Here is a 72,089-nt window from a genome sequence, read left to right on the forward strand (position 1 = left end):
GTCACCTGGGTGCCCTTCTCAGCTGTCCCCTTCAGGACAAAGGGGGACATGCAGCAGCTGCCAAGCCTGAAGGGTTGAAGTGTCACAGCTCCAGCCACGTCTGCCACGAAAGAGCAAAGGCTCCTGCTGCAAGTCCACTTGTGACTATGGAAGCTGTCCGAGGGCCCCAAATCCTGAACGTCTCTCGGACCACACGTAGCAGTTCAGATCAATTCAGGTTTGGGATACTGCTGTGATGTCAGTAATTTAGCCTGACACAAAAAAAAATACTATTAAAATGTGTTTAAACCTGGGTGAGAAGAAATGTCTCTCCATAGAGATCTAATAACCAAATGCAAATGCAAAACACAAGTGTTAGAGCAATGAAGCATATGCAACAAAAAGCTTGACATATTTTCTGAGCATGGCTATAGAAAACACTTACTTTATGTACGTGACCTAACATAAGGGGCATTTCACACATGCAGAAGACGACAGACTACTGACCATGTGGAAAGTGGGCACAGCAGCCACGCTCACAAACGCGTACGGAGGGAAAAAGGCATGTTTTCCTCCTACTAATCTTAACAGTCTCTTCCCTAAAAAACAAAGGGTTAAGGATCAAGTATTTTAAGAAGGATTACAGTAGATGAGAACTTAAGCAGGCATGATGGCATTTTTTTGAATCCATAAACCTGCCTTATACCACGGGAAAGAGGAAGGAATGCTTCAGGAACTCATGTTTTAGCTGGATAACTGCTTCTCCCCTTCTGCATCTTCTTATGAAGTCCATGTAAGACTCTCCTCAGGAGTCCTGCACAGGGACCCATTTAGCATGCCAGAGGAAGAACTAATGAACAGAGATACCACCTTTCCAAGTAGCTGGTAGGGATTCTTTTGTTTCTTTAGTTTTTTTTAACAGAAACTCAGATATGGTTTCCATTCTCATCCCTCGGTTAAACTCTAACAACCGTGTTGCAAACAAGGAACATTCCTAATTCTCTAACCCTTTTGAACAGATTTCTTTCTAAGAGGGTAGGCGAACTTCAGAAAGCAGATTGCCATCCTACAGCCAGCATACTGACCGATTTGGCAAGTACCTTTACATACAAAAAATAGCCATGCTATCCAAGATCAACTAATCAAGCATGAGACAAAATAGTTTCATCAACTAAATGCATTTTGTAAGGGGAAGTAGTAGATAGAGCTGACTGTAACTACGCTGGTATTTTCCTGAATTTTTTCTTTCTATGTTCTTAGATTCAATGTGCAGTAATTAACACGTTTATACGTCAGGTTTTAACAGCAGCTGGGACGTTCCCATTAGCCTTGGCAACAACATTTAATACTCCACGTGGGTTGTGCGTTTCTGTCACTGTGGAAACAGAGAGCCAAGCCTCCAACCTCCTTCCAGTAAAACACTTAATTTTGCTTTAAGAGAGTGTCTCCTGGCTTTCTGTTTATTTTAAAGCTGTTCCTCCCAGCGTCCCCACTGTTTTCTATCTCTAGCAGGAGTACATCGCTTTGAAACAGATAAATGCTAGCAGCTATCACAGAGAGACATCATCTATGGAACACACACCTGCACGTACTCAGCACACCACTGGATGGTGTCACAGCCGTGCTCATCTACCACCCATGAGAAACTGGCAAGCACTCTTGGCCACCATTTCAGGGAGAAAGCCTTCAATGGAGGATCAAATACCAACAGGAATAAGCGGGGCAGGGAACTATCTATCTACACACACAGTGTCCGCAAAACCTGGTAGAAAACAGCCTAGAGAGAGCGAAGGACGAGGTTTGACCACGAGGCCCAGCACTCCCCTCTCCGTGAGCATGGTGGAAAGAGCCTAAACCATGCTGGGGCACACTGGGGGGCTGACCCTAATGGGGTTCAGCAGTCTTCATGATGACAGCCATGGGAAACCTAAGAAAATCCAGAAATAAAAGAAAATCATTTTAATAACATCTGCAGACTGAGGCTAAAATCATTTGAGCATTGACTCCCGCTGCTGCCTCACTTGTGTTTTGTTTCAGTCCCACCAACTTCCCAAACACTTACCTTCAGTCTGCCATGGCTACTTTAAATTAGCATTTTTAAGAGGTTTTTTACTCCTTCCTGGTTCTTTTCTGCCTCCCTGAGGTTTCCACTGAGGAATAAGAGGATTTTAGTACGTGGTAGACTACAATAATTTCCCAAACACAGCGTTGCAAACATATTAGTGGCAGATAGGATGAAAACCTCAAAGAATTTCAGGAGGAGGTTAAAGATCAAGTATCTATTATGTGCTTCTTATAGGTCAAGTTTGAGGAGAAAAACATGTATTTTCAAACTGTTTAAAAATAATTTAAAGGGAGGGACTGAAAACTACAGGCTATAAAAATCAAAATTACTTAACTGGCTATTTTTCATTCCATGTCATTATTTCTTTAAGTTTCCAGACATTATCTGAAATGGGGGATTTTCATCGGACAATGACCAAGCATGAGAAACTGCCACTTTAATTTCAGCATAAAATGGAAAAAACATCTATGGAGCGTAAAAATCTGGCTCAATGAAACAGTTATTAGGTACTAAAGCTGGTTACTTCACTGGCTGGGGAACAGGCAGTAATAGATGATGCCCTAAGATTCTGTTACATTCCCCTGACATGGTATGTCAAATATTTCAGAGATTTCAAGAGATTGCAAGGCTTTTGTACCAGCACCCATCAAAGAGCCTAAGTAGATGTTGCATGAAGTGTTATTATTTGTTACCCCTTGCAAGTTATGGGCTCATGACAGATGTGCTGGAGCAGATCCCTGTATGTGCACCAAAAGTTCTCAGCTCCAAATACTCCCCCTAGTCATCTCTCTTTCCTCCTGACTTATTTTTTTGGTAATACATGCCTAAGCAGCTCAAGAAAAGCATTTGATGTCCCACAAGGGAAGTTCCATGTGGCAAACTTATTTTCAGCTGTGTGCCTAACAAATACAACAACTCATTTTACACTTTTGTTTGGGAAAGTGCATGACATTTATGTCAACACAGTTCTGGTATCAAAAGCGTAAGTTTACACACAAACAGCAATCATTTAAAACCTTCCAAAAGTTATTCCTTCAAAAGAAAAAACACAAAACCAAAATACACAAAAAAACAAACAACAAGAAAATGGAAATTACTTTAGTAGAGAAGTTAGGAAAAAGTACTGAAGATCCAGCCAGAGCTCTGCACTAATTCAGACTTGCATGGCATTTGTCGGCATGGTGCATGCCCAGGACTTCACTCCAGCAAACCCTGACAGGGGTTCCCAGAATCTAGAATTTAAGCAGCTTTAAAAAGACATATTAAGTTGACAAAAGCACTCTCTTACGTTACAAAACACTTGTGTCCCATCGGAAAGCAAAACACATTCAAAACCAAAGGGTTTAAAAAAAGTCAGTGGGAAATCTCTCTTGAATAAGGTCGAACGGCAGCCGCTCTCCCAGGCAGGCTCACAAAGGGCACAGGAGCCTGCAGGCAGCCAACACTTGCCTTCACCCAGCAGCTTCACTGATGCGCACTCAGCATTAGGACTGAAAAGCCTCAATAAATGTTCTAGCATGCAAGCTGACAAAAAACGTAGACTAAAAGGTAAAGCGAAAACCAGACATCGGAGAGTCCCAGTTAGCTTTGCCTTGCTGGCAGCACAAGGGAGTCAGATTCCTCCTCAGTTAGCCATCAGCGGCAGGCTCCACGGCTCCAGCTCAGCAAAACCACCAATAAGCCCAAATGTATGTTTCCAATATTAAGAAAACCAGCGCGCTACTCAAAACTTAATCCCCCTCTGGCTGGACTCCCATCATTCACTCTGGTTTTTGGATCTCCAGACCAGCTGCACTGTTAACACAAGGTGTCCTTTCTGCCCACCAGTCCACAAACCAGCACCTGGAAGGCAAGCCAGCTGCTTCCTCACTCCTGAGCCACTAACGGAGCAAGTTTTGCCCTGTTTGCCTTCAGTGTACTCCCACTCTTCGATTTATGTACGCTTTAGACCAGGGTAATTCTTACATTTTCATTGGCATTGAAGGAATGTATACAAAGACAAGAGTTTTAGGCTGCAATATGCAATGATTGCTCTATGCTCTTAATAAAACGTTAAAAAAACCCCACAAAATTATGAAGGCTGTATCTTATGTTGGATACTCCAAATTATTTCATAACTTCAAGAAGCCCAGTCTTCTTCATGACCCGGGTCCCAGCTATCTTTGAACTACAGTCCTTTTCAACATTCTTCCCCCTAGGCAAAAAAAAAAACCCCAAAACCCAAACACTAAGTACAAACACATTCCTAAAAGCTGTTTTCTGTACATATAACTTCAGGCTAAAATTTCCAAGTGTCACATGCACTCAACTATCAAAGCATAAAACAAACACAGAAAAGTGACACACAGCAACAGACTGAGGTTTGTACCACTCAATAGCTCCACGTCAGGCACGTCTTTCTATTAATGAAACATAAGCTCCATTCACATTTTGAAATTGCTGCTAGTCAAACAGCTCCAAAACCAGGGAGAACAAAAGTTCTTGAATTCTCACAGCTCTTTGCGTCGCTTATAAATGTTTCCCAAGCCACAAATCCACATGCGAGCTTTTGAGCCTAAAACTCAAGAGACAAATAATTATGGAGAGGGAGACTGCCAAAGCACCAAGACAGAGCAGCAATAGAAAGTAACAAACAGCTGAAGACTTAGTGGTACATACAATGCTGTTTATTTGTTACACTGAATAGTCAAATCTCTTCCACTGTTGTTCACTGTGTTTACAGGGGAGGAGTGACAGAGAATTTTGATGGGCACAACCATCCCAGCACCCCAGCCGTCAGAGGTTCATGCCTATCTGCAGACGAAAAGCTAGGGGAGGATCAGGAGATGTGGATTGCTCCCCCAGTACGGTCACACTGAGTTCGCTTCCTCCAGGCCACAGGCTATGTTACATATGACTTGGAAGAAGCCACTTTACAAGACGGACAAGAGCCACCATGGCTCTGTTTCGTCCTTTGCCCATTGTGGGTATTGACCTGGTAGTCCTTCCAGCGCAGGCTTCTGCATCTGTACAGAGCCTTACAGGCTCAGCTGAGACCCATTACTTCAATACAACCATCTTTGATGTCCCACATAGAGACTAAGCTATCTTTCCTTACATTTGCTCACCACAACTCAAACCCAGAGGCACTCATACCCAAACAGATTTTAAGGAACCAGCCGGGAGAAAAGAAAGGATTTTGATTTCCCTGGATGGCTCAAACCAATCCAACCACAAGCACGCTGAGGTGAACCCTGGAGAACAACCCCCGAAACATGCCACGACACACCCCACCAGACTGGCACCCCGGTGAGATGCCATGCGCTCCATCAGGAGCAAGTCTCAATCCCATGCTCCGGGGTACACAGCACCTACGTTAAAAGTACGCTATAAGCAAATACATACATCCTCTGCAGCATTAACACTGCGGTGCCATGACAGGCTCGAATTTTTTGCAGTAGGAACCCTAGCAACTCACGGGAAGGCGACTCCCGCAACAGCTCCTGCGGCTCCATGCAAGCGCTCGGTGCCCAGCAGGGATGGCCCAAGGAGACACGCAGAGGAGCGAGGCGACGTGCAGCCCGGGCAGGTGCTGGGGGCGCATTCACAGGGACCAGGTGTGCACGAGTCTGGGGAGTGGTGAAGGACACACAGAGCTGGGATGCGCAAGGGGAGGACAAAAGAAGAGAAACCCAGAAGTTTCAGTCGGAAGAACAGCTGTCGTGGGGAGTGCACAGCAGCTCCCTCTGTAAACGCTTTACCCTCAGTGAAATTTCACTGGATACAATGCTCTCACACTTCTAGAAAGATAACAACACATTTACATTCAAATATTGTCGGTGGAAGTACAATATGCACAGTGAGTCTGGATCTGGCTGCATCAGCTGTTTGTCTCAGGGAGAACAAAATCCTCACTATGAGAACATGCACCCACTCAGGGACGACATGATGCCGCTGCAGGAGGAATAAAAGATAAACCCAGCGAAGCCTGCTTCTTGGTATATCTTCAATTTATTTTAACCTTACCCTGAAATGGACTTTGGACTTATTTTTTAAAGTAGTGACTTTAGAAATTACTAAATATTGCCCAGAGAAGTTGTGGATGCGCCATCCCTGGAAACATTCAAAGTCAGGCTTTGAGCAAGTGAAAAGATGTCCCTGCCCATGGCAGGGGTGTTGGACTAGATGATCTTTAAAAGTCCCTTCCAACCCAAACCATTCTATGATTAGATAGCATTAATCTTGAAAAACAAAGGCTATAGAAAAAATACTGTATAAAAAAACCAAGGCTTACAACATGACGACTGCTGGAATAACAACACATGGAAGCAAACTTGAAAAAAACATACCTGGCTTGAGAAAAATAATTGAATACTTCAAACATTGATAGTGACCTGAAGATTTCAACTGGTTGAAGAAATTCTAGAAACACTCTGAAAAAGACAGATAATCAGACACTGCCACAGTTCAGCCCTCCCAGGGATGTAATGTATAATCCAGTATGATTTACTGAAACGTAACATTTCAAGATCTATCAGACATATAATAATTCACACGTGGGACAGCAGATTTCCTGTATTACTGAATCACGCATTTAGAAAGAGAGCAAGCGGGAGAATCTGTAAATATCGTGAAACCACAAATTGTTTAGGATGCTGGGAAATATCTGAAAGGCACAACATTTTCTCCTCTGCGTCCTTCTCAGACAAGGATTACAGTGAGAAGGCAAAATTAAGTACTTTTTAATAGCCTAAGCAGGTGTTGTGGAGATAGAGGAAGGGCAGCAATACAAAATTCTATATTTCACAGGTTTTAAGAAAAGATAGACTTAATAATAGTTTCTTTTTTTTATAGGAACAAGGTTAAATATATTTAAGAGGTGCAAGATTTAACAGAATATGGACTGCACCACTTGGCAACTGAAATCCAGCCACCCTTAATGACCGATACTAATCAGATCTTACTATTACTGTGACACACAAAAGATTTCAGCTCCTGTCTGGACAAAGCGTACAGCTGAACAGAAAGAAAGAGGACTGATTCTCTTTCAGGATTTGCCCCCAGCTGTTTATAAGAAAGCCTGGTTTAAGGAGTATTTGAACCTACTTTGGACATGCTTTACATAAAAGTGACGACCGTTTCTATGGGTGGCAGAAGCCCCCAAGGTGGAACACTGGGATGCAGGGAAGAACTGCAGGGATGCAGGAGCAAGTACTGCTGGGGGAGCTGGATGCGCTGCAGAAGGTGCGAAGGACAGGGCGATGGTCCCGGTGCAGCACAGCGTGATGCCCCTGAGAACTCCTGGGTTTGCAGGCTCTGCGAGGCAGCAGTTCCTGCACAGGGACTTCAAAGAGATGGGACACAAACCCACATGAAGACGGGCATCATTTCATCCCCTGTTTGTGCACAGTGTTTTCCTCAGTATCTTTTTTTTAAAAAAACAAACAAACCAACCAAAACATAATGCATGTACCCACTCTGTTCCAACCACTTTTCTTATTTGAAAGCAACAGTTTGGGGGGAGCACGAAGAAGAAAAGGTGTAAAATTATGAAAACACACAGTTCCCAAGAAACGACACTGTATCATGTTTTTTAAACTTTTAGGAACAAAAACCTTCTGCATTTTTTGTTCATTTCATAAAATAACAGCTCCCTCACCTCCTAGATGAGACACTATGTTTGGGAGAGCGTGCGCCATGAAGTAAGATGCCAACAGGTGGGTCTTCTCACACGAGATGTGCAAAGCACTGCGCTGGTTATTACTGACGACCCTCTAGCAGACGCAAACCCTAACTGGTGTTGAACACAGTGTGCCCGATTTTCAGAAGCACTGAGGGAGCCAAAAGCCCAATGAACATCAGTGGCCACGGTGGCGTCTCAGCACCTCCGAAAAAAATAATCATCAGCCTCAGCAGGCCAGTCCTACACAAAAGTTTTGTGCAAGCAAGGACAGTTCAAATGGTCCCAATGAGAACGAGCAAGAACCCTTGCCACTGGATCAGGAAGCTCGATACAGCACCGTGCCTCCAAAGAAGTCTGGTGAGATGGTCCCATCAGCCAAGACAGCAGTTATGCAACGGCAGAAACAAAACACCGTATTCACGAGGAACTGGATCCCCAGCTGACAAAGACTTCTTTTTGTGACTTCTTTTTTGAAGTATTTAATCTGAAATTTATGCTAGAAGTCCCCTCTCCTGACTGACCACACCGCCATTACCCTGTCAGGCATGGCCTGATCATCCAGCAACGTTTCTAAGCAAGAAGTTGACAGACCTTGGAGTTCTGTGCTAGTATCATCATTATGAGCAAAACATCCACAAAATGTTTTCTTCTCTCCACTCCCCTTTTCCCAACTGGTACATTCAGGACAAGACATTCTATGCAGACATAAAACATACATTTCACACACTGTTGCAGTCCCACAACCTGCAAGACTAACTTTAGTGTTTTTCTAAGATTTTAGGACTAAAATAAAGATTTCATCTTGAGGAGATGCAATCACTCACAAAGTTTTAAAACACCTTTTTGACTTCAAACCCCTAGCAGCTTAATTTACTGAAAAAAAATCCATTTCATAGACTTAGTAGCAAAGACACTCAAGAACAATTTTATGTGTGTCATCTAACAAATTTTACCCCCCCCAATAAGATATTGTAATTCAGTGAATACACTTCTCTTAATAAGACACTTGAAAACATTCCTTCCACTCTTTCCCTCTTCCATCCCCATTCCAAGGTTTATTTGACACCAATCCATGGAAGTAAAGTGTATGTTAAGAGAATGATAGTAAGATACAGACATGGGAGAGGCTATCAACTTTACAGTTTCATTTAATATCAGAAGTTCACATAGGGAAAGCACAGTCTAAAAAGTGAGTATCAGAATATGCACGCAAAAAAATAAGCTCTTTGGTGCCAATAATACAGCTGGTTTGTTTGTTTCAGCCTTCAGAGCTGCCGAAGCAGCCGGAACCAATACTTCACCAGGCATTGAAAGTGGTGTTGGAAACTTCAAAAAAGCTTAGTACAAAGACCGTAATACTACAGGAGTCTGATCTTCACTAAGCTAGGGAACAAACCAGTTAATAAGCATTTAGAAATTAAGGAATTAGGTGATGCGAATTAATTTAACAAAGTAGCAAGCATAGGAATTCTGTCAGCTTCCTTTAGCTTTGGCTAAGTAATTAATTCTTTTTTTTCCTTCTTAATTAAAACCAGAGACAGTGCCAGCATCAGTATGTGCATATTAACACACGGGCACGCACTGGTAACTCTGCTTTAGCAGCTGCAACCTCTAAGCAATTGCAAACTGGACCAAAGATACAGCTGTATTTTTCTATCTTTTTCTCTTCTTTTTTCCAAGCCTCATAACTTTCATTACTGCTTAATTAATGTGGATCTTTTGTTGGTTGAAAGGACAGCTCGCAGGAAGCACCCCATGCTAAAAGGCCCACGCCAGAAGGGCGCGAACGCTGAACGTGTTTGTTGACTACCGAGCGACCCATGTGCACGACGACTCCTTCCCGAGTCAGGGCCCCACTTCTGCTCACCTTAACGCACCCGCCCGAGTGTTTCCCTCCCCGTAAGCCCGGGAGCAGAAGCCGCCACTTGCCCTCGACGCCCAACTCCCTCCACCCCGCAGACCCCAAGCTACGAGAGGGGAAGGCGCACCACGCCACGCCAGCGGCCCACGGGACTCCCTAACGCTCCCGCCGACACGCGTTCTGCCTGGCACACGGACGTCCTCCACACTACCCCCCCGACAAGGCACACCCGCTCTCCCCCCGTCCCCCCAGTTTGCCCCTCTTCTCCCGAGCCACACTTCGCCCCCTGGCAAAACCCGAACCGCACCCCAGCGGACCCGCGTTTGGCGCAGAGGGGCTGAGCGGGACCCCCCGCCCCGGCGGCCCCCGAGGGGAAGCCGGGGCGAGACAGAGTCACTCCCCAGCGCCGGGCGGCGGCACCAAGCCCCGCGGGGAGAGCCGGGGCCGCCCGCGGCCGCCGCGCCCCCCGGCGCGGCCCCCACGGCCGCCCCTGCCTCCGGCGTGCGGCGCAGCCCCCCGACCGCACCGCTTCCTCAGCTTCAGCGGGACCCGGGGAGAAGACACGCGCCGGGCTGGCTGCCTACCACCGCCTCCACGACACTACAGCTCCAGCATTTTTGTGTTGTTACTAATTTCTGTCTAAAGGAAGGGAGCGCTCTGCAGCTGGCGAGGTCCCGCTGCCCCGCCGGCCAGGACCCCCCGCGCCCGCTCCCGCCGAGTTTCTGTGGCGGCGGCCCGGCCCCAGCGGGGCGAGGGGAGCGGAGGGGCGGCCGCCCCCGGCCCGCTCCGCCGGGGCGCTCAACAGGCTGCTGCCCCCCGCTCCGCCGCGCGGGAAGAGGCCGGGCCGGGGCCGCCGCCACCCCCGGGGCTGCCCCGCACCTGCCCCCGCTCCCGCCCTCCCCGCAGCCGTGGCTCCCCCTGCGGCCCCGGAGCGGGGGCTCCCCCGCAGCCCGCTTCGCTTACCCATGGCTGGCTCGCGTCGCCCGGGCGGTGCGGGGGGAGCAGGGCAGGGGCTCGCTCTGCCGTGCCTCGCCGGGCTGGGCTGGGCGGGAGGCGCGGCGGAGGGCGGCAGCGGCGGCAGCTCGCACACTGGCGGGCTCCGCTCGCCTCCGGCGGCTGCGGCGCGGCGAGAGGGGCGGGGACGGCCCCGCCTGCCTGCGCCGCCCGAGGGGCGCCCGGCCCGGCCCGGCCCGGCCCGCCGCGGGGCAGGGGTGGCGGAGCGCCGCCCCGCGGCCCGGCGGGGGCACCCCCGGCGGCGGGCAGCCGCGCCGCCCTCGCCCGCCTGCGCCCGGCCGCGGGGCCCGGGCTACTGCCTGCCGGCCGGGCCCTGGTACCGGCCTGTCCCTGAAACTGGGGCTTGCTTTCTTACGTTGGCCCCAGTTTTCCTCCCGTCTTTTATCATTCGTCCTCAGAAGGCTTCCAGGAACGAGCCCCCCGGGGGCAGGCAGGACCCCTGCCCCTCTCCGTTTCGGGTGCTTGCCAGGGAAACGGGGCGAAAAGGGCACCCTTGACCTTCAGAGGCACCTGCTTCTGAACGGTTCGCTGTGGCAACGGCAAGGACACTGTGTGCCCAAACATAACACTGTTTCATTAATGTCTATATTCGTGTCCAACAATGTGATTCTTACCCTCACAGCCTCTTCTGAACCTATGAATGCCGCTTTACAGCATTATATAGCGCTGCGGTAGCTGCCACACGAGTGATGCTCCAGCCACACAACCTTGCATGACAGGGCTTGCAGTGACTTTTTCATCGCTTTAAACACTGTGAGAAATGTATCTTAGCATTTGGGAAAAACAGTGAAAGGGACCCCTAAGGAGCAGACTGGGTGGTTTGGGGGTGAATGGGTGGCCTCTCCGCTAGGAGCTTACCAGCAAAACCCCTCCATACCTAGACATGTTGAAGGCAAAAATAATTGTGTTGCACAGGAGTAAGCCTTCACGGGCGCAGTTGATGGGCATGGAAGAGAGTGGCAAACTTGGATTCTTCAGTTTAGTTGCTTTTCTAAGTTGGAATTTTACCATCAGAGCGATTTGATTGCTTCAGATGCAAAGGCCAGCTCTTTAGTCAGAATAAATGCATTAGTCAGAATAAATGCATCTACATTGACGAGTATCAATCAGACTTTGCTGATTTACATTAATTGGGTACTTGGCATGCATTTCCTTTGCCTTTGTCACGATAATAGTATCCTAATTTTCTGTTATTTACATGAAGGATAAGGCTATATTTCATCTTCTCCAATGATTATAAACAAATTGATGTATTAAATTATGTAACCATAATTATTCCTCTCTAAATGAGATCGATTGCTTAAGAACATATTAATAAAACACGAAGGCAAAGGAGTGACAAAAGTGTGAACGCTAATTTTCAGGGAAATTAGTTCGTACTTTGTATTTTCAGGTCCCTGCTCCCAAAGTAGTGCGTGTCTGCGCTCACATATAAAGTTGCAACGTTAAAGCTGTGGTTTGTTTTCCATTAAAAGAAAAATCCCAGTCTATCGGGGCAAAATCATCTGAGGCTTTCGCATTGATTAAGGAACATACGTGTTTTTCCAGTAAGGACTACGGGCCCGACACCATGCAAGCACTGCGGGATCAGGGAGTAAATGCCTCTTCTGTAAGAGGTAGTAAGTGGATTGATTGATTAAGGCATTTTGTAAAGATAGGAAAAAAATTTCATACTGAAGCTGATCACTAGCAAGCTGTTTCCAATCCCCACTGGGAATTAAAGTAGATGAGCTATGCACCTTTGAAAAATGAGATTAATTATGGAAATAGCACATGACCCTTAACTAGAATGGCGCTAAATAGCACTGAAATATGGCGGGAGCCGAAGGCAAATGGTAAGAGCACCCCGCTGCGTGCAGCACTATGTGCTGGCAAGGATATAAATTCATTTTATTTTTTTAAATAAATTCTTTAGTTAAATTTATGTTCTGTGAGGCTTTTGCAGCATACTGCTTGATTAATGTTAGGATCAGCTGAAAAATATGTCCCTGCTTCTGACTGTGGTTGCACTTACGGGTAGCTTTGCGTTGTTGAAATCCGTGGGACTGGTTGCTCAAGGGAAGTTGGTCAACAGAGTCAGTGCTGTCCAGATTGGGTTTACATACTTGCACCAAAGCATGGGGTAGACATTCCTATGGTAGTGCAGAAGGAGTTGTCCATATTAACATGTATGCAGTGAGAGGAGAGACTTGCTGTCCTTTATTAGCTTTCCGTTATCCTCAGAAACATTGGTCATTTTTCTCTCCAAAGAGTAAAGCAAAGAACAGCTGCCCAAATATTGGTTATGGCTCAGCAGTCAATGGGGATTTCCACTCACAGAGATACCGAGTCTCTGACAATGAAGAGATAAGTTGACGGGGCTGATGTCGGAAGTTTTGGTTCCTTAAGCAAAACTACATTACAATACTCAAATGAGGTCAAGAAGGCAGGAATACTTAGCTGGAATTTCTACTAGGAACAGAAACTAATGGATTTCATTTCAGAACTAAGATGTTTGTAGAAAGAGGTACTTCCCTAGTTGGGAAAGGCTTACGACTGGATTCTGGTCCATGCTTACTCTTTTATCTAGTGCATAACAGAAAGGAGAAAGGCTGGAGTGTGCAGCATTTCACCGAGTCTTAATAGCTGAAAGGCTCCTTGGGTTCTATAGCTGGTAGCCCTAAGACAGGGCTAAAGGCCTGCTGTAAATTACGCTGGAAGCCAGATTGATCCAGACAGTCTTGGCACCAAGGGATTATAAAATGACCTGGTGCCATTGCAGATTTGATCTAGAAAAGAAAAGGTGAAGGTTAGAATTGCCCATTGATTAATGTCACTCATTGTCTACGCTGGGTGCTCGAAACCTTTTCCATAGCTTGCGTAACAACCTGCAAACATTTCTCTATTTGTAGTATTACCCTAATACTAGTGTCATGATACCAGGTATTTCAAGAAAGCACCTTCACTCCCTGTAGCAATATGCTTGGTGTACCTCCTAACCTAGTCTGGAGCAGTGTGTTCTTCTCAGGAGATGTTTTAAAGACGCCATCTGATTTGCAGAAGAAAATTTAACTTCAATCTCAAGATCAGTCAAGGAGAGGCAAGATGGAAAAGGAGGGTTTCATCAGTTGTAACTGAAGGCACGGTATCAGTCTGAAACTCTGTATTTTACTGTATTAGACCATTTCCAGCAATCAGTGGTGAAACAGATTTTGAGAGCAAGTGAAGGCTGGTTGCATATAATTCTTCATTTTTGTTGTTGTTTTAATTTACCAGGCTCCATCTGTTTCCCCACATCTTCAGTGGAGAACATCCTAGCTCTAAAATTAATCCCTATTTTCTTTGTGGATGGAAAGGTGTGATATCTGCCGCTACCTGTTTGCTTTTCCCTGTTTTCCACTCCTACTGTCTTTCCTCAGGCTAACTTAGACAGATTGTCCTAGGTATGGAAACCTTCCCAATTAAAAACAGAATCAAAGGCAGTATGTTTCCACTTAATGTTTTAGCTTTGACTAAACATTTAGTCACCTTAAAGACAGTGGTTTAATAAAAAGATGTTCTAGTGGGACGCCTGCTTCAGTGGGTTCTCAGCTCATGCTGTGTCCTACCGTTGGCTGTATGTGAGCCCCCCTCCCATGGCTTCCTCTGCTAATAGTGAAGCTAATGATTAATCGTAAATATTACTTCTTCTGACTACTAGACAGGCAGTGCCAATGGGTAGCAGTCATTGCCAGTTTCCAGAGGATTAGGGTGAGTGTTTAGGGTGCCACTCCTATGCTTGATTTTGCAGAAATCCTGCAAATCTCCAAAAGCTTATAGAATCACAGACTCATAAAACAACCTCCTTTTGACTGTTAACATGAGTGTATTTTAGATTTAAGGGAATCAGAAGTGGTAAAATGTGATTTTAGTGGTAGTGAGTGTTCTCTGTGGCCTTTCTCAAGGGGGTTCATCCATCCTCTCTGTCTTGAGCTTCTGTGATTCCACATATAGTCGAGGCATGCTGAGGTTTTTCTCTCCCATGTGATCTGTTCAAAGTGGCATTACAGAGGCCATGGATGTTAAAGAGAAGTAAGATGACAATTGGATCACTTTATATTGTCATCTGTGTGCAAAGAAGAGGTGACCTTTTCATGTTTTGAACTTGGCATCTTGGTGTAGATTAAGGGGAATGACTGATGCTCTCCTGTGTCATTTGTACCTTTTATGTGAAGCGGATCCGCTTTAGACTCCAAGTGCTGCTACCAAAACCCCTTCTTAATGCTCACTGCAGAGAGCTGTTTGCAAAGTTCGTCCAGCAAAATGCTGCACAAAATTGTTCAGATCATTGGTACTGTGTAGTCTGGGGTAAAAGAGAGAAAGGAAAAGATAAAAAATGAGAAGCAATTTGATATAGTTTAGCCGGCATGTAGATACTCCTCCTGGAATTTAACATTCAGGTATGATAGTGTGAGGAATAAATATTCTTCAAAATCAAAACTGTTTCTTATTACTAAGTAGGTCATATTTCCAGCAACCATTTCTCAATATGTAAATATGAGCAGTGATTGCTTTAGAATAGATATAATTATATATTCAACAGAATGCATAATTTTTCCCAATGAACCATAGTTAATTTTATCTGAAAATTAGTGATTACCATTTTGGTGTTAATTACAGAGTACTAAATGCATCTTCAGTGTTAGAAGATAGACTCATCTCTGTTTCATATACCCCGTCACTTGCGGAATAACCAATGTCACTTTGTGTACCAAAAAAATAATTAGAAAATATCATTGAAAATGAAGGATTAATGTTTAGATTAGGACCTCTGGCAACTAAAGAACCATCTTTCACTTAGCTCTACATGAGGGATCTTACCCTAAGCACGGTATTTTGCGCTTATGTGCGTGGATATTCTGTGAGTGTCCACGAGAGATCCGGGTCTGGTGGGAGACCAGAGGGAAGAGAATGGTATTAGCTGTTTTTATTCTGGATTCATACACTTCGGTGCCTTTTTCTCTCTGCATGCCACGTAGGTAACCCACACCTGGTAGGGAACCACGTAGGAGATAATATGAGGTCTGAAAGAGCGTGGATGGTCTCAGTAAAGCATTATGCAGAGCGGAAAGCTTGTGAGTGAAAGAATAAACTAACATCTCTGAAAACAGATGCCTGTTATACAGAAAAAATACAAGTCAGTATGACCTTTACTTCCATGTACAGCCCACCTCGTTTCACCCTCCTCGATGGATCTGTGAAATGTGCGTGAGAAATGCTGACATCCCTTTCTCCAAGTGAGGGAGAGAAAAGGCTTACCTCCTGCTATACGAGTCAAGATAAAATGATCCTGGTGAAGGCGTTCTTCCATGTGCCTCATTCTAAAACATTTAGGCTCAAAAATGCACTTGAGTTTGGTCAGAGATGATGGGTTGAGTCTAGCAGGCTTGGATATAAACATTTACTGAAGTGCTTTGCTAAGTTCCTGTCGTGGGGTAGGATCCTGTGGGCTGGAGAGGCCAGCCTGGTGTCTTTAGGAGGAGCTGACTCAAATGTATGGATTATCCAACATTTTCATTAGTACCAGTGGGGAGATTTGAATGTGGAATAATTTGCAAATGAAGAAACCAGACAGGGGCGAAACGCATACCCAAGAAACATTAGCATTCAACTTCAGAGCAACTTCTGTGGGACCATATATGTACTCATTGCAATATCCTGAAAATAATTGCATACATATGTATGTTAGCCCCACCCTCCAGTGGTATCAATAGACTTAACCCCAGTTTTATGTTGAGTTGCAAATTAAGGGAATAGACTTTATTTTAAGAGTGTTGAACACATGGCTGCCATCCAACAACTTCAGTATGGCACCCACCCAAGAAAGTGTTCCAAGGCAGCCTAATCAGGACAGAATTCCTGGCAAAAGTACATTTTGAGACAAGGCTTGCTCTCTTTTTCCAAAGTAGAAAACTCCTTTGATGGGAGGCACAGAGAGCATTTAAGAACATTCTCAGGTGCCTTTTTTTGCAAACTGAAAATCAAACTCAAAGAGCTGGGAAGGAAAATTGCAGGACTCATTTTAACACTTTTCCTGATCCAGTTGGGCAGTGAAGGCTGAGTAACAGCCAGCTGATTTCATTTTAGTTCTTATTTTTTCACCTCTGTCAACAGGCACAAGCTTGTAACTTACTACAGGAGGTTTTAATTCTGCTCTGTAAACATGAATGGTGCCTAAGACTTAAACTGTATCATAAAGCCGAGTTAAATTCTCTCATAATGGGCTACCCAGCTTTAGTTTTCTACCAATATACATTTCAAAATGCTGGTTTGGGTTTTGTGTTGGGGTTTTTCCCCCCTGCACACACTATGTTTTATTGCTTCTGTACTGCTCTTCATGCTTTGCACAGTCCAATTCTAGCAAATGGCTATACTCAGAGTTGTGGTTTGTGGCAAAAAATGTAATGTGTTGGAGAAAAGATGGGAATGACTCAGTAACTCAGCAGCAGTGTAACTCGCTTGGCATGCCCAACAATGCAGCAGCAGAGCGCAAACAGGCTGCCCGAGATGGGAGTCCTGCTCAGTGGGAGCTATGGTGGCTGGTGCAACCCTGCAGGTTCTTTACTGATAGGTAATAGAAATGGGACTAAGACACAATGTCCTCCATCAGCTCTGTGAGGTGTGGTTTTGGAAGGAAGGTGTAGCTTCAGGTCTGCTGGCATCACAGAAACACGCTTCGCCTCCTTCTGACTTCACAGAAAGCCAAACACATGAGACCTGCCAGAAATGTGACATTCAGAAATAAAAAAGCACATGCCACTCTGGTCAGATGAGTGAGAGCCCTCCAGGATATGGGAATGCAGCTGAGAAGCTTGAAAAATAACAAAGAGATGAAGTTTGATACTAAATCTTGGTTTTGGATAATCAGTTTAACATCTCATTCTCTAGACTAATAAACATAAAAAAAAAAATTCCAAGCAGCTATTCTAAACATACGAATTTTCCTCCTATTTTCAGTCCAGCCACTGAATTGTTGCAAGTAGATGAGCATTTGATTCACAATAAAAAAGCAGAACACACTAGTCACCCATATAGATCCATTCTCCAATTAGGAGAGGTGAAAAAGTAAATAAATGAAAGTGTCAAGTATCCTACATTAGTGATCATTTTATCTTTCATTTATAGCATATATAACATAGATTAGAGAGCCTGTATTTTTTAAAATAAAGATATCGGGTTTTTAAGACTCTTGTTATTTGATTCTTGTTATCCTGGTTCTCATGTTCAGCAAATAGAAAAATAATACCATTTGAAGAGAGGAATGTAAAAAAACTTTATTAAAGCTATATTAAACATGGGCTACTGACATAAGTGCATTTGAATTCTAACTTTTTGCGTATTTTTTTTTTTTAATTAAGTTCAGGCCAAACTCTAGTGTTTCTTAGCTGCCAGGTAGCCCAGAACGTTAAGTCTGGCCTCCCACATTCCAAGGAAATAACTTTGTGTTTAAAAGATGAAAGGGCCACAGGCATACATATCACATGAACCTCGCAGACAAAATGACCCAGGACCATTAAAGAAGTTACAGAAACTGCAGCTTGGGAAATTATTCCCAAAAGGCAACAATACTTCTAGCACCTCTTTGGCCTTGGAGCCTACCTTGAAAATGATGCAGAAGTGTGTGCCCAGGCCTTGAAATAGTGTGCAAGGGCTCATGCATGTGAAAGCAGCAATGGGATGATGCTGTGATAAGCTTGGAGGCGACTGCCCAGAACGGTAGATGATGGTAGGATGGTAGATGATGTGCAGGAGCAACAGGAGACAACACCTAGCAGGGTTTTCAGAGCTGCTGCATTTCTGCAGGAGAAGGTAAAAAAGAAGAGAGGCAGGAGCAGAGGTAAATGAGCCTGGCAGGCTGGCAATGAAGGCAACAAACCAAGCAGGAGCCAGGGAAAGGTACAGAGAGGGAGGCAAGGCTCTGGAGGTAAGCCCCCTGAGGGAAATAGGGAGAGGAAGTGATGAGCAAAACAGGAGACAATGGTTATATTTCAGAAAGGAAAAAAAAAAAGGTCTTATTACAGCAGTTTTTAAGGCACAAGCAGCTGCTTCACCTGCGGTTCCATGTAGCTGCATCTCTGTAGCAACTGGGTACATGTTCCGGACTTGTGTCCTTCTTTCTTTCCTATGACTGCCCCAGGCTTTGGACCCTACTATTACAGATTTTCAGGCTTAAAAGTTCCAGCGGTAAAGTTAGAAACCCGTAGCCATTAGAATAATGGGAGATCCCGAGAGAGAGCAAACACTGCTATGTAGAGAATTTATTAGCAGCAGGAATAGAAGCCTGTATCAGCACTTCACTGGTGGATAAATCAGTGGGTTTGCTAATGATGTTTCCGTTCTCTTGATTGAATTGGATTTGTAAGAGAGATATGCAGCTGCAGACTGAATTGCTTTATATGACAAGAGAATAATGAGCAGCCAATCCTGAACACCCAGGGTTTCTGTATGTATGGGATAATTTAGCTTCCATTCTTGTTGTTATTATTCTGTATGCAAATGAAATTATCAACGCCTTTATATAATTGCGTCCTGGATCACATGTATTCTAGATTTTTTGCCTGTTGGTGTTCAAGAGAAATTTCTTCTCCTCATTTTAGCCAGGGTTTAACACTAAATCCCAGTCCTGCTGGAGCCCGTGGGAGTCTTACTGTATTATAGATATGACCCATTCAGAGGACATTGAAAGTGAACAGAAAATACTGGAACTGCCTGTGGATATGAGAGTGCTATTATTTATTTGGAGATAGGGCCCATGACCTTATGCTATTATCTGCATGTTACATGTGCTGGGTTTTGCATACTTCATGTTTACTTAACATGCATATCAGGTTCTTTTACCAATAGTGTTTTGGAGATGATCTGGCTAAGTGCCCTCAATCAGCCTCTTGCTAGGTTGTTCTCTGGGGTTCCAGCCAGTAAATCTCTACGTGTCTTAAGCTCTAAATAGGCTACTGCTCCCCCTCCAAAGGATCATGCTGAGCTGAAGCAATGCCCGCTGGAAAAGTAGAAAATGGGATGCCAGCTGGCAAAGAGGGCTGAAAAGAGAAAGAAAGAGATAAAATAATTCTTGAATTGAGAAACTGCCTTAGCAACATCCTCATCTGCTGGGTTGGAATAGATCATGGTTGCCTGGTTGGTGTTTCAAATGGCTGAGCTCCTAAATTATAGTTATGCCTTGCTGTTGGAAAGATGGAGTTGACAGAGATGTACTGTTGAGACACACTATAAATTAAACAGTTGGATTGTGAAGTCCAGGCTCTGTATCCCATAATTGTTCCTCCCACTAGGGGAAAGTCAAACAAAAGCTTCCCCTGGTGCTCAACAGGATCATGGTGGTTTCACTGCACTGCGACTTTAGAAAGGCTTTGGTCAGCAGTTAAGACAAGTGGGGATATTTACTCTGGGTGATTGACTGGAGTCTGCCCGCGTGGGGAGAGATGAACTAGCTGTGACACCCTTCCCTTGCACAGCAGTGAGGAAGTTTTGTGGTTTAATTAGGAAAAGAGGAGAGAGTGATCTTCCCTCAGCCACCGACAGGTCAGGGACAACGCTATGGGAAGGGTCTCGGCACTTTCTGCTTTCAGTGTTTATGGTGCCAGAGGCACTGACCTTTTTCTGGTCATCTAGATTAGTCCTTCTCATTTGCTCTGCTGGCTACTGAGTGTCCGGGCAACATTTTGTGCCCTATGTGTGAGAGGCGGACAGGAGTGTAGGACCTGAGAGATGACAGAGCAGAATCAGGCTGCGGAACAGTGTGTGCTGGGGTGGAGGGATACAAGCTAGGTAGGAGTCTTTGTGAAAAAGAAGACAAGGGAGCAAGAAGAGAGCATAGGTGGACTGAAAATGACTGAGGTAGGGGAAACCCTGGAAACTGCACAGCTGGATCCTTGGAGATCTAAATTATGACGGACGTTGCCATAAAAATGCATCACAGTGCATATCCATTTAGTTCCAGGTAGCTTCATGGGGATGGCAGCAGTGGGAGGGGCAGTGTAGGTGTTTTTCCTACATTTGGTATGCATTCAGATGTTATTTCAAGCCCTGAAAAATGTGACTGCTACACCGTTCAACATTTTAAAGGTTGCTCAGTTAAGAAATATTAAAAAAATTCTGAAGTTTTATTTCTGGAAACCAGAAAATGGAAAATCAACAAACACAACACAATTTTTTTTTACACTTTTTCGTCACAATTATAATTTTGGGCACCCTATTAGAAAAAAAAAATCTGCATTATACTTGAGATTCTATCATATATTTTCTAGCACTACAGTGGTTTTACATCATTTCATGCTTCAAAAGCCTGGCATGAAGGAAGTTGAACTAGCTAAACAAAATTGTTCAAATGCTGGTTTTTAATATGGTATTTTAAAGTTTCAACAATATAAACTGTTGGTATGTTTTCTTTCAGTAGGATGCGGTATCTTCTTGGACTGAAGTGAACAATTCTGTTACGCTGACGGGGACTATTGCACTGCAGGCTATACCTGGAATGACAGCTTCCACAATGTAACACAAGCCACTAGTGCAGTTAATTATTATCAATGTATTTACCACAAAAAAACTTTAGCCATAGCCATGCTGTAGAAACCAATTTCATTTTACTAGACTTGAATAATGCAAGTAACACTGCTAGACTAAAAGAGCTATTGAAGGGACTCCGGTCACAAGCGGAGTCCCCCAGGGCTCAGTTTTGGGGCCGGTCTTGTTTGATATCTTTATTGATGATCTGGATGAGGGGATAGAGTGCTCCCTCAGCAAGTTTGCAGATGACACCAAGTTGCGCGGGAGTGTTGATCTGCTCGAGGGTCGGAAGGCTCTACAGAGGGATCTGGACAGGCTGGATCGATGGGCCGAGGCCAATTGGATGAAGTTCAACAAGGCCAAGTGCCGGGTTCTACACTTTGGCCACAACAACCCCATGCAACGCTACAGGCTTGGGGACGAGTGGCTGGAAAGCTCCCCCGCAGAAAAGGACCTGGGGGTGTTGATCAACAGCCGGCTGAAGATGAGCCAGCAGTGTGCCCAGGTGGCCGAGAAGGCCAACAGCATCCTGGCCTGTATCAGAAATAGTGTGGCCAGCAGGAGTAGGGAGGTGATCGTGCCCCTGTACTCAGCTCTGGTGAGGCCGCACCTCGAATACTGTGTTCAGCTTTGGGCCCCTCCCTACAAGAAGGACATTGAGGTGCTGGAGCATGTCCAGAGAAGGGCGACGAAGCTGGTGAGGGGTCTGGAGCACAAGTCTTATGAGGAGCGGCTGAGGGAACTGGCGTTGTTCAGTCTGGAGAAGAGGAGGCTGAGGGGAGACCTCGTCGCTCTCTACAATTACCTGAAAGGGGGTTGCAGAGAGGTGGATGTTGGTCTCTTCTCCCAAGTGACTAGTGACAGGACAAGAGGAAATGGCCTCAAGTTGCGCCAGGGGAGATACAGACTGGATATTAGGAAAAAGTTCTTTACTGAGAGACTGGTAACACAGTGGAATAGACTGCCCAGGGAGGCAGTGGAGTCACCCTCCCTGGAGGTATTCAAGGAACGTGTCGATGTGGCATTGTGGGATGTGGCTTGATGGGCATGGTGCTGTGTGGTGGGTGGTTTTTTGTGTGGTGGTTTTCGTGTGTGGGTGGGGTTTTTTTGTGTGGTGTGTTTTTTTTTTTTTTTTGTAATGGTTGGACTTGATGATCTTACAGGTTTTTTGCAACCTTAGTGATTCTGTGATTCTGTGACTACAGTAAGGCAGCTCTTCTTCCCCTTCCAAACAAGATTTAACTGCTGTTGACAGGGAAAGTATAGGAAATCTTCCTAGAGCAGGTCTGCGTAGTAAAATACGCTTGTGAAGGGCAAATAACTAATCTCTTTGAAAGTACCCTATAGAAGCACTTTTGCACTCTGGAGATAGATGTTTATGCTGTCACACTGGAGCTGTAGATGACCTGAAGAGGGATCTGCTCAACAGAACAAGGAAAGGAGGGAGCACTGAGCATTTATTTTGTCAGTCATTTTATCTATTTTCTTTGCTGGTAGAGGAGAGCAGTACTGGAGTAAGGACTTTCGCTAGCACAATGCAGCTGTTCTTTCTGGTGTGCTCCTGAAATGTATTCATCATCTGGCATTTATGATATCACAGCCTGTTGCCATGGCACCCTGTCATGTCACACACATCACACACTCAGCATCGTGGCTTTCAGAGCAAGAACAAGCCTCAAAATGGGCAGAATGGCTTGCATGTACGGTGTTCAATGGACAGCAAAAAAAGATAACGTAACGAAGACCAGAGATCCGATATATAATGATAAAAACAGGCACCATGAGTGCTGCTCAGCTGCAGGGCTTCTCAGAGAAGGTGCCAAGAAAGGACTTCACGTGTGTTCCTGGAACACCCAGGGCAGTAACACCAAAACAGGAGCACAAACCAGCCGTGGCACTGCTGAGACACAGCTCTGTGGCAGAGCAGTACAAATGAAAATGTGATGTTATACTCAGGAAGACTCAGTATAAGAAATACTTTCTTTTCTCTAGTGCAGGGTGATCTGGCATTACTGGAAAACCTAAATTAAGAGATATATAGAAAATTCTTAGAAAGTCATGACTATTACTATCTTCCCAGATGTCATAATTATGCAATGCCTATTATTTTTTTGATTGCTGTTGGTTCATAGTCCGTTTCAGATTTATATTCTGCAGTCATGTAAGGATTATTCTGTTTGGAGCAACTCATCAAACTTTCGTGTATTGAGCGCATTGCAGCATAACTGGCTAAAGTTCTAGCTCAACCTCACCACTTTGCAAGAAAGGAGGATAGTGGGATGGGAGCCTTCAGTTATTACTCAACCACTTCACTGAATATGTTACAGACCAGAAGTGTGGCCTTTGATGAATCATTTCTTAAGTAAAAACATACTTCAAGCACTTACTTCTGTCACAACATTAACTCCTTCCCTTCTGTACTGGAGGAGGATATTACAGTACCATAATTAATAAAAAAAAAACACCCCAAGATACATAATCTGTACCTGCGTTTAGATTTTTGGAGCTCTCTGACAAGGGGAACTTAAACTTGTGGCAGTCTTGGTATTTTATTATGCTTTGCAAGTAAGAAGCAAGCCACGCAGTCTTAACTAGCAGAAGTGGGGGTGTCAGGAAATGGAATTTGTTTTAAAGTGGAGCCTAATTAGCTTCTCAAATGGATTAGACAATGTGGTTGCCGGAGGTAGCAAAAACCAGGCATGATGACCCTGGACATCTTTTCCTGTCCAGTGTAAAGGATGGGAATAAGACTTAGCTATGTGAGAATCAAAATTAATGACACACAAGGCACGGACTGTTTCTTGCTGGATGCTTGTACATGTCTAGACCAAAAGGGCTGACTGAATTTTGGGCCTCTGATTCCTGCTATGGCTCACACCAAAGCAAATGGTATTAACCTGAATTTTGCAAGTATGCTCCTTGGCACAGTGTCTGCAAACTCGGACACTAACTTTTACACAGAAAATAGCAATGAAGAAAATAATTAGAAATCTTGGGATGAACCCTTCTGTGGGTTTGCCCAAAAAGAGCGTTATCTTCTACGTTCAGCAAGGAAAATAAGCACATGCTTTTTTAGACGTTTCGTAATAGTGAAAGCTGGCTAACATGCCTGATGAAAGAAATGCAAAGGGATTGTTTTTATACCAAAGCAGGAAAAAATCCTTGAAGGCTCCAAGTACTACGAAAATGTGTTCACACATTCTCTTCTAGCAGTGGCAACATTGCCTTATGAATGCTCACGCCTGTGGAGTTTGCCATCTCCATAGATCTGCTCATTCCATTGCCCTAGTGAGTGGTTCCCTTAATCCTTTTCACTACAAATAAACTGGGTTACATTAAATAGCTTAGCAGTAGGGCTTTTCCAACTCGACCCCTTTTGACTTACAGCTAGGGAGCGATCACACAATGAAGAGCTGCTGGCAGACCTCAATGGCAGTAAACTTCAGTGGAGCTGAGCCATGGAGATGATTTCTGTACCTACAAAAAAGGATGCACAGGATAGCCGAAAGCTGAACCTCAGGACTCATATTTCAATCTTGACCTTCAGTATAAGCATGTGGAAAGAGTCTAAAAACCGCTATAAACAGATCAGGGGTCTAGCTTGCTTCCTATGCCATCACCCAATGGCAGCTGTCTGGAGGACAGTATAAGAGAAGTCCCTGAATAAATTGGTATTTTGTTATCCCCTCCCAGCTTCCAGTAAGGTGCAGCTTAGGGACATCCCAAGACAGTGGTGTAATTCAATTTTTAACAGCCCCTGACAGACTTTTGCCTCACATTTTTATTGAACCCAGATTTTGGTAAACTCTTGCTTTTATTTAAAACAAAGTCTAAAAACTAAGGAGGACCACTCTGAACTCTATTTGGAAAAAATCCCTACCAATCCTTTCCACTTTTCTCATTCCTTCCTCCCCACAAAGGTGTATCTTTGGGATGGCTGTAAACAACAGTCAGGGGATAGCAGTTTTGTGTATTTTGGCTTTTCAAAAGGCTTTGTAGGCAAGAGATCTCAGTGTAGTTTAGGAAACCAGCAGTGGTATTGGCATCATTAGGCTGAAAAGTATTTTCTTTTCAAAAACTATGTATGTTCTCAGTTATTCTGTTTGCTTGCTTTCTTAGAAGAAAATGATTCATGATTAAAGGGGAAAAAATCCTTCTGTGACAGTGTAATAGAATCCATGCACAGAGAATCTCAATTACACACTCAAAGCTCAAGATGAGCAAGTCTTCCTCCACTTTTGGTCAAGCAAGACTTCTGCGCTGCTCCTGCCCTGCTGAAATTAATAGTTGAGGCTGATGCATGTATGCTCACCTACTTCGAAGAATGGACTGAGACCAAGCAATTCTTCCGCTACAACAGCCACATCTCCAAGAGAAAACCCAAACAGCAATGTCACAGTCTATCAGCTACCCAGAGCTCCACTGCACATGCTTCTGCGTACCGGCTCAGCAATTCCAGCTACGTAAGAATATATGAAAGGATGTGAGGCCATGAACTTCATACTCCATAGCTATAACCACCCTTCAGGAGCAGCTGAGACTCCCTCACAGGCTGCTATTCTACCTAGGAGAAAGCCTGTGAGAATTTCTTTTCTTTGGACTGTCCAGGCAGGACCACAGGAGACAACAGAGCAGGTTACACAGGGCAGACGCTTGATGAATTAGCACACAAACATGAAGACAGAATTTTGCCACAGCATGAATGTATTCTTTATCAAATAGCATATTCCCCAGTAACTTACGCTTTTAAGAAACCAGAAGGAAAACAGGGTTTTGGATGTTTCCTTTTGACAGACTGTATTTCACATTTTGGGCAATAGTCTTGGCCCCTCCGTAATTCTTTCAGCCAAAATATTCAGACCAGCATGCCAAAAATCATACTTAAAAATCCAAATTTAAGCAGCTGAATCAAAGTGTCTTGCTCTTCTGAATTTCTATTCAAAGAGTTGGACCCCTATTAATGCAACAATAGATGAAGATGCCAATACTTGAAATGTATTTCATATAATGACTGAGAGAGAAGCTTTTGCAAAGAAAAAAAAGACATGAGTGAACAAATCCATATGGATTATATATATGTTTATCCTTCACAAAGGCTGTTACGGAAATTTAGGTTGCTTATTATTAAAGCTTCTTCTAAGTACGAGATGTTTGCAGCTAGCCATTATACAACACTGCCATAAAAAAGGATGAATACTTATCAATAACGTTGATTAAAAGAAAAGTTATGCTCATCAAAATTGTTTAATCTCTTCTCAGTTTGCCTGTATACACAGGCATACTAAACTGTCAGCTGCTTTATGGGAAAATAACTCTAAAAGGATGAGTGTTCTTGACAATGTCACCAATGCATAAGAGTAAGCAGTTTTTCTTTCAGTAGGAAACATAGAGGTCATTGCTTCATTTGTATGTTAAATTTATACTGTGCCAGAAAGGTTTTTTTAATTTAAGAATGCTTTCAGCAGAAGAGACCTATTATCATTTTCCTCCAATCTTCAAAGTGTCTTCAACCAATCACAAACTCTTCTTCTGAAGGTGAGGCTGGTTTGCATATTTGCATGTAGCAAATGAGAAAACCAGTTTCTGAAATTAAGACTAATTGTTTGTATGACAACTTGTACTTGCAACTTCAGGGTGTAATTCCTTCTACTGGAGCTGGGAAAAACTCATGAGACCACCAGCAAGTGAAGAATTCCCTTCAGGCAGGACTGTACAAGCAGTTGGTGTAACTGAAAGCGATGGTGCAACGTTCTGGACAAGGAAGAATCAAGTCTGCAGCATCACAGGCATAACATCGTGTATGTGGTCCTACGATTGAAGATTGCAGCATAATACATACATGCAAGAAAGGTGAATGTTACGGACATTCTGACTGAACATGCATTTTTGAGTTGCAGTTGCATTGCTTCCATGATCACATGTTTTTATGTGAGATATTTCTTAGAAATGTAAAATGACATGGGAGATGGAGTAAAAGAACTGCAACACAAAATCTCTAAGTTCCGCTGAACTCCCAGAAAAATAGGACATCTGACCAGCTACCAGCAACAGCCCATCGCCCGAAATTCAGGAGTGGTAAAGAGATTATTTGGCAGCAACTCTAGGTCTGCAATAGTGTATTCCTCCCTTTCAGGCCTTAATACATAGTTCCTAGGGAATATTTTATCCACTGCTCTCTACTTCCAAACTCATGAAGCATATTAAACCCTCTTAGAAATAGTTAAAAGAACCAAGGGCAAGGAAATTTCTTCATGTTTTATCTGAAGTAGGAAAGGAATTAAATGTCTTGTATGAGGTCTCTACAAATACTTTTGGAGACCAGAGTTTCTGCTTCTGCTAGCAGAACCAGTTGGATGCAGAAACAACCACAGCAAGAACTGGGAATTGGGTTGAAAAGTAAGAACAGCCCAGTCCTACCAATCCTTTCTTTCTTCTGTACTGAACTGCACAGGGGAGACACCATCACCACACTGGAAACATTTCAAATAGGAACAGAGAGATCTATGCACATTCATCTGCGACGGAGTTTTCCCCCAGCAGATGCAACAGTCCTCCGATTCATTTTGTACCATACCATGTGTGTATGGTATTGACTGGTGTTCCTGTGAAAGTCCTGTCAACACTCTTCATGCTTCTCAATATGCTAAAACTATCCTTGCTCTAAGTTCAGCCTTCCTTAAACAATACTGCAGCTAAAAGAAAGCTTTAGCATTCGAAAACTGGAGTGCTGAAGTATGGAAGTTTGTTTATAAAAAAATAAAAATAAATTACAAGGTGTTATGAAGAGAATTTATTTGGTCAACAAAAGGAAACCCAAACAAAACACTGAATTTCTGACAAAACCAAGAGTGAAGACAAATGCAGGACTGTTCATAACCCTTTTCCCTCTCCTGTCTCACACAAGTTTTTCAGATTAATCACACCAGTAACAAGCCTTGGAGACTGGGGGCTTTTAATTTCAGTGTTCAATTTAACTCCATCTCATCACATCTAAAGTGAAGGAGGTGGAACTGGAATGAAAATGCTGCTTTGAAAAAACATAGTAACTACTATTAAAACCAAAGATGCTCCAAACTGCGCCACAGACTTGCTTCAGTGCAACCGCTGCTGCAGAGGGCACAGCAACTGCTGGTGTCTACTACAAACTACACTTGCTACAGAGACACACCAGACACAGTGGGCATGGAATGAAGTTAGAATTTTAGTTGTGACCTTCCTCTGTTGCCAGAAAGGCACACGAATGTTTGTCACAATTAAAACAGCATAAGGTTCCTTTGCCCTGGCATGGAAATGCTGCTTAATACAAACTACAGCCCTTCAGCACACAATGATATGTAGCAGCAGTGCTTCGCAGGAAGTCCTTGGAAGTGTTCAGGATACCATTTTCTAAGGAGTCACCAGTATTGAGGGGCCAATTCTGCCTCTTACACAGGCTGCTTGTGTGCCTCACTCCACCTGGTCAGCTATTAGTGGGGCAAGCACAACTGACCAAAAGTAAAGAGTGACAGAAGTGGAACCAAACAGCCTGTGCAGACAGATGATTATACACAGAGGCACACCTAACTTGCCTATGTTTAATCTTTTTGCATATAATATGGAGGTGGGCATTGGAAAAGCTGCACCTAAAATAAACATAGCCCTCAGGGCTACATGGCTTCCACACCTCCGTATACAGCGTACAGATGTACCCTTAGCCTATCAAACTAATACATCTTGTTTAAAGCTTCAAACCAATTAAGTGCTTTTTATTAGAATGGCAAAAATCACTATAGGCACTGGCGCTGAGAATGCTTTGTCCTTTTAAGTTTCTCTTCTGCTAAACAGATCTCTAACAGACAGGGCTACATCAGGCTTCTCCCCCACTCCCCCTATTAAAACATTTTTCTATGTAATTTTACTTTAGAGTCAAACTCCTGCCAGACAAGTATCAGTCTGGAAGAAAAACTTCCTGCTTTATTATAAACCTCTGACAAAGAATTCAAATGGCTGGGCTACAGTAATTTGATATATTGTATCTTGCCCAGTGGGCTCCCAGTTCTCAAAAAAATCCAAAATTAGCAGACATAACACTTCAAGCTGTGCTGTGTTAAACAGGATCCAAATGCTACTATGTTAAGTAAGACTGAAAAATGGGACTACTCAATTTCCTAAATGGGAAGAGCAGACAATTTGTATAGTCTTTTTCGCGTCGCTTTAAGTTTTCCCAGTTCACTGAGTATAGGTGTTGTTTCTTGCAAGCATGGTCAAGGCAGGCAGGTATCCAATAAGCGAAACTATGACTTTAGACAGGTTTGATATTACCGTCCCTCCTATTAGTACTTGACAGCTGTATGTAGGTAGAATGGACTGTGACCATCACTGACAGACAGCGTAAAAGGAACACTGGGCAAAGAAGCATTCTGCCCTTGCCGGCCTCTGCCCCAAAGTCCAACCAAACCCAAAATTTGCAGTTTGTTCTTTCAGCAGCACAACCTGACTGAGGCAGCTGTCCCTACAGCTCTGTGCCTGGTCAGAGCACAGTCCAGGTACTCACAGCTTAAGGGGAATAATGGGCCAGTATTTGGGCTGCTTTTTGTCACAGTTTCTATCAAAGATAAGCTGCATGGCAGCCTCCATTGCCTGGATTTTGGGAGCTTCAGCACCATACAGTTTCTTCATTTCTGCCATTCGCCTCTCCCCAGGTCTTTCTGCAGGTGGCTGCACAGAACGCCCCATCCTTTTGTGAAGGTCTTGATCAGCCTCCACATACTGGTGCTCAGCTTCCAGCTGCTGTTGTCTCCCTAGACAAATAAACCACAAGAGATGTAAATTACTGAGATATCAACCAATCGCATTTTATTTTAACTTTTTAAATATTACATATCCAAATTTGTACTGGGTCTAGAGGGCAGAGATCCACACATTCTAGGGTGCAGCCAACTTCTGCAACTTACAAAATAAATTGCATGTTACTTGTCCTGCTGTGCTCATTATGCATAATGACAAATTCCTACCAAATATCATGATAAAGCCAGGCTGGAAGAAATGGGGAGAAAGGAAGATGATCCTGGAATTGAATCCTGAAACTGTAGAAAACCTCTGTATTAGTAATAACAAGTAAAAATCAGCATTGCTTCATTTCTCCCCAACATACACATGCCCTGAAAAGGAAAAAAAAAAAAACAAACTAACCAAATAAAAACCCCCACAATAAAAAAAATATTCCCAAGCCAAGAGAGTTGGTTTCCAAAGTAATGACTTTGAGACAGCTGAGATAAAGAAACAATGCACAGGACAATGCAAATTTAGCTGAACCATAGCCAAGAGAAAATGTAATCAGTTACTACTCTATGAAAATGAACAAATCAGTCTGTCATGTGTCTGCCATCAAGTGCATCCAATGAAACACAGCTGTAAGCATTGCATTTAGATAAACTAGACAACCTCATCCATTTCTCAGAACTTGCAAAGTTCAAAACTGACAGCATTACTGCTATTGCTTTGAAGACAAATCAAAACAGCACACAACATAAATCCCTGCAACACGTCTTTTAAAGAGGATTTAAAACAGTTCAGAGAGGTGAAACATTTGGACCAATCTGTCATCAAAAATCCTCTGTGGTAAAGCCCAATAGGGAAGCAAGAACTTGATTTTGTGTGTCCAAACATACCTCCACTTCCTGGGTGCTGCTCTGATGGAACAAATAACTCTCTATGCAGTTAAAACAGTGAAGTGCTATACAAGACTCCCCTCTTATGGGGACATTTCTACAAGATGAAGAAAATCACCTGGCAGTTGAATTCCTTCGCCTACCAATAACAAATGACGGTTCTCAAAACCGCATCACAGAAATGACACCACTTTTTTTTTTTTTTTTAAAAAAAACAACATTAAAAGTGACAGTGTCCACAGGTGAGGATGCATTGGTCACATACAGGACATGCTTCTCAGTGTTCGGTGCCATGTACCTCTTCCCTCCTTCCCCTAAGACAGAGATTTAGCTTCCACAAAGCACATGACATCTGCAAACCCTAACCCAAAGTTAAGTATCCTGACATATCTGTGTCAAGCATCTGCAGTTTATTTTTACACTGGAAAGTACTGTACAGAGAGAGCAGCCAACATACTGTCTGTCAGCCTTACTAAATGAATTATCCCCTGTACCTCATTGACAGAAAATAGGTATTTTAAACAGTATAACCAGAAACTTCAATTCTGGCATCTGTTTGTCTGACAAGGACACAGAAAGCTTTTGTCCTGTCATTTCAAACACCATCCAGCTTTATGTTGGTAGTCAAACAGCAGGAGTGCCTAAGGGCTTATTAGCAATCTGTTCCAGAGAGACATTTTACTTTCTGTGATTTTGCTTTAAGGGCACACCCCTGAAGTGGGCTGCACTGCCAGAATTCATGGGGAAATATACATTAGAGTCCATATGCGCTTTTGGAAGAGTCAGATTTATTTGGTGTCAGGCCACTTTATCCAGAAGGTCTGAATTAAAAGAACTAACATTGCCTACAGAGGGCCCAGCACTACAAGGACAGGCTATAGCACTCAGGCTGTGACTACACAGGTCACTTACACCCCATGGAAACAAACTTCCTGGGACACCAGACTGCCCACAACTAGGTAACATGCTTTTAAGCATGAACTTGATACAAATTATGCTGAATAGTGTTACACAGAAAACAAAAATCTGTGCTGGAAAAACAATGTCTCCCACTGTAGGTTACACAGCAAAAGTCTGGCAGGGCAATGAATTGAACCCGTATTTGTTGACTTTCTTGGGCCACAAAGATAATTCCTTGTACATCTGTATTGCCCATGGGAATTTTTTTATTCATTAGTTCCATAGCTGTATGCTAGAGACAGCTGCTTCCTTGCTTGCTTGCCGTAGAACACTCTCCGAAAGCTCATTGCACACAATAACACTTAAGAAAAATTAATTTCTCTGGAGATAGATAATGAATTCTTCTCTTTGGAAATTAAATGGGTTTCTAGCAGAAGCTTTATTATGGATGAGTGGATTACAGTTTAGTGTGCACCACTCCATTTTGTAGCACAGAGTAGTTCATAAACCTGCAGAGCCTGATCTTAACAATCAAAATAATAATACCAATTTAAATTCCTTTCTCAAACTTACCTAATGAATGTCTGGAGTATATGTTTTACTTTACACTAATCAGATGTACTGCCCTTAACTTTCTAACCTGACTTTTACTATTCCATAGCTACTGGTTGAAAAATTCCCAGAGCAACTCTGTTACAGAGTCTCATGTAAAGAGACATGTAAATCAGCTCTACAGAGTCCAGGCAGAGGCTGGGGACAAAAATCTGCTACAGGAACCCACAGGTTTTTTCTACCAAAGGCTGAATTTGAGTATAGAACATGGTAGCTGTTGCTGGTAATGCTACTGTAGCTGTGTGGAATATGTTGCAGTTTCAAACGAGTTATTTGTGGAGAAATACTACCATGATGTACTCCACCGTCAGTGACCGCACTATTTGCTGTCATAGAGAATCAAGGAAAGAGAAGCCATGGAAATAAATGGGTATGTAAACTATTGCTTTTCCAAAAGCAGTATTTCCAGCCAAACATAGAGATAAGAAATAGATGACAGCAGAGAAAGTTTTGTCTTGCTGAGATGCCAACTAAACTTTCTTTGGTGGGGCAGGGGCTGGGAAGTAGAACTGCTCTTATTTCCAGCAGTCTGGGTTCTTTCCATTACCTCAAAATTTACTTTAAGAACAATACAAAACAATGCAACTTGCGCTAAATGTGCAACTACCTCTTCATCAAAAAGATGACAACAAGCATCTAACAATGGAAAAGACAAACAAAATTATAAACTGTCTATAGCCCTAAACCTATAGAGGCAACCAGAATTTCTCTGAAGCAAGTACCAAATATTCATCCATGAATTAGGTAGCAAAGGTTTACCAAAACACTAATTCTCAGCCTGCAGCAATGAAGTCCCCAGCTCATTCTCAAATCAGAGTTTCACACTCCAAATTCATAAGTCATTGTGCTGCCAAGTTAAAAATGTGAAACAAATATTTTTTACACAATTCTAAGTAGTTCCTCCTTCCACTTCACACAGACTAAAATAAATGTGCTTTCTTTTACAGCATTCAGCTTCAACTACTGGCAAGCTTCCCCCAATCATGGAACAGTGTTTTGCAAATGTTCACAAGGCTGCAGTGGTGGTTGGGTCCTGCACAGAGGAAAAGCATTGCTGACATTTTCCTAATAGATCAGCTGCATTTCTTCCCAAAGATGCTCCTCCTCTCTTGAAGCTCTTTTCAGAATTAACTTATTCCTACCAAGTTGGAAGTCATCATTACCTGGTCAAAAAAAGGTTGCAACATCTTTTTCCAAACACAGTAAATAGCCTTTTTTCTTCATCTTTAAGGAATGCTGAGATCTCTACCTAACTCAGGTCGCATCCTGGGACATCATCAGTCATTCCAGGCCTTTTGAAAGAAAGGTTTAGGTTGCTGTTCCCCACCCCCACCCCCCCACCCCCCCCCCCACTTTCCCCACCTTTTACGGATGACTTTTAATCTGGGGTATACTAGCTGAAAAGTGAGCAAATATAAACTACCTCTATTGGATTGCCAAAAGCAGGATAAACAGTAACTAGTATCTCAGCTATTCACTGCATTTGGGGCTTCATATGCACACAAATGCCCTCTTACATACTTTCAGCAGAACTATGACCTAAGCCCCTCAAGATGTAAGCTATCTTCCCCATAGGCCCTTAGAAACTCAGATGCCTCGTTTCTCTTATTTTATAAAAAGGAGAATACCATATACTTTCCATAAGTTTGATTCACTTTGCTCTTCCTTCTTTGTAATATCCTTTGAGAAGCTTAAGTAGTAATAAAGAAAAATTCCTCTCTGGAATTCATCCTTTTCTTATTAAAAAAAAAAAAAAAACCACCCAAGGAAAAAACAACCTCAAAACCAAAACCCAAACAAATTCCCTTATTTGGAGAGAAGTCTCCATGGAGAGACTTTTCAACATTAAAAGTAGATAAAAGTAGGGAGGGTAATTATCTATGTTGGATTTTTAATGAAAGATAAAAACCACCCAGAATTGTGTGGTTTCTTGTACCGTTTTTAGCTCTTAATATTTATACATCCAACCCTTAGCTCACTGTAGGAGTGATCATATGCAATCTGACGACGTTTCTTACACAGGCAGCCTACTCCACAGTTCTCTAGGTGCACACACTCCGCAGTCTGCCACGTTCTGCCCCACACGATGGTAGTTACAGCAAGAGACCAAGGGCTTGCTTCTCATAAGTGTCACATGGCCTTTACTGACTTTCATTTTCTTGCTTAGTTAGCACATTATTCTTCAAGGAAATATTGCACTTTCCCCAGCCTTGATCTGTTTTTCCTTTTCCATGATTTCAGACTGACCTATACCCCTGTTCACATATTTGTCTGCTTATTTCAAATGATGAATGATTTTCTGTTACTGCTGCATGTGCACTTTCTGAGCTTTCTCATCTTGTCTTAAATGCTACCTGAGCCGATCTTGAGCAGCCCACACTAACAGAGTTAAAAACACTACCCACTTCTACTGATTAAAAACTCCTAGTTCTCTCTTTGAATGCCACCTCCCACAAGCCTATCTGCTGTGTTAAATATTCTGCCCACACGGGCTTCTCAATGCAAAATGCCAGCTCCTTCATCTCCCTAGAAAAGCTAAGTACCTTTACCATAAACTTACATATGAGTTTTTCTGAAGTGATAGCATCAGACCATTTTATTACACCTGTACTTGCATGAACCAGGCACATCATGGGGAAACCCAAAATCCTTGCCTAAAGGAATTCCAACACAATAAGGATTTAGATCTGAGGATTTGTAAACAGGATATTCAAGGAGTTTAATTTCTACAGAGCTTTACAGAGCTCTGGATTTTCAGAGGGCTGACATCTCAAGCATTACTCTTTATCAAGTGCAAAGCTTTGCAGGACAAGAGTTTCCATCAGTGGGAGCCTGTTAGATACAAACAATTGTGACTTATCCCCACATCTGTAAAGATAAAATATTGCAGGTTGCTGAAAACAGCACAGTCTCACTTGCTGGAGGGTTACTTTGGAACACTAAGCCACTTACAGAAATTGTGGAAACATACTGAAAGAGAGTGACGATTTTATAGTGGAATGAACAGCCTCATTCTAGCTGTAACTTGGCTTGGGAAAAATAGACATGTTTAAACTTCTTAAATTTAAAACCTTGTGCTTGCAAAAAATGTAGCAAAAGGATTACAGATGACACAATGTAACTTCCCCCTTCCCATTTTTAACAGGAGAAGTGGAGACAGCTAGGCCCTATCTTACTATGCCAGCAGTCTAACCTATGCAGAAAAATCAAATGCTGTAGCTGGCTTGAAAACACTAATTTGGAATAAAAGTGACTTTTCCAGGGAGTAATTGCCTGCAGTGATAAGCTCTCAGTCACCACAGTCAAACCACCATGAAAGAGAGCTACCAAAAATGCTGAAGGTATTAAAACCCCAAGTATCTACACTGACAAATTTTCCATCTGCTAGTTGAGGAGGGAATGAGTTAAAAGAAATTGAATATTTCACCGCATATATCCACAAGCAATGCAATATTCTCAAGAAAAAAGAAAATGTTCTGTTACAGGCTTTGAAGTAAGAGCAGATGTGATTCATTGGCAGGCTTGTGGCAGTCTGAAACCATGGTTCCACAGACATTTTTCTTTCCTCAGCTACAAAACCAGCTTATGCAGTTTCTGCTCCCCTCCTTCTCCCTTAGCTGCATGCTCCAGCCCTCAGGCCCCTCAAGGATACCACTACAGTTGTCTAAGGGGCCACACAACGAATCCTACAAAAAAACCCCCAAAACAATCCCAACAAGTTATATTTAATCCTGGTACAGTTCGGTGTCTTGGCACCACACACACTGAACTACAAGGGCAGCACTGGAGCAGGAGTGAATGGCTAGGAAGAAAAGTTGCTTAACCTGGCTTTGGCGCCAAGACGTGTTCATTGAAGCACAGCCTGACTGAAAACCTACTGATAAAAACAGGAAACAGTCTAAGGCAAGAGAGTGTGCTCCCTAAGAAGATGCAGTTGCAATGGGCTATCTAAGCAGACACCAAACAGATTTTGCAAATCTGAAGTACTCAGTTTGATACCATCTCTTTCACTATAATACAGGTTTTCTACACATTTTGAAGAGGCCAGCTCTGTAGAAACAGGGCAAAATTACTTACCAATACAGCAAGTGGAGAGAAGCTACCTTTGAAATCAAAATGAATAGAAAGCCAGGAAGTAAGGTTAGAACCAAGGTGTTCCACTTCCAGGTTTGCTACTGGGTGGTATGGATCATTCTCAAGCTAATTAACCACATGCCTCTCTGTAATGAATCTGTATAATGAATCTAATACTTTCCTACCTGACAGAGAGTTTTAAAGAATTAATTATCTCACATTATTTTGAAATCTGTGGGTTAAGTAGCTGGCAGAAAGTTGCACAGTTAACCAGAGAATAAAGAAGCCAATTTTTGTTTTAGAAATAGGATTAAAAACCAAGAAAGGTTGTCTTGTGGTCTCCAAAACAAACTGCCAAAGATCCTAGACAGAAACAATACAAGCCTTCATGTCCATGTTTACACTAGCAGTAGGCTACACTGGTTACTGCCCAGCTAAACAACAGATCACCTTTCTTTTATTTTCTTCTATTACCTTCCACAATGTAACCCTTAAGAAGGGATATTCTTATGCCAACCAGTAAATGAACTGAAACAATCAAACCCCATAAACATGAAGCAACCAGCTAGCCCAGTGGAACCTCAAGTGAAAGGCTGCACTAGAAAGCTGAATGCTTTACATGTAATTCATAATCAGGTATATGTCCATCTAGGATAGAAAACACACAGGCGAGCACAGCATAACCAGGGATCTGTATCACACCAGAGACACCAAGGTGTCCAGACTGTACACTTGTGCCATCTGACAGAATTAAACAGCCAGGAAGTTGCTGACCGACCACTGCTTAGAAATTAGTACAGGATCAGGCACTGGCAGCTGCCTCTAGTAAGGATCAAGTCTATAGCAATAAGATTAAATACAGACCAGCTGACTCTGCACTCCCATCCCCCAAAACAACTCCAATCTGTCACTGATGGCAACAACACTGATGCCAGACAAAGACACCAGTGCTAGAGTAAACAGAAGGATTACTTAAATCTATATATAAACTGTATCCATATATACACATACATTTATGGCACAGTCAGAGGAGACTGAACAAGGAAATGTTCAAATTTAAAAGTGCTTCTTTAAAAGCAAACCAGCACATTGAAGAAACTAAGTTTCACAATCACTTTTTACATGTGCCCTGAATAGAAATTAAGCACATGCAGTTGGAAGAAAGTGTTCCATGATGTACAGAGCGCTAGACAGCTAAATAATACTGAAAGTTTGGTGCTTTCAGGCAAAAAAAAAGGAAGTAGCCTGTACCAATCTTCTAAATAAAACTCAAACATTTGAACTTTACATTGAAATTTCTTTCTTGACTCCAGCCACAGACTACACTGCTGAATTCAACTTTGTTTTATTGTGTGACATGAGAAAGCAACTCAGTAATATATGCAGGGAAATCTGCCAACTTTATAAAAAACATTTGAAAAACATTTTTGAGAGCAACCTGTAACCATGTCACTGATTTTCTGAAAGGAAGCATACTCAGGCTATGAACTGACCTTTCAGTTATCTGGCAGGTCCATACATTAGTATTACCGCAGACATGCGGAATTAAATAATAATCTCTAATCCAGATAAAATTAATTTCAGAAAGTAAATATGAATTTTTACATGCTGTTAGTAAACTACAGTGTGCTGCCTGACCAATCATTTTGAAAGAGCCATCTGGAAAGAGGGTCAAACTAAGGGAATCAGCAAAATATATCACAACTTGTGAAAGAAAGGTCTGAGGGGTAGCTTTGGAAACTTAGTTTACCTCTGACCTTCCGAGTTTCTCCTTGCTCATTTCAGCATTCTAGTAAATGAAATGAAACATACTTAAATACATGAACATAATTGCTATGCCTGGTATTAAAAACACAACAAAAAACATTGGGAAAATATGCCAGAGAAAACCTGCAGATATCTGTCTATTGTCCCTTCCGCAAGACAGAAATGTTTGACACTAGAAATAATTCCAGAATTGGTTGCTGGAGTAGAAGTCTGAGCACTGTCTCCTTTCAAAAAGGCAGCTGGCATCATGCCCTTCAGAAAGTGAAGTTGTACTTCTTAAGAAGTGGGAGCTCCATGTCTCCCCTCTGTCACTTCAATGGGGCCATTCACACACAAAGGAAGTGTTTAAGTGACTTGAAGAAGAGAAGGCTTTACATGAGGAGAACCATCAGACTAAAAGCCCATCTAGCCTGATAGCCTGTTCATAAGAAAGGTCAGTAACTAATGCCAAAGGAAGAACATAAAAGCAGGGAATGCAAATAACTACACATCACCAGCTTCACCTACTGAGAAATGGAGAGGCCAGAAAAAGGCAGATACTTCTTCCTGCACTCCTCCAAAACCAGCCAGATGCTCTGCTATCTACTACCTCAACACCTCCTCCACCAACGTGGCACACATGATGCAGTCTCCACAGTCTGGACTCTTCTACAATTTTTCAGCCTCCTTCCCACCATACCAGCGGCCAAAAACCCCAAAGCAATGACAACTGATAAATTTTAAAGCTAGTCTTCCAACCCTGCTTTCTGCTCAGCAACCACATCACAAGTTGCAGACCTCCTAGAACTGAAGGTGCTCTGCAAGGCTTGTGCAAAGTAAGAGAACCCCAGCATTGGCTTGTTAGTGTTTGAACAACCATATAAAATTAAGGCCCAGCATGCTCTTTGGAGACCTACATTCCCTGGCAAAGTTTCTCCAATTTATGTGAATACAGAGCTGACTTTTAGAGCAACAACCACCACTTCAGCAACTAGAAATGAAATTAAACCCAGGAGATTCTTATCCAGCTAAATGTGAACAATAACAATCAACAGTATAACACCCACGTTATTTATTTCAGTACAAACCTAATTTCAGTACAAATATCCATTTAAGATTTATTCTTCATTTTACATTGTCTCCATGATCTCAATGTACTACAGTGTTTTGACAACTTAGACATGTTTCCTTGAAAATATCAGGGGAAGCTCCGATATGCAGATAAACAGATCTGGATACTTTGGAGGCCAGTAACAATTTTAACACTGATGAACAGCTGGATCAATCTGTACTGAGTACTTCATATGGCTGCAGCACAACTGTTTCTCAGTGTGTTGTCATAGCAACCTTTTCTATTTTTCTGAGAGACAGGGAAGTGCTATCACCCCCGTATTACAAGTCCAAATAAAAAAAAAAGGACACAAATTCCTAGAGCAGGAGGTGCTTTAGATTCCTTGGAATGGAAGGCAGATAACATCACAGGGTGGCACAGGTGCTCAACCCAGCCACTGGAAAGGCTAAGAGCGACAATGTTCCCTTGCACCTTGGGGTTTAAGACGCATCATCCGTTGGGTATGACTAACTAGCTCCCTTCTTCCTTGAAGGCATGGTTGGAAGAGAAAGATTATTATTTTGGAAATCTGTTTCTAAATTCCACCTATTTTGAAAGCTTTTGTGGATCTAGTCCCAAATGGCATGTCCAAGGTCATGACAGAAGTCTGTAAAGCCCACCCAAGTCTGAGATGGGTAGCCTAACAGCCTCTGTCTGCCCCTCTCACTTGATTTTGAGCATGCGAGGAAATGAGTTTCAAAAAGACCCAGGCAGATGGAAGTCTCCAAACTCTCAGTTTCTGCTTCCACAGCATCTACATTTACCTAATGACGATGGATGTAAATTTCATCTGGATGCTTCTGATAAAACTGAGGCACAGTGAGAGATGTTGAAAAGTAAATGGTGCTTCTGAAGTCTTGGCATTAAAAACACCCCATTAAAATTAGCAGAGATAAATTATGTGTCTCCAAGCAAATTTGTACAAGAGGTTTACTTTATAACGGAGAGACCTAAAATGTGTAATGCTTGAGATATTTTGCTGCCATGGTCTGTTGTAGATTCTGAGCAGATTTTATAGATAAGGAGCATAGAAAGCACACAACATCATTACGTCCAGTTCCACCTTGGTCCTTGGCAATGCTTTTCACAATCACACCAGTGCTGTACAGCCTGAAACTTCAAACATTCTTGCTACAGCAACAGTTCCATCAGGTAGATACAAAAAAGGTTGTTAAAAAACGCTTAATTCATAGCCCACACTGTCACTGTCCACTTACAAGGCTGAGAGTATCATGCTAAAGGCGGATTAATTCAGATTTATCAGCACAGAACTGAGTCAGAGCTCTCTCCTAAGTAAAATCATTTAGAGATCCAGAAATGCTGCATTTGGCACCTAGATGGAACCAGGAATTTTAGGGGAAATGGAAAACTGTATAAACTGTAAAGACAGACTGCCCGAGACGAATGATTAACACAGAGCAGCTTTTACACCACTTTTCCCTAGAGCTGTCTGTTAGCATGGTCTCACCTGCTCTTTTCCACAGCAGCTGCAGCTGCTTTCATAGGCTCCCCTGCAGGGACAAAGAATGAAGGGAAGACTAGAGCAGTCACTCAGAGCAGCTGCAGATGCTAATAGCACAGGCAAGCAGCAAACCTGCCTTCAAAAAATTACCAGCACCAGTTCTAAGTGTAAGTAGTATCTGTGTCTTCCCACACCAAACTGTTCCCATATGAAGCAATCTTCCATAACAGCCTTCTGAAAGCTATTTTTGCTCTCACAACAAGACCAGGGACGGATTCCTTGTTCCACACGTGGCCTCTCAGCCCTGGGGTCTGCCTGGTGGTTCTTGGACAAAGCTTTGCAGAGCCCAGGTACGTCACAGCAATGCCCTCAGGCCTTGGAAACCACATGGACACAAAACAGGCGCTGACACTGCTTGTCTGACCTAAAAACTGAATTACGACATGTATTTATTTTTTGTCAAGAGAAAGTTCCAATAGCTAATCCATCACAGCAAGCTACTGACCTGTTTCCACAGGACCCTTCTGAGACCAGCAACTATCAAGAAACAGCTATCAAAAGCAGATCTAGCACACCAATGGTGAGGGACAGGGCAGCTGAGAGGAGCAACGATCTGTCTTTGTCCTGCACATCTTATTCTCATATCCTCAAGACAAGCCCAATCAGAAGGAATTTTACCACAGCACTGATTTACTAAGAGCAGCAACAATACAAGACTACCAGACTTCTCTTATTGACTGGATATTAGGAAAAATTTCTTTACTGAGAGAATGGTGAGACACTGGAATAAGCTGCCCAGGGAAGTGATGGAGTCACCATCCCCGGAGGTGTTCAAGGAACATGTGGACGAGGCATTGTGGGACATGGTTTAATGGGCATGGTGGTGTTAGTTGATGGTTGGACTTGATGATCTTACAGGTCTTTTTCAACCTTAGTGATTCTGTGACTCATGAATAACTTAGGGATAATAGCTCTCTGGGAGAAAGGGTAGCTCGAATCCCATAGTTGTTCAGCAAAGATGAGGTCGACAGAATGCCTTTTGGTCACAGGGATGACATCTAACTTAACTGTTAAGCAAAAGGTCTGGAATAAACAATTCTTCTCAGATCATATGGCTCATTCTTCTGCCACTTGAGGGTTTTGCTTACTTCCTGCTGAGGTACTCAAAAATCCCTTATAAATATGAGTAAATTGAACCTCTCAACAAGCCACCTGAGGTATGTCCTATCTCCACTATAATAGCAAGAACACATTAGAGAGACAAATAAAGGGTGACAATTTCAAACACAGGCTTCCAAAGTTTAATACATATTTTTATATTAAGACAGCATTCGTCATTTCCATCAAATGTAAGAGGAAATAGAGGTGTTTTGACATCTTGTCATTCCTCTTAAAGCAATGTCTACACTACAGTTACACTGAACCGCATGAGCTTCTTTTCCCATGCTCCTAGCTATAAACCTGCTGTAACTCAAATACCAGTACTCCACAGCATGCTTAGGAAGAACTGAGCCCAGTACAGCCACTGGCAGACAGGGCAGCAGCATTCCAGCACCAAACTGTCCAGGCTGCATGCATGGAAGTGTCGTCCACAGCATCCTCAGATGCCACCTAGGAGTTGAAACCTGGGGCATCCCTTAGCAGCAAAACAACAAGCCTGGCCTTGCTCTTGTGTACTTTCAGGGGTTGCAAGCACTGTCAAAGAGTCTCAGCCTGAGGCACATAACAAATGAAGACTTCACGTATAATTTCCAGTTCTATATATTAACCCTTACACAACTCTGAGCATGCAGCAGAGGACATCCATTTCTGACTGCATCCAGTCCAGTGATAGAGAAAGCACACTGTTTCCTGAGCAGCACCTCAAACTTTCTAGTGTCTCACTTCCATTAACTTCTGTAGCAGCAAGTACACCTGTATAGCATAATGTCCATTTTGTTGAAAATATGTTGGATTGATAAGAAAGACAGAGGTCCACACAGAAAAGCTATACATTCCTCTAAGCTCATATTCTGTCTCTAGTATGAGATCCAAGGGCATTTTCTTGACTATCACATACTCCAGGAATGGCTGTATTCCCAAATTGATAATATTAGTACAAAGATAACCTTGTCTCTTATGAACAGGATATAAAACTGTGCCCAACTGTTGCTCTCTAAGTGCAATTCAGACTGTTTATTTTTGCAAATACAGATTAGTTTTCAATGTTAAGATGGTGAAAATTGTGGCACTTTTTCTTATTTCCCTAGCAAGGAGGCATTTTCTCAGCTGTTGCCTTCCAGTACCAAACAACACAGACTCTACATTGGAAACAGTCTGTGTACTTGACAAGATTCTGCTGCTACAGGATAAAAGGTCAATCATCAAGAGGAGAGATGTGGTGCAAAAGGAGAGCCTTTCACACTTCTCCTTCAGTTCACAAAAAAACATGCTTCAAAATGTCTCTCAAGCACCCATACATATTGCAGCAAGCACTCTTATTTCACAGGCATTTCTCAGAAGCTTCAGCAATTCAACTTCTAAAGATAGTGGTAAAAGTTCATGTGGCAACAAGGCTGACAAAGCCAGGGAAGTTCAGCAGATATTTATAAGGTCACCATCCACATGCTTTGACAGTTTAGGGTAGGGAAGAAGAAACAAAAAAGACACTGGTGACCAAGAGTAAGAATTTGAATTACATTCTGATGGAAAAAAAGACAGACAAAGAGCAGGGAGAAAAAGACAGACAAAGAACAGGGAGAAGCATTTACCAAAAGCAAAGGAAAAAAGGAAAACATGGTGGCAAAAAATGTGCATCAAAGTTTATTTTCCTAAGAAGCACGCAGGCCTTAAACAGAACCAAAAAACCTCATGGATCTGGTACTATTCAAACAATTTTCAAAACATGGAAAATTCCATCACTTCCTCTTCATGGAAGAGGCAGTGGCAACCATCATCTTTCAGAGAAAAAGAAACCCAAAGGAAAAACCCTACAAATCGCAGATTTGAAACAAACATCTTCATTCACCATTTCCTTTCAATTTTTTAAAAGGTTTTCCATCTGGCATGAAAATTTTAAGTTGAAACAACATTATTTTGGGAAAAGCTGGAGGGTATGTGTAGGAAATACAAACAGTGGCTTTAATGGAAAAAAATAGTCATAGCATTAACAACTGACAGACTATTATCCTTCAGTAATGAACTGACATGATGGTACTTCCCTTTGCTTTTCTTTGTTTTTAAAAAAAGCACACTGCCTCATTGCCTGTTGACTACTACAGAACAGTTCTCAATGTACTTGCAATGCTGTATTCACTCAATAACAGTAGTCATTTTCTTATATATGTAAAAAGGGAACAAAGAAAAACTGCATCAGGACAAACTACATATTTCAAAGGCTAAACTTAAAAGTGTAATAAATATGTGCAATTAGCCAATTTACTGAATTGTTAGGCTCGTGAATCTTCCTTTCTTAGTTTTTGTTCTTTTAATTCTTGCAAATATAAGAAGGCAACTTACTGTATTCTGTCCTTTACATCTAGGATGCTTGAAGAATTCAATACACTACCTAGGTCTGACAGGTATGATAACCCAGGAAAGTAACTTCATGCTTTTCAACAGCCAGAGGGAAGACTTTTAAATGCAACTAAAAAAATCCCCAAGAAGCACAGTACATTAGGTTCACTGGTTACATGAAGAACAAAAACAATTGACATAATTATGACTGTGTATGAAGAAACAACTGAAGAGAAAAGAAATCAAAACTCTCTGTAAGGGATTTTAACCAAATGCACAGTATATCCAGAATATGAGATAAGTTTGTAGTGCATTAGTAAGTCTGAGTTCATATAGCCTCAGCAAAACTCTGCTCACAATTAGTTTGGCGCATTCCAGGAACACATAACTTGACTGCAACACATGGCACGAATATAAAAACTAGTAAGAATTTGACATGAATTCAAAGACAAAAAAAGAGGTTGCTTTTAAAAGAAGTTTTTTGTTAACAACTGTATCACTGCTGAAGTGTTAAATCACGCAGCAAGGCTCAGAGTTTGCCAGTTTCAAAGGCTTTACTGTGCAAGTCAGCCCATCACTGCAAATGCCCACGGTGAAAACAAAAAAACCCCCCAAAATCGCTACAGAAGTTAGGAATCTGCTTGTTCTTCAAGTTTGTGGTAGTTACCAAAAATGAAATAAACCTCAAGTTTTCTTCTGTGGCTAGTCTGACATGATGGCTTTCTTATCTTTGAAGCTTTTCTCTTTGCAATTAGCATTAATACTTGCATTTCACCATCCAGACACCAATGCCTTTCCCACCTACATCTCAGACCTATTTAAGTCTTCCACAGTTAAAGTTTGCAAGATCTTATCCTCTGATATCTGTGATCACATTTAGAGCAGGTATTAGAAGCGATGAATCTGTCATCAGCTAGCGTTTGTTTTAGTCCGTTTGATTATCCTTCAACATGTTGATGAGACATGGATCATGTGTGGAAACCAGCTATACCTTACTTGGTAAATCAAGACTCTCATTATGCATGTCCAAAATTGCTGCATTAAGGCTGCATAGTATTTCCTATCTTTGCACGGCTTGAAAAACACCAGACTAATGGAGGTCATCCTTCACAAAGATAAATCAGACCTCCATGCTCTTCACTAGTATCCCCTTCCTTATGTGCCAAATTCTCCTTTCTATTTGTCCCATTGCTCTTCTTTTCCCATGTGTCTCCCACTTCTGCAAGCGGCCAAAAAACATTTATCAAACTCTTGCATAGCATTCATTTTCAAAGAAGAGCAAGCCACATTTCTGCTCCCAAGTGCAGGGGTCAAAGGCTGTGAACTTCACCTGGAGCCCCTTATTTATGCCAGAGAAAGGAAACATGAGACACAGCCTTCCCCTTAACATTCCCTAACAGCTGGCTTATACTTCAACCAACTATCAAGGTCACTGCTGGTATTCCCCTTTGACATGCCCAAACATACTCATTCAGTTTAGAGAAAATTTAAAACTCTTACCTCAACTTTACAAATGTCTCTTCCAGAGATGGATGCCTAAATTTCAGGGATTACTGAGCTTTACAGTGCCCAACTTTCTCTACAAATCTGCTCCTAAGGTGGGGGGGCGCAGCCCAGGACATACAGTTTGGGATTAAAAGAAAAGGCATCAGAGAGGAAATACTTAAGTAATTGTGGGTTTCTTCTGTGCATGCATTATCTCCATCTTCTTAAGCATTGATACAGAATGACAATCATTCTTCAGCACAGTATGAAAGATATAACATGATAGCATCTTTATGGATCGCAGCTTAACAAACCCCTAAATTTCATCTTGTGCAGAAACAGCCTCCAGGAAAATTAATAACATTACTTCCTAAAGTAGAGTGGTACTGCCTTCAACACGGTCTCCATACCAGCTCATTTCCACACCATCAGGGAAACAATGATTTTTCCCCTCCTCCTGCTGCTTATGTTTCTTCTTTTGAGAAACTTCAGCAGAATTAAAAATCTATTCTATTTTCCTTTTCCTCCACCACACACACAAAAAAATTATTTCTGAACATCATACTGTATTTTTAATTACTCATAAAATTAGTATTTAGATAGCACCATTCACTCAAGAGTTCTGTGGCACTGTTAAATTTCAATTAAATCAAGTACTTGTTTACTTTTTTATGCTTTGAGGAATTACAGATTATTATTATACTCACTTTATCAGGGAAACTATTAAAGAAACTGACGCATGTAGTAGCTAAATACCAGATTCTGCTTAAATTTGCACGAAGATCTGGAACAGTGCCACTGAAATGAATGGAGTTACACTTACCCAGAAGTAGGCTAGTACATGGCACACAGCAGAGACCTAATTATTCCAAAAGGCTCCAAGTACCACTGTGGTGAAAGGAACAAAAGTAAAATCTATATTCTGAGTCACAAATCTCTTCCCAATTCACCTGCTCATCATAAAGAATCAAATCATGTTTTTAGCAAGAGCAGCCAGTGAGAGGTCGGGAAGAGATGAAATAGCTATACCAAGGTCACATAGAATATTTGCAACAGAACATCTCTGAGCACAGATCTCCCAGTTTCCAGGATACCACTTTAATTACTTGCACACCTTTAAACACCACTAACCATAAAGACAAAATAAATGTAAAGAAAATGTACTGCATTTCCAGAAGTAGATGAGCATCTTAAAGCATCCTGTACCTCATCAAAGGAATGTTTCAACAGAGAACATCAAGCTGATTCTGCAAAAGCATGATGAGAAAGGGATGCATGTCAGGCCCTACCACTGAGCTCCTTAACTTACTTTCCTCTGCTAACCAGAGCAACTGTGCGTGCATCATACCGATGGGCAGTGTGAAGTTAAGCTCAAGTGTTTCAGCTCACCAGATACCCTCTGATTAAAGAGCTTAGCATAACATGATTTTTATCTCTCACTCCCAATCACTGCCTTTATTATGCATTTTTACAACATTTCCCTCTTTCAGAGAAAGCTCTATTAAACATTCATTCTGGGTACTTCCTATTGGAGTCATATGGGAAATATTATTTTCATCATGCTGCTTTCTTAAAACAGATAATAAATTTGCCTGCAACGTTTGTATATGCAGTAAAGTGTCGAGAAAGTACAATATAATCTTTTCTTTCTTTTAAGGATTTAACAGAAACAAAGATGACCAATACCTCTGAGGATCAAGATCTGAGAAAAATCTTAAGTCTTTGGCTTAATATACCCTGCTTAAGGACTTGGGCCCGGATCAAGATGCAAAACAAAGAGAAACTTCTGGTATAGTACAGAATGAAGAGTACCCTAGGGATGCAGGGGGAGAAGAAAAAGGTCATGGAATTTTACTGTTGGGTTAGCCAAAAAATAACAAACAAAATGGCTGCTCCATGTTATAAAATACATTGAGGCTTACTCTAGAGTTTAGTGATGTAGTAAAGCACTTCCTCTGGGTTCCCCTCTCAAGACATATAGCATGTTAACTAGATTTAACCATAAAAATTCTGGAGTTTTTCCTTCAGCACTGAAGATTAATATTGTCTTCTGGACAAGTGTGTTATTCTCCTCTTTGCAGTCATAATTTTCTCGCTCTCTTAATGAAAAACCTTCAAACATTTTCTGACACTTATTTTTAACGAATGGTACTTAAGTGCACCCACCAGTTTAGACTGCTTTATTCTGCTTGGCTTGCTCACCTGCAATGCCTATTTCTGTGAATTGTTACAAAACCTGTAGCCGTTGAAGCCATCCATCACTCAACGTTACAGCCACCAAATACCAGAAAACATAGAAAAAGCACAGACTTACGCAGTTCTTCCCGGTGCCTCTCTGTTTGTGCAAAAAACTGACGAAGCTCCTCTGTGATCTCCATGTTACTCAAGTCATATTCTATCTCCCCTTCAGACTCAGAGTCCTCCTCCATTTCAGAGTCCCTGTCAGCATCCTCCCTCCCTTGGTGGGCACCTGTGTACTGCTGAGGTCCCCCCCGGTACTGAGCTCTGCCATGTGGGCTACAGCCGGAAGAATAGTTGTGGGTATGTGGGAGATCGTTCCCATCCCAATCTGAGTAGCGGCTACTTGGAGAAGCTGCTAAAGGATGCCACGGTAGGTGATAAAACGACTCCATGGCTTTCCTGTAGGCTTTCTGGTGTCTACGCATCCAACGCATGGCTAAGTCATAGTGCTTCCAGTATCTTGCGTACACTTGCTGAGAATACCATGGCTCGGCATCTTCCTGTGGCCAAAAAAAGGAGAGGGAAAGAACACCAAGAAAAAAAAAAGAAAACAAACGGTAATTGAGGGGAGAAACACTGTAAACGCAAGTGAAAAGTCTGCCTTTTAATCATCAGTCATCCTTTTCCTACGATAAACCATATAGATCTGAAAGAGAAGGACAAGTATAACACAGTGCAAGTGCATTACACTTCATTACTCTGAGAAGAGATTGTTTTTGCATCAACACAGCTACCAATGAAGAATTAGCAATGGAGAAGTACTAGTGTCCAGAAGAAATTTTCCAAGTGTTCGTGCTACTACAGTGGGAATCAGTTCTTTTTAGGGGATATGCTGTGTGGATATGTTCCACATTTCCTTAGCCGCTCACATGAGTTGTAAGAACTGAATAATTCCAAGGTGTATGTGTTACAACCTACACCTGATTTCCAAATCCGCAGACAGAAAACACAAGAGATTAAAATTCCTCCATATTAAACAAAGGCATTCATTTTATCCAGTAACATATTTCCTCCATCTGCCTGCCAAAATAAGTTTCTCAGAAAAGGTCAAATGGCAATTCAGCCAAGTTCATATATCCATCATGGCCTCGATCAAAAACAAGACTGTATTTAGCCAAGTGCAAGCTGCCAGTAAATATCCCTTTTGTACTCATCAGCAACCAACACATGAAAAGAGGTAATAAAGTACCACAGATAAAGTACATGAAAAAATAGTTCTACAGAATGAAACACACTGTAGCACACCTTCTCCTGTCCTCCAGCTAATCTTAGTTTTCCTGAAAAAACACAGTTTCACGCTGTTCAGATTTCACCAGCATCTACAAAGCCTCACAGTCCCTCCAGCCTTAAGCCCCCTTCCTACAGACCATTTCACCTCACTCCTCATCCTACTCTCAAAAAGAGGGGATAATAGAGGATCTTAAACGAAGGCCAGAAAGTAAACTAGAGCCTAGAACAAGTAAAATAAATAGCAATTTTTTTTTCTTTCCCCCACATCTTAATTTCCATAAAAAATATTTTATCTGGGCCAAAATGGAATGCCTGTACTTAAAATTGAAAGAATTTTAATTAAGCCATGTTTTGGCAAACATTCAAAACTATGGCAAGATTAGCTGAGGTTTTCAGAGACGAATGTGACATTTACAATCCTTTATTAGTTTTTTTTAAAAAAGGGCATACAAGACAAAAATCTTTCTTTAAGCATATTTTCTTGATCTGCGCTGGCACCAGTCCGTAGCCTTAAAAGAATGATCCTCTGGAAAAAAAATCCCAAATGAAAACAGAAGAAACAAATCTAAGAAATACTTTTCATTTAATGCTAACAATATCAAGTGAGGTTAATTTCATTTAATTACATTTGTTTTCACTTTCTGGTTCTCAGGCAATAATGCAAATGCTAGAGAGTTTGGAATAATAATTGTAACTCCCATGTTTTCCTTCTTTCTGCAAAATTGAGCCCATTATCCCATAAGAGATCTCTAAATGCTATCTCTTTTTTTCTCTCAGAAACAAAATACCTCTGACTAATACAGTCCATAAAGAAAACACACTACAATAAATTTGCATTCCTTAAAAATTCCTTATCAAAAATTGCATCCTATTTGTGAAGGACTGTGGGGCTCAGCTACATGATTTAGAAGTCCAGAAAAATTATCTTTCCTGAAAAGTAACAATTCACGGAGATGAAACTTTATTCTGATTCTCCTCTTGGTCTAACATTGTGCTGCTATGAGACCATGCATTTCAGAATATTTATTCTTAAGATGAGTGGGTGCAAGAAAAGCATCTGCCTTCCATATGGAATTTCTTCACTCTTAATCATCCAACCACCTAAAAGCTAGGATGAAAAATGTTTTATTTACTGTTCCTGCTTTGCTTAAGAATGTCAGACTGACTCCTCAATTCTTCAGCAGTCAGATGAGAATATCCTGTTGTCAAATCTGATACATTCACAGGTTACTTTTAGAACATTTTGTCTATTTTTTCCACTACTTAAAAATCCAGTTTTGAAACATCATGAAGCTTGACAAAAGCAGTTATCTCCTACATTCTATGTATTTCCAGAGATGACAATGTATTCTTTTAAAGCTCAAAAAATTATCTCCAGTTCTTCTAAAATGTTTCTAAAAAGGGCATTGATGACTTTTCTGAAAGCCCTGGAATCCAGCTGGCTGATTTGTCTAGCTGACTAGCTCCAGTTGTTAATTTAGGGGAAAGGAAGACAAAAAGCCAGTTCATGTAGACAGAACTGTGATGCTGGTGTCTGTCCAACTACTTTTTGTGGCTTTTTTGTTGAAAGTGACCCTTGAAAACCCCTTTTACATCTGAATTTTAAAAATACATCTGTTAAAAAAGAAATTACAGAAATGTTTTATATCAGGGTGGAAAAGGGAAATGAACACTTTAAAGTCTAACTTAGTTCTATGTCTGTGCTTTTTCAGCTGCGGAATAAATGGAAATAAGAGATTTCCTCAAGGAAACAAAAGCTATAAATCTAAGGCAAATGATCAGAGTCCTCTGTTATTTTCCTGTCGTGTCTCTGGAGTCTTCCCAGGAGTAGACAAATCACTCACTGTTCTAATCTGAATTCTATTTTCAAAGCAATTTAGCTACTTTCACATATAATTTTTACATGTCTGCACAGACAGTTCAGTGAAAGTGTTTATATGCATTTTGCATATAAAATGTGACTAAGTTATCACATAGAAACCCAAAAAGACCGCTTACCATTTTTTATGGAGTTTGTTCTGGTGATCAAGGTGAACTAGAAAAGAAAACAGTAGCTTTTTAATTCATAAAAATATATGTATTAAGATGGTCACAAGCACTGAATATAGTTTTGTTAAACTTGAGTACTATGGCCTACAGCTATTAAATATTCCTTCTCTGTTGTGGCTAGTTGAGGTCTCTTATTTATAGTTTTTGATTAGCATCAGTAAAAATCACCTTCCTTAAAATATCCCACTACAATAAGAAGGTTAAAAGGGAGCCTTCTACACAATGCAGCCTAAAATGCTGGGACTGAATACTTTTTTTCCCCATTACCCTTTTCTTTTCTATTTTCTCCCATACTTTATAGTTCTACAACCTTTATTTTCCAAATTAATGCCAAACAAAAATCATAAACTTAAATGAAACACACTGTTCTCACTTCTTAGTGGTGTCTGCACAGGGACATCTATAAAAGAAGCAATTACCATAAAATGATTAAACCCATCTTAACTCCATTCAAGTAGTAAGGTTTCTGTTTAAACCTATGGTGCACTTCTAACTGCATAACCTTCTTTAACTTTATTTCTCTTTTTTTCAGACATCTGATCCTGTCTCCCATAAAGAAAAAACAAGCCAATTCAGGTTGCAATCACATTTTTTAAATGTGAGGAAAAGGCTAGAGGAAGAGGGGCAACTGGAGAGGGGGGGAAAAAAAAAAAAAAAGAAAAAGGGGAGGGAGAGAGGGAGAACAAAATATCTATAACCACTAGGCAGGATTTCTAATTACCATCATTTTCAGCGTGATTTACCAGCATGAATCACTGAGAAATATTCTGAATCCCCTCCCTGTCTGACAATTATTACATTAAGACACTAGTTGCTTCATCGATCAACAACAATCAGTTGTTTCTCCCAATGCTCTCACCCTCAGCTTGAATTTTATGTTAGGTGAGTGCCAGTGAAAGATAACAGCAGCTCAGTACACTAAACTACTATTGCTACCCCTAAGACATGGTCAAATGCTATTCCCAGCAACACTGGAATATAGCCAAGATAGCATTTAGAACTGTTGTAGATTTATACCAGCATAAAACTAGGATTTTTCAAAATGCGTATGAATACTCCAGTTGTGTTCTGCCTCATATGTAACAACACTGATTGAACAGCAACTTTTTGCCTCTTAAGACAAGCCGTATTTCTTGAAAAGAGAATGGGGATGGGTCATGTTCAAAGAAAATGCAAATCGTGCAGCTACCACAAAGGCAAATTCTTGTCCTTTGCAAAGCCCACACCAAGCTCAAACCCATAAGCCTTTGGTCACACCAACCCATCTACAAGAAACCCTACATACATGAGCAGTCCCATTGCAACCAATGCGACAACTCATGCAAGCAAAGGATTGCAGGATCAGACATATTAGGCAACCAAAGTGTGTAAGTCCATTGTATTCTCTCCTGCCTGCTTGGAGGAAGAAGAAAACCCAGCGCTGAGGTCACTGTAAAACACTGCAGTGACTTGCAACACTTGAAACACACACATACATAAAAGACTCCTGGGCTATCCCTCCTTGTTAATTTTAAACATCTCATTTCCCATGCTAGCCCTCTTCAAAACTTTTATCTCCACTCTCATGACGTACACATGTACTTTTTGTCCCTTTCCCATATACATCTGGATACTGTCAAGGTTGCCATTATGTCCTTTTCTCATACTTAAAAACCTAAGTCCATGGTAGCTGATTCTTCCATTTTCCACTTCAGAAAAAGTATGTTTATTTCATCTTCATGTTCACTCCAATTCCTACATGACAAAAGATTCTTTGAACTAGCTGCAGCATAAATAGAAATCAGGTTCAGAGCTTAATGTAAATACACTTTTTAAAGCAGTAAGTGATGAAGTCTGATACTTTATTATTAATATGCAACATGTACATATGCTCTCTGAAGGGGAAGGAGGGGAAAAACCCTGGGAAAACTATCCAACTGTATTGGTTTACCAAATATGAAAAACCTGTTTTGCCCAACACAGAAACTTTAATTATTTTCATAAATTATTTATATTTGTAGTCTAAAGTTTCATAAAGCAGAGCATAACAATGCTGTAAGCCAGGACACTAAATTAAAGAATGAGTTTGTTTTATTTTCAGCTGAATTACTGTTTTATTTTCAGCTGAATTACTCTTTCTAAACAAACTACATAAAATATGAAACATGTCAGGAAGCAGAAAATAAATATGATAACTCTACTTCTATAATTTATACTTTTACAAATAAAATCTGGAAGCAACTGAACATACGAAACTGAACAGCAAATGTAGAATTTAAAATGAGGAAGAGATTTGTTTGCCTATGCTGACCATTAATGATGAAAAAGTTATTTTTTGATAAATGTTATTACTTCCTTTTCTCAGTTTTAAAATATTTCCCTACTAATAATTAAATATTGATGTACTCCCTTTCATCAAAACATGCCTGTCTGCTAATCAACTTGAGGCAAGTAAGCATTAGTGAAAAATAAATAAATCTGATCAAAGCAACGACAGCATTTAATTCCACTGGATTCAGAAGAAGCTGAGACGATGTCTGTCATATTGTGAGACACAACCATGAAATACTGTTTTTTATAACTTGGTAATGTAATTAATATTTCGGGAGCAAAGCCCTCTACTGGTGTGTTGGATATAGTGCTGCCACACGGCTGCCATAATGGAGGTGACAGGTACAGCTCAGAAAGACCTACCAATGCGGGATCAAAGGAGGTTTTGACTTTATTCAGAACACCAATGAGCACAAGATTAATTAATCTCTTGCATAGTATTAAGGTAAAAATATAAGATGTTACTAAAGGAAGGTGAAATTTCAATAGATTCAGCAGATTTCAACAAAAAAACAATTATACAAAGCTTTCCTGAAGAAGCAAACTATATTTAAATCAGAAATGCCCAAAACAACAGACAGCTGACCACATCCTTTGCCCACTGCTGCTTTTGCCCTTGCTCCTTTAGCCCGCGAGAAGTGCCTTCTTCAGTCAGGCCAGAGATGTCCCTCAGTATCGTTTCTGGCAACGGGTAGTAAGAGATGCTCAGTAACATATAACACTAGAGTATGCCTACAGTAATTACTTTTCTAGGTACATTTCTCCTGATTTCAGGAAGTAGCAGTTCAGATAGTTTTTTCAGCTCCAAACTGGTTTTGGCATTTCAAACCAGTATGTGTCATTCCTCTGAACCCATGAAGACTGTTTCCACGACAACCCATGGCAGTAAGTTTCACAATCTATGGTGTCACACATCAATTTGCGCTGTGTATTTTGAACTCACCCTACTACATACTCTTGAAAAATACCTGAAGAGTTCAGTAAGAAAAGTATGTCATGTAACAACATCAATAGCGTGCATCTTCCCGCAAACATCTATTTCATTTTACACTTCTAATACTTACTCTTGGTGCAGAATTACCACCGAATTACCACCGGAAGAGGGAAATGTCTGAAAAGTGTTTTGACACTCTGTGCTTCAGATTAATACTGTGCCTTGCTGGTGTATGACGTTAACTTTAATACCGAAGTGCCCTAGTTACAGTCACACAGAAATTTAAGCCTGTGACTGCTGAGACAGTTGGCAGTACAAGTACTTCCCTTAAAAAGAAGAACGGGTAAAAATTCCCCACACTATACACTGCATTATTGTATTTACAGCCATTCACAAACAAGACCTGTCTGGCATTTAGTATACAGTTACGGCTAGTTATCATACAAACAGGAGAGTCAGCTGAGCTATGAAGACCTACCTATCACTATGATGTCTTCACACAAATGTCCTTACACCAATAGTATTAATTCCTGCAAATAGAAAGGAAACAAATTACATATAAGACAGAATTATGTTCATTGCAGGGACAATCCACATTTATCCACTAGACCTGCAAACAAAGCATGCAGATCAAACTTTAGTGTATGTATCATGTCTCTTTTGACCTGAGCAGAGCCTGAGACAGTGTAATCCTCTGCTGCTTCCAAAAAGAGGGTCTTTCTTCTCTGAGATCCAGGACACAAACCCAAAAGCCAAAAATCAGAGGTCAAAAGTGAAGTGCTAAAAGCCGTACAATTATCAGTAGCCCCAGTTAGCTTAGGTTTCATACACGGCCAGTCAGTTTAGTCATAAATGAGGAAGAGGATGAAACTTTTAGTCTATTGCTTTTAAGGGCAAAATTTATTTCCTCGTCTCACAGATGCCATGCCCAGGTTCTGGTCAGTGACTTTTAAGGATCACAAAATCGATGAGCAGCTCTTGCCTCTGCCAAGCAGGGCAAACAGTTAAATCTGAGGGTTGGCAGGGAAACAAGCCCTTACGCCCAGGCTCACACCGGCCCCAACCCCCAGCACACAAGCAGACCCCTCTCGCCTGAGCTCCCGCACTCCCGCCTCAGGCCAGAGGCCGACATTTTGCAGAGGAAAGGAAAGGAAGGGAAAGGAAAAGCCCCGAGCCCGCACAGCCGATCTGCGTGCCATAAACACCACCCCTCCGGCCCCGCCGGGCCCCCGGGCTCCGAAAGCAAAATTTCGCCCCGAGCTGTTCGCTTTCCCGCTCACGCCACCGCTCGCCCCGGCTGCCCCTCCCTCAGCCGTCCCGCCGCGGCCCAGCGAGGCGGGAGGCCTGGACCACAGTCCGCGCAGGGGCACCGCCGTCCCCGCACCCACCCGGGCCGCCTATGGCTCCGGTGGGCAAAGGGAGCCAAGCGCAGCCGCCTCCGCTGCTTCCTGCCGCCCTTCCGGCGAGGACCAGCGTAACGCGGCGCGACGAGCAGAGCTTCCTCTCGCCGCTTCCGCCCGGCCCACCCCGTCCCCTGTCCCGCGGCGCCATCTTGTGGGGGTATGGGGAGGCGCCGGCGGCAGCCCGGCAGGGGCCCGGCTCCCCGAGGGCGGTCATGGCCCCCCACAGCGCAACCGTCGCCTTCGGGGAGGGGGCGGCCCCATGTAGCCACCTGCCCCTCATAGAGAGGGTGGCGGGAACTCCTACCGGCCCGTCTGCCGCCTCGGTACCTGCCCCAGTCCCACAGCACGTACGGGAGAGACAAGGACTCAGCAAGCTGAATCGTTGCTCAAAACCTGGGGTTGCTGCGGTGTGTTGCACTGTGGTACTTTGTCCTCTGATTATTATTCTTTCTCCCAATTAATTTCTAAACTTTCTGTACAGGTCCTGTACCGCTAGGGAGCCAGTATTTTCACGGGACTGTGTGAGCCGCTTATTCGGGGCCTGTGACGGCCGGCAGAGCAGGGATTGCTTTTTTCCCTTCTGTAGCATTTTACACCATCTATCTATGTTAAATTTGCCTGCTATTATCCAGTGCTGTAGTGTTGTTCTGTGGTTCTTCGTGGTCAGTAAACCCCTCAGCTTTACTGTACCAAGTAGCACAGTGCTCTCACCAGACTGTTCCACTCCATCATCTGTGCCCCTCTCTGGACAATTTGTGGATGGGCTGCGCAGCGCAAGCAGGGCTCCGGCCACTGATCCTGGCACGGAGGGCTCCCCTGAGGCTTCTCTCCCACCGTCAGAGCTAGTGGTTATTTCTTCTCTCTACTTTCCTCACTTTTAATTAATACTTCCAGTACAAGAAACTCACGTTTTATTCCCATTTTTCAGCTCTCCTGGTCTGCTTGCTGCCCTAGCTGCTTGCCTGCTGAAAATCCCAGCAGGCCTTATTGAGACAATTTCCCTTTTTTACCTGCTTGAATTAAAAAACTCCATTGTGAAACATGATTTCACTTTAAAAAACACACATACTGAAACTCCTTCATATAGCAAATTTCTACATTTACCTCCCATATATCTACTGAAGCTGCTCTTTGAAATTATTTCTGCTCGTTTGCCTAGTATGGGCATCAGATTTAATAGTTCATAAGATCTTCAGATGTTTTTAGGAACCTGTTTTACTAGTGTTGTCAAGTTAGCTACCCTGTGCTCTTGTGCTGAGAACTTTAACTGATGCAACTTGTTGATATTTGAGTTCAGGAATAATTCAGGATTAATTCAGTTTTGTGTTCCTTTCAGAACTCTTGGGGAAATACTCTCTGGCCCTGCAGATCTGTTGTTGCTCAATTTATCTATTTTGTCACCTGCCCTACAAACACTTCAGATGAGAAAGATCCTCTAATGCACCTCTCAACATGCTAGCATAGGAGCTTCTCCAAGTTTCTCTGTGATGAATACAGATGCAAAAAAACCCCCAACCACAAACCAATCGGAACAGGCAGCAATAAGGCACAATAAGTCAAGATGTGAATTGATCCCTTTTTTATTGCTGTTGTATCCTTTACCTGGTATATTTTTCCTTCCCAAGATCATTCTGATTCTGTTTATGGTTCCTGCAACAGCAACAATGGATGGGTTCACATACCTATCACTTTGAATTGTCTAATCAATGATACTTATAGTGGATAGATCTAAACGAATTCGTATGGATGTACTGAATTTGATCACCTTCCCACCAAGCTGCATGGCATCACGTTGAGATGTAAATTTTTTCGTCAACAGCGTTTGGATAATATCATTATATCTGGTCTCTTCAGATAATTAATTATAGACAAACTTGGACATTGCTTTATTTGCTATCATCAGTATAAAATCTCAAATTTGAAGAAGTATACACTTCTTTGCTGCAGCAGTTTACTGCTTTAGCACAAATATGGTAGGAGTGCTAGAGGAGGTAGTCTGGCAATGATGGCCCTGCAGTAAAACACACAAGAGTTTAATTATAAGAATTAAATATACTGAACATTCTCAGCATGTTAAGAGCAGTAATCACCCCTCTTAAAAGGCTAGCAGCTTCTCCATCATCTATGTATTCTTTTCCTCCAGCTACTCGGTCACTGTATGGTTTCCTATAGGAGTTAGAAATCTGTGAAGAGCTGAGAAGTGTAGATACTACAGTGGGCTTTAACTGTGGTCCTGTTCAGCCCCTGCATCACAAGTGTTTTGTGATTTCCCTGTGTGTGGCCAAGAAATTCATATACAGCCTCTCTGTCTCCAAGGCAGAAGAGGTGTATTATGCAATTGCCAGCCTGCTTTTTCTCATGAGAACCCAATGCACTCAAAGACTCTTCCAGCTTTGCTTGCTCCCCTCTGATCTGTGTATTCGTACAGACAGATCTCGTTTGCTTTATGCTCACACATTGGTGCTTGCTTTTACACATGGCAAACTGATGGCTGAAAGTTGTGGACAGCAGAACATCTAGGTTAGCTCGGAGAGTCAGCAGGTTAAAAAAAGGTACTAGGCAAATCATACAAGGAATATCTATTAGTCATCAAGATGCAGTTCTGGCTTAGGAAGTCCCTGTGCACTAAGAAAGAGGTTGCCCTGTTCATTCCTGAGGACTCTGACATTGGCCACTCTCGGAGACAGTGTAACGGACTGGATAGACCTTTGGTGGGACTCAGTGAAGTGATTCTTACGTTACATATATATTAAAACGAAGGCATGCATTACTGCCGAACTGCTGTACTTTGGAGAAAGGCATCAAGGCAAAATGCACAAAGGTGTGGCATGTGTGTTGGTTTTATTAAGGTTATCAATCTCAAGCAAAGCCTTCAAGTAACACATTACTGATGCTGCTATGTAGCTTTTGAAAATGTGATTGTGCTGTTCCTAGTTTTGTAATATTTCTGTTTAAAAGATTACTTTTTTGGGTAGTATTACTTGTTATGAAATGTACATTCTCTTCATTCACTGCTTCCTACTTATTCCCTTCTACCCGCCTTACTTCCGCGTATTTGCGATTGCACAGTTACTGTCTGTGTGGAAGCACATAAAAAGTTACATATTCTATGGGATCTACATGAATATCACATTAAATAAACCTCTGATTATATGCATTTTGTGAGCAGTGAGATCAGTACTTTCTGCCTGCTGAAGACTGTTTTCTTTCTTTGTGTTTCACCTGATCACTTTCACTGGATCACTTCTGAATCTTTCACTTCACAAAATATCAGCTCTGTTTTTCTTGGAAGCCTGTGTAGAACTTCCATGTATTTAAAGTCTACCTTTTATCAGAGGAGAAGGAGCAGCTTGACAGAAAGGTTTGCTTTTAAAGACAACCCTCTTACATGGTCCCTCACACAACCCAACAGTAGTGAAGGTCTCATGTTAATTCCTGATTTGTAAATCCCTTTCTTTAACACCCATGAAACATGAAAAATGTAAACTGGGTCTAGAATGATGTGAATACCCCTGCAGTTTCTTTCCCAACGCTAGCTGGTGAGGAAAGGGTGGCTCCTATTGATTCCAATGTGAGATCTTCCCTCTCAGGTTTGGGGCCAATAACATCACAGGGGAGGTTTGGTCTTACTGACCAGTTTTATCAATGGTGTCCCATAATGCAGCAGGACCCTCTTGAACTACCTTCTTCCATGGCTGTGTTCCTTGCAGCTTTCAGTGTTGCTCCAATTGTTGAACATTAGTCTTGAACCAGGCTGAAAATAAGGGTGATGTTTCCTGGCAAGAGAATGAAATGTTAGACTAGAACAGCTATTAGAGTAAGGGAATTTCCTCATAAGAAATGGCATTTGCAGTTGTCAAGTCTAGACATCTTAGAAAGCATTTGTCAGCTACTCAGATTCGTTAATTAGCCAATTAATTTAATTCACTTACACTTTAAGAAGCAAGGAATACAGTGACTGGAGGTTTGTAAAAAAATGTAGAAAGTTTAAATCTGCAACACACTTTGCCACTTATATAAGCTGAAAAGAGCATTCTGGGCATCAAATCTGAAAGGGTGGTAGTTTCCAGCACAGGGGGATGATGACAGGGAGTTGGAAATAGGCGGTAACCTCTTTTTCTTGTACCACTGTTCAAGACGTATACATCTGTCACACACAAATGTGTGGTCCTGTTAAACTTGTGCAAATTTGTATGTAGACCATTATGTTGCAAAGATTGTGTAATTGTACTGTTGCTCTACTGAGTTAAGCATAATCCAAAATAAGTCACCCTTACAACTGTAGACTAATTATTGACTGGCCAAAGCGTTGAAATTATTAACTCTGCTTGTCCTTTGTTAAGACAAAATCGTATTTAACATTACATTATTTGTAGCAGATTTTCAACCATGATGCAAATTCTAATTTTGGATTAAAACAAATCTTACTTAGGTCTAGCTCTTCTATAATCTGAATCTACAATTCATAAAATTTATAGGAAAATATTGATACCCCTTTCTGGGGGTGTGTGTGGTGTGTATGTGTGCAGGAAACTACATGTCAGACTTCTCTTGCTTAACTCTAGCTTTCTGAGAAGGGAAAGGGACAGGCTACCAGAGGCAGAGTGGAGGGAGAGGTAGAAACAAAGAAAATATGAAGTGCAGCTGGACTTCTGGACATCTGGACCGAATGTCATCACTCTTATCCAGAGTCAGATGTAGTTAATCCCTCTTTTGTGTAGTGCCTGTGGCCTCATTGTGTGTGGATACAAGTTAATGAATTAAAAATCAGCAGCACCTCTGAAGACTTTCCCCACCGGAAAGAGGGTAATATTCCTTTTGCTGGCTTTCTATGCTTACTTACAGTGTGACAGTCATCCCTACACCTGAGCTAGTCACTTTTCAGATCCCATTATAGCCATGGGCACAACACAGTAATGCTTTTTGGGTGCTGTTCATCTGATGTATGTTGGTTATCTACTTTGGTGTGGAATGAATCACACCCGAGAAGTGCTTGTTTCTTCCGCTGACTTTCAAGGAAGTCACAGGCAATTCTCGTGAGGTGCTCTTATTGCAGGTGTGCATGTTTAACCAGATAAAACCCATCGAGGAAAACAATAAAAGTGCAAAAAGTTGATGAAGGAAAATGTGGCAACGCTGGTTATAAAGGATAAAGGCCCCATGAAGCCCATAGATGGCAGCGTTGTAAATGGTAACGCACAACCCTCCGCCTGAAACAGCCGTGCTGGGGAGTCTAAACCGGCTGTTCTGGAGGAGTGAAAGATCTGCGAAGTAGCCCTGACTCCTGTACCTCTGGCTTGCTAAAATATGCTGTCTTCTCTTAGCTTTTGGATGGCACAACCTCTCCCTTTTTTGTGAAAGCTAACAGCGGGACCTTGTGCCTTCCAGATTTCCAGAGTCTGAAAAGCAAAAAAGGACTGAGCACTCAGCTAATTCTTAAATTTCCATTTCTGGAGGCTTAACACTGGAACATTTGGCATAGCAGCTTACAATGATTTAGATCAGAATTTTATGTGGCAATTTTATGCAGTATACATGCACAATAAAACGTTATAATGATACATTTTCATCTTGTCTTTGAATTTCATTCTGTTGGTCTTCACTAATTGGATTTGTTATGTGTCTGTTAATTTTAGCATTATTATACAGCAATAGCATTTAAAGTTTTTAATTAGGAAATACAGATGACATTGTGCTGTTTCTCTTGTATAGAAGAAAATGGAATTGTTTCACATTCGTCATAAGTTATTTTTAATTCAGAAAACTCATTAATAATGTCAGACGTGTTTTAAATGCAGGCAGTCAGCAGGTAATGTGTGAAGAGGCCACAGTAGGAATGAAGACTGTAAAGACATCAGAACATGTGGTCCAGGTTTTGATTCTTTTGCCCAAGGAGAGACTCAGTGCCTTGATCGGATAAGGGAAGAGTTGTGTAGACAAACGGCTGTGACCACAGTGGCGAGGGATGGGACCGGATCTCCTGGTAAATCTTTTGCTTATTCTGTCTAAACTGAAGAGCTTCCACCCCGTCAGCAATTCTCCTGGCTTAAGTCCTACTGTGTACAAAGTGTCTATTTGATATGAGCTCCTCATGCCTGAATATGGCCCTGAGAAAGTGTGTTGAATCAAACTGCATGTCGTTTAAACCGGCACTATACCTGGCTTCATTATTCCCCTTCCCCTTCTGTTTTTTGTAACATTACTAAGCCTCAAAAGATTCCCAAATGCATATGGGATGCACACATACATATACTGAAATACCTGCCCATCCCCTCCCGCCAATTATTAGCATTTAGTCCACCAAACTCATGATATCCAAGTTAATGCCCCAAAATAATATTTAATCCACTCAGTTGTATGTTAGTGTTGTAAGACTTTGCAAATTATTTATGACCAGTAATGAATAAATAACATTCAGCATTTTAATAGAGGGTTGTTGGTTTTTTTTTCTGCTTTGACAAACATGGTATGTTAGGGAAACAGCTGGCTTCGTAAAAGAATTTTTAGGTTTTTGTTGGTTATATTTGTACACTGAATTTCTTCATTGGTCTTTTTAAATATCACGAACTGCCTAAGAGGCATGGATATGCAGATTCCACCAAAATGAATAGGCATCTATGTGTGGAAAGAGTTTGTACAAATCCCGTGCCTTGGGATCAGGTTTGTTCATTATTGTGCATATGTTAACTTCTGCATAATCTTAAAAATCAGCCTTTGATTGACCAGAGGTTAGTCACAGAAGTGCTGAATAACACTTTGAATTCCATTAAAATCACTCAGCTACGTAGTTTGTCAGGCCTTGTAGCTGTTTGATTTATTAGCATTGCCCTCCATCATCTTTCTTCTTTCTTCCTTTCTTCTATTATTTCTTGTACCTACATGTTGTGTCCACAGCTATTTGCTGGCTGCTCGTTTGTGAGCCATAGCTCGCTTTCACTTTGAGTTGTTACTGCGGACTGCCTCACTAATGGTGTTTCCATGACCTTTTGAATTTCCACAACTGTAAATGGCTGTGCTCAGTACAGTGGGTGATGATGATTCTACACATAGCTGCACCTAGATCCTGAGACAGACCACAGCATGCTGACCAATCTTCCTGCTACAAGATGGCTATCTATATCCCTGCTATAATAGGCTTTAGTCACAGATACTTTGAACTGAGACTAGAAGTGCACTGGGAAGCAGTACAGAATATAGATTAGGTGTGTACTCATGTTGACCTGCCCCAAATAAGGGGAGGCTGCCTGATCCTGCAAATGCCTTGCTCCATCTCCACAGGACTGAGAACAACAAGATGCCTCTTACACCACTCCAAGAGCTACCGAAAGTTCTGGACACAAGGACAGGAGATGGCGATGGCTCTTGAGCTAGGTGCACAGGTGGATTGTAACCCAGCAAAGTCAGTCTCAACAGCTTCTTCTAGCAGCCAAGGATTTAGATGACCCACTGGCTGTGGGGCCAGCACAACCCTGAGAGGCATGGCTTTGATGGAAGAACCGCATCTGAACTGCTCATAGTCTCCTGTAGTCCAGGAGCTACATGTGGCTCTTTAGTATAAGGGTTTCTGAGGTTTTCCAGAGTAGTTCCTTAGGGGTCAAATTAGATATGTGAAACTTGAAACTGACTTGTGAGTTGACTAACAGGGAGGAGAGGGAAAAAATGACAGATGTATTAGAGCACGTAAGTGCATGACTTTTAATCACCAAGGTGGGATCCAAAGCTGAAAGCCATGTCTGAGGTTTTCTGTTCAGCCTAGGGAGGGAATTGGGTGCCCCAGAGAGTTACCTGAAAAACCTTTGTGCTTGTACCTGTGTTTATTCAACCAACTGAAAGCTTCCAGCTGAAGTGCCTGTACTTCATTTATAGTCAGTGAAGACCTGCATCTCCAGGGGACAGAGTGCCTACCTAGCATCTGGGCTAAGCTCTCTGGAAAAGGCTGCCTCCATTTATCTTAGACCAAGCCTAGATACAAGCTTAGGTGCCTCTGCTATGTATTTAAAGGTAGGCGAGAAGAAGGTGGAAAAAACATAGTGTGGAGACATCCTTACATGCAGCTGCTCTCTCAAAAACCAATGCATGTCTCTCTCTTTTAGGTGGCAATGTAAAGTCATGATGAATGTGCCCCCTCTGATTATAGAATAGCTTGCTGAGTCCATCACTTCCTTAGAAAATGAGACATCTGGGTTTAATTCCCTTCTAAGCCTCAGAGGCTTAATACTTACCCCCAGGAGAACAAACAAACCACTTACCTCTTGCTGACCTTGAAAGCCTGACTCCTGTTTATAGGCCAGCATCAACATTTTTTTTTTCATTCCAGCTTTTGTATTTGTCCACAGACATTATTTGGCAAGCCATTCTGTGGGCTTTGCCAGAGATATTGCAATGCTCCAGACACAAGTATTTTGGCCAATTTAGAGAAAAAAAAAAACAGGCAGGCAAAGTGACTTGCAATTTAGGGGAATAAATAGCATGTTTGTTGCAGTAGGAATGAGTAAACATGCAAAAAAGTATTAGGTAGGTTCATAAATTTTGAATATTTTGAGCATCAACAGTTTGTTTTATTTTATTTGTCTAATCATTAATTGGACCCAGCTTCTCTGTATAATTACCTCCATTATGCTATTTCAGTGAGAATGCTCCCCTGGGTTGGAGTTTTCATAGAAACATTTGCTATCGGTCTCAGTGTAGTTCTTGCACAGGAGTGCCGGTACCCACCACAGTGGGTTCTCCATAGGAATGTGGGCATAAGAAGGGAAATAACTTTCCTCAAGAAAATTTGTGTGCATACTGAGGGAAGAGAGTCATGTCAGCCTCACCTTCAGTGTATTCTCAGCTCTCGCCCATAGGATCCAACTATTGGTGATCTATGGGAAGCTGATTTCTGCTTCTGGGCAGGAGAGGTGAAATCTGAGTCTTGGAAATGTCAGACAGAAGCATGTGTTTATACATTGTATGGTAAATGCACAGCAAGGCCTCTGCCATTGAGAAACGTGAGATCCACTGTTTATGGGGGTACTGCTGATTTGCTTATGTATAGGGAAACCAAGGCAGCTTGGACATGTTCTACAGCAAATATACTGCTTCTTCAGCAGCCCTATCTTGTTCTAGAGTTGGCTGAGCAGGTGCTGTTGAGTTGGGTTATGCATAGGCAACAAAACCTTGGGAGCCCTCTCACATACAGCAGTCCAGAAACTCCAGACAAATGGATATATCCCTCAGATTTCCTCCACCGAAAATTCCCAAATCAGAAAAAAGGGGTTGTCCAGGAGAGCCTAGCTGCATGCAACCCCAAAGGAATGGCCTACATGCAACATGTAGATACTGCTAGTTTGGGAGACACAAATTCCCACTGAGCATCAAATCCTGAAGGCTTCACTTCATTTTCTCTCCTCAGTCCTGGGTTCAAACTGAATGAAAGTTGAAAGAGAACCTCAGGATATTGCAAACATTAATATAGAATAGTGTTGGAAACTCTCAAAATATTTTTGGTAAATCTAAATAAAATGTCTTTGTACAGAAACTAGTTTTGCAACATCAAAAGCAAACGTATTTTCCTTTGAGAATTCATTCATTGCTGCTTCTGGGTCTCATTATCTGGGTTGCATTTGACTGAGACATTCTGGCTTGAAGTCCCAGCTAAATTCTGAGAGTCCTGAAGGATGCAAAGATGTGAACTTTGAGCCAAGCTTTTTAAAGAAGCTGGGTATATGTCATGTTGCTGGGTTGGCTCCTGTTGATCCTGTGTGCTTTTAAGATTTCTGCCACTTGAATAATTCTTGTATTGTTTCCATGGCCTCTTTGATAAACTTCTTCTGTGAAGCCTAGGCATCTTTCTCAGAAACAGGGCTTTAATGCCTAGAAGCCTGAACTAGCCAGGAGCAATGGTGATCCCTTGGTGTCCCTCGCATGCAGTTGCTCGCTCTTTTTCAGAGCTCTGACTGTGTGGGGATACAGTTTTGGTAAGCGTTCCAGAAAATTATAATTCTTCATGTTACCTTGCACAAGAATCAGAACCAGAGTGTCTTCACATATACCTGTACTCCAGTTTTCTCCTGGCTCTGGAACTGTCCTTGGGCTTGGAGTACCCAGAATCCTCCTTCTGCAGCAATGATATCTCCTCTCTTTACAGGATCTCTGCTCTGGCATGTAGCTAGCTTTCTACCTCCTCTCCTGGACTCACCTCTGTTTCTCTACTTAGACCAGAGTTCTCTGTGTTGATTAAAACTTTTATCAGCCCTCTCAGATGATCCAGGTCCCCACTTGATAATCCCCTGCTTGGTTACTTCTCTTGAAATTTAGGTTTAGGAAAGCAGCTGGCCAGTGTGATAGTGAACATTTTGTCCCATGAAATTTCCATGTGAACAGAGGATGACAAAAATTTAATAACTAGACAAGTCCAGCCAATCTGTGGACTGCATCCTGACTCCTTCTTTCCCGGGGGTAGCCTGGAGATGGGTAGACAGCCTGAAGTAGTCTGGATGAATTGTTCTGGGAGCTCACAGCCTTTTCCCTGCCATTCTCCCTCCTGAAGACTCAGCGGGCTTTTACATCATGAGACAGGGGATGAAATTGCAGCTGACATGCTCAGGGCCTTCTTGCTGTGGTCTGAAATGTGCATCTGAAGTCACTTAGGAGACCTGATGTACGTGCACAGCTCCCCCACATGGCCAGAAGTGGTGTCTGTGATGGTGTACATAGTGACCATGGTAAAGGAAGGACCTTGTTAATGCTCCTAAGATACTGCATGTGTGATTATATGAGTGAAAAGTTAGTGGTGAATAGCTGCTGAATGTCTCCGTAACAGGTTATATGACACATGCTGGCAGAAAGATGGCATCACTGCTCAGCTGGTAGCCCTGAATCACAACCCCTGTGAATTTCAGTACAACATAAAAATGAGGAGATAAAACAACTAACAGAGAGGGAAGACAAACTCTGTGTATGAAGTAAAATTGCAGTCTTCACAAATTAAACACAGAGAATTCATAATATCAAGCTGCTTTTAAATTGTACATACAGAGATTCCACAAATCATCGCACAACCATTTACAGCCAGTCACACTGAAGTAATAGGCACAGGCATTGAAAGTCCTGCTTCTTTTACCCCTGAAGAAGATGAGCATTTACTTTATTGCTGATGTCATCCTTCACACAATTTTAGCAGAGAAGTCAATGAAGGACTAAAGACCTGACTATATCAGTCATACTGGAATGGATTGGGCCAACATTCCATAATGATCCTACAAAGACAGTAAAGGGCATACAAGTGCATGTACTGCCTTTGCAAATATTCAATGATAAATTGAGGTGGCATTCATTCCCAAATAATTAATTATGAATTGTTCATCCATTCTCTGTTAATTTAAGTGTTCTTTGCAAGTTTTATCTTCCTAGTTTTGTATCCTGTGATTTGCAACTGAAGCATCTGCCTGTTAAAAGAGAGCTTGCTGTTTCCAGAGAGACTCCTATAGAATGAATAATGAAGTACTTTTTATTAAATTACTCTGAAAATCAAAATCTCACTACCAGTATTTCATGGAGGGTTTATTTTACAAGGAGATGCACATGGAATTGAACCAGTGTGGTGAGAAATTTTCAGGAGTAGAGATGATAATCTGCCTCTACAAAATGAGAGAAATGCTGGTGTGATAAACAATACTCGCTTTCAAAAGCAAATGCAATATTGTTGAATTTCCCAGGCTTGTGTATACACACAATATTACCAGACAAATGAGCTGTTACTTCACTTCTGTTATTTCATACTTACTGTATGTTGAACCCAGAGACACTGGATAAGCTGTGATATACACTATACAGGCACCAGATACGCAAACCAACTAATCTGCTAGCATAGAAATGAATATGAATGCAATCCTATTGTGGGAAAGGAGATGGAGATTGTTATTTGTATTGTAAGTAGTTGGAAGGTGTTCAAATGCTGCTGTAATGGATGCAATATGACATAAGTGGATAGATCCAGAGGTGGTTCCAGAGATTTATTCATGAGAACATAATTCCACTCTATACGTCAGCATTCTGTAATAGACTTAACGAGAAAAATAAAAATGCTTGGGTGTTTGCATTGTTATTTTACAGGTTTATGAGGGCACCATAAAACTCCTTAGTTGAGATTTTTTTGTTATATTTAGAATCCTATTCCTAGGAAATAGCAATTAATTTATGAGAATACAAACACTGAAAATCCTTCTCAGAATGCTTCTGGCTGGCTTAGCTTGTACAGAATTACCAAGGCTTATTATATTGCTACTGGTTTAATGTTGTTAGGTTTTCAGAAGATATTTTCATGAACAATTGCAACCATCTTTCTAGTTTTTATCCTTTTGCAGAATGGCTATGACCTGTTGTTACTGTGAACAATAAGGAGGCCAAGCTGTCCTCAGCGAAAATCATGACAGTTTCCATAGCGTCTTTGCAGTACTGCATTAGTCTTCAGGTAAAGTAGCCACCTTTGCAGCCACAGTTACTCTAAGCTTATGCCATTTACCTCAGTGGAAACACTCTCATTGCTTCAGAAAATGTATGGGTGAGCCAACACTGAGGATTAGGCAGGAGACAGCAAGAAGAGAGGCATGTTTACCTGCGAGCATGAGCATTAGAGGAGGAAAAGGCAGCAGTATGACAGCATATTTGTAGGGCGGCAGAGGAGATGGCAACTATTGATGCATGAGGCACTGAGATCTACGGTATGTGCCAAGGTCTGAGTTATTTGAGTATGGGGTGATCCTCAGAACAGTTTGTTCTGCCACATGCAGTTTGATGCATCAGTCTAGTGCCAGCCCTGGGGGTTGTTACTAGAATACAGTCTGCACTACATACTTTAACTTTGTGTCCAAGAGTTTCAGGGGTTACGTAGCCTAAGGGTACCTCTGATCACATTATTGGCTAGAAGAAAGACTGCCATTTTGGTGCACTTTCACACCATTACCAAGGACAGGTGCAGCTGCAGTGAAGATGCGGTAGCGATGGTCGTGTGGTGAACAACACGCACTATGCTGAGCAGTGATAACGCGTAGGGCTACTACCTCTCCCTGGTCATCAGTCCAACCTGGAGGTTGGCAGTCTTCATGCTTTCAAAACACCTTTTGCTGCTTTCAAAGGGACCCTCACCATTGTCTCTGGAAACAGTGGGATGTGAAAATGGCCAAGGCAAACTCATGTCTTGCTGTGTGAGGTTGTTCCAAGTGAGACAGTGCTTCTGCTAGACCATCTCCTGCGGTCAGGAGCTGGCATCCCCAAATATAAGTTTCAAAGGCAGAAGACTTCTAGGGTGCTGCCTAAACTCCCCTCAAAATACTTGTGGTGGAGGAGCCAAAAGAAAAAATAAAAAGTATGCAAGTCCCAGAAAAATGCTGGTAAAACCAGAAAAACTGCATGCAAAGCTTTGTATCATAAGGATCTAAGAAATTAATTTCTTCCTCTTTCGTTCCTTTCCTCTCCTTTTCCTTGTTACTATTCTCATTGCTCTAGAATTTACAGAAATCTGCAATTTGGTATTTTTCATTTTGAAGTAGAGCTCTCTGCCTTTTCTTGGCATCTAAATACTATTCAAATTTCATTGTGTTAGATTGTCTGGACATTGCTCGTAAGACATTACATTTTTCAAACTCTCGAGACACACAGCCTTCAAATTTTTTAGTTTAGATTAATTTTGGCTCATTTTATCTTCCTAGAGTAGATTTAACTGAGATCACAATGTCTTCATTATCTTGTAATGATTATAGAATTCTTTCCTTAGCACATTAATACACGTTCTAGTCTTTGACACATTTATAAGGGTTATCAACTAATGAGATACAGTTTTCATGTGTATACAACCGGGCCGCATTCCATCCACCTTCATTAAACAAGAAAAATAGAAGGAGCACAATACTAGCTGGGCTGTGCTGGTGCACAGCCAGAAGTTGTTCTCTTAATATTTTCTCTCTCTGCTGCTTCAGGAATTTTCATAACATAGCTTGGAAGATAATGATATAAAGTATATTAAATTATAAAGCTTTTTAAAATAATTGTGAATACCACTTTTATTTAAAATGTTCAAGTCAGGCAAGAGTGGACAACCCCAACAGTGCAAGGGCAAGGCAGGGCGGTGAGGGGCAGCACAGCTGTAGGGTGGTGGTGGCAGGGGTTCACAGTTCTGTTGGGGGATGTTGGTGTAGCTGGTGGGGCACCAGAAATGGAAGCAGGAAGGGATAAGCCCCAGTGATACCTGGAAAAGAGTGATTTTTGGCGTGATCTGGGTAGATGCGGAGGGAGCTGACTAACAAGTGAGAAGATATTGAGGTGTGGGTGAGGCAAAGTGCCAGGAAGTCTTCCGGGAGGCTGTGGTCCTGACTGGGATGCAGAGAGCTGGGATGGACAGGGCTGGCGTGGCTTGAGCTGCAAGGATTTGTTTGGAATAAAAGAGGTAATAGTTGCTACATTTAGGAGGACTGGGCGAGAGCCTGCAATTTGGAGGGGCAGGAGCATAGGGCTGAGTAAAGGCAACCATATTTATAAGGGAGGTGGAAGTAGGAAGGTAGACAAGCTAATGCAAGAAAAGAGGAATGGGACCCTGATATAAATGTTAGATAACTTTGGAAATATAGTTGTCAGCCACTTAATGCTGTTGCTATAGCTATAGAAATAATAGCATTCTAGTTTTCATAAAATCTTTTCTTGTTACACATTTTGACAACAACTGAACCTCTGCAGAGGTTTAATTTCTTTAAACCGGTCACCTCGCCACTCTCTCTTTGTACTTTCCAAAATGTGACAAAAATGTCCAGTCCTTCTGTAGGCTATTATAGGTCAAAGGCAAAACATCTGTCAACTCACATTGACAAGAGAAAATTTTCAGCTGTGATGGTAATTCACACAAATTATTGCATGACCCTGCAATAAGAATGGGCATAAAATAAGCCAGTTGTTCACAGCTGTTTTCTCGCCCATGAACAGAGCTTTCATGATCATGCTCCGTAACATAACAAATAAGCTGAACTGGAAACTACAAGAAATAATGACATCAGAGTAGAACAGCTGTAGAAAATTCTTTCTCTTCCAAAGCCTAATTACATTTAACCTGCTGTTCAAGTGGTTGAAAACCATGTGATATATAGCTAACATTTAAATACCCTTTTTTAAGAAGTGCATCAGTGTGCATTCCTATGTCAAATTCGGGGACTTTCACAAATAGCCAAAACCCCCAGGGTCATTCTGTACCTAACTGTTGGGGGAAAAGTTTCCCAGAGTATCTGTGTGAGCAGCTTCCAGTCTCAGTAATGGGAAAAAGACATTTATGCAACTGTCGTTTGATTTTCTCTGTATTCTGCCTTCTGGTTTCTAAACAGTTCATCTGCAGCAGAGATATTACTGGGGCAGAATTGATAAAGTCTGTCTGTTTCAAAGCAAACAAACACTGGGAATTTCTCTCACAGAAGTTTTATTTTCAGTAATGGCATTCTAACTAAAGTGGCATGATTCCTTTCTGTGGATAAAAAAACCCCACAGCAATTAGAATTTTTTAGATGATCATGGTTCTTGGCAAGGATGTACTGGGCTTTTTTATATTTCAGTCAAGTGTAATCAGGCACTGCAGCAAACACTTGCAAGATAATCTACTCTAGAGCAGTAAGATGAAGGAGAAAGCCCCCCAAGCAGTAAGAAGAAGAAGAAATCACCCCCATCAGAATACTGTGCAACACAATCTGTTTTACTGGCATTACCAGTGGCTGCGGCTCACTTAGAAGTGCAAGCAGGAAGCCTAGCAACATTAGATATCAAATGTTGGAAAACCTGGGTTATTTCCAAATGTTGCAGTGCAGAGTAATTGCTCTGACTATGCTGTGTCAAGAGCTGTTTTTTACTTTTGTTTATAATGGGTGATTATTTAAAAAAAATCTCCATTTGCTCCAGGTAAGCACATCATCGCTTCTGAAAAGCTCCAGTTTTCCACCCAAGCAGGCGATTTCCTTAATAAATATTTGATTTACTTTGGCAAACATCAACATTTAAATGGCAATCCCTCTACATCTATAAAAAGCGCAGCAACTCAGGGCTTGTTTTTCTGCAATGTCTCCTCCTGGACCTATCCTACTTTTTTCTCTGTTCTTGCCTTGCTTCTGTTAGTAATAACTTCTAGCTCCTCAGAAAATCAGGCTCATTCCACCAATGTTTCTCTCTGCTCTTTAAAGAGGGAGGAGAGGCCATGGTCAGCACAATATACAGCATCCTCCTGAGCAAACTGTCTTGACTGCAGACTGTCCCCTGC

The 72,089-nt window shown here is 41.9% G+C and overlaps 1 protein-coding gene across 1 annotated transcript; it reads right to left on the minus strand.

Moving 5' to 3' along the window:
- Positions 1-27,925: 27,925 nt before the first annotated feature.
- GEMIN8 (gem nuclear organelle associated protein 8) lies at positions 27,926-54,944 on the minus strand. Its single transcript, XM_059820796.1, has 4 exons — positions 54,898-54,944; positions 51,125-51,161; positions 47,970-48,396; positions 27,926-29,900 (listed from the first exon to the last, which is right to left on the minus strand). Exons 2-4 carry the CDS (start codon positions 51,125-51,127, stop codon positions 29,650-29,652), a joined length of 681 nt encoding a protein of 226 aa, XP_059676779.1. The 5' UTR covers positions 51,128-51,161; positions 54,898-54,944; the 3' UTR covers positions 27,926-29,649.
- Between the last annotated feature and the right edge of the window lie 17,145 nt (positions 54,945-72,089).

This window comes from Gavia stellata, chromosome 1 (genome assembly GCF_030936135.1).
Source record: "Gavia stellata isolate bGavSte3 chromosome 1, bGavSte3.hap2, whole genome shotgun sequence".
In the NCBI taxonomy this organism is placed as follows: Eukaryota; Metazoa; Chordata; class Aves; order Gaviiformes; family Gaviidae; genus Gavia; species Gavia stellata.

Excerpts from the sequence above, each read along its gene's own strand:
- GEMIN8 (XM_059820796.1), bottom strand. Across the intron at positions 29,901-47,969 it reads GAGGCACCGGGAAGAACTGC|GGAGACAACAGCAGCTGGAA; the intron begins GTAAGTCTGTGC and ends TTATTTGTCTAG.